The sequence below is a fragment of the Scyliorhinus torazame genome, chromosome 9, assembly GCF_047496885.1.
Source record: "Scyliorhinus torazame isolate Kashiwa2021f chromosome 9, sScyTor2.1, whole genome shotgun sequence".
In the NCBI taxonomy this organism is placed as follows: Eukaryota; Metazoa; Chordata; class Chondrichthyes; order Carcharhiniformes; family Scyliorhinidae; genus Scyliorhinus; species Scyliorhinus torazame.
The window spans coordinates 202816293-202877240 of record NC_092715.1 but is presented as its reverse complement, the minus strand read 5'-3'; the positions used below and the strand labels follow the sequence as shown (position 1 = coordinate 202877240).

Here is a 60948-nt window from a genome sequence, read left to right as displayed (position 1 = left end):
GGGGGTGAAACCCACGCAGACACAGGGAGAATGTGCAAACTCCACACAGCCAGTGACCCAGGGCTGGGATCGAACCCGGGTCCTCAGCACCATAGGCAGCAGTGCTAACCACTGCGCCACCGTGCCACGCAAGAATATTGAATCTTATAATACTCTATTATCAAACTTCACTGAGCACTTGTGTTTCAGTACAGCAATGAGAGTGGTTCTGAAATTATATAAAGGGATGTGATGTACAAAATGACCAGCTGTACAAATTCTGATCTATGTTTATATCCCTTAACAAACGAGTAGTGCATGCACAAGGAATCAGCGAGACAAATATTTAAGTGCAAAAGAATGACTCACCTGTGCTTTGAAGTTTTATTAAGAAAACAAGAGACATATCTCAACAGTCAACGATTAACTCATAATTTCAAGTATATATTACATTTACAATTGCACTGTAATGGTGCCTCGGTCCTAATATTTTACAAAAAAATGCTTGAAGGTTTTCCCAACTCTCCATATCAGACAGAATTCTTCTGGTTAAATGTTCTTCACACATGTTCCTTTGTGGACTCAGAAGCTAACTTGACTTTTGGTGATGTGTCTCTGCTTTATACAATGTTTTACATTTTCTTTCTTTTGCGACCTTGAGGTTTACTTCGCACAGCCAATGGTAGTGATAGTGTCGCTATTTTATGGTCCTCTGCAGTACCGCCTGACATATCCACCTTTTTCTTTGCAATCTTTAAACCCATTGCCCTGGCAATGTCCAAAACTCTATAATGTACAAAAAGACAGGGGTTGAGAAAGGAAGAGTTTTTAAAAAAACAATCTCTATGTTTAACAAAGAGTGAGAAAAGGACGTATACAAAAACAATCAATCGCACATTTGAGGGGACTAGTCTGGCAGAGGTAGTTAAAAAGGACCTACAGAGATGGGATACACTCCCACTTTCCTTGGCGGGGAGGGTGCAGATGATCAAGATGAATGTATTTCCTGTTTAGATCCATACCGATCTTTTTCCCCAAAATGATCATGGCGTTTGTGTGGGGGGGATAAGAACCTAAGGACCCCTAAATCGACACTGCAAAGGAGGAAAGGATATGGGTGGTTTGGCTCTGCCGAATCTACAATACTACCACTGGGCAGTTACGGCAGAGAGGGAGAGAGGATGGATATGCGAATCCAACATGGAATGGGTGAGTTTGGAGGAATCTTCCTGCAAGTGAACAACCCTCCGGGCCCTCGCCACAGCAGCGCTCCCATCCCTACCGACGAAATACACATCCTGCCCAGTGGTGGTAGCCACATTAAACACATGGAACCAAATGAGGCAGCATTTCGGACTGACCGAGATGTCCCTCATGGCCCCCATCTGCGGAAACCACAAATTCCCACCAGCATGCTTGATTCCACTTTTAAAAAATGGAGAGAGGATGGGGGGGATGCTAGCAGACAGGAAATTTTACATCGGGACAGACTCGCAACCTTGGGCAAACTGACAGAAGACCTGGAACTACCGCCAGGACAGCAACTCAGGAACCTTCAAATTAAAAACTTCCGCAAAGAGATGGCAAGATACCCCAGGGCCCCGAGAAACACAATACGAGAGGAACTAATTAACACGGACAGTAAGGAGGTTGGGGGGGGGGGGGCACTGTGGGAACATCTATGGATGGTTACTGGATAGGGCAAGACTACGGCTGGACGAAGCCAGACAGAAATGGGAGGACGAACTGGGGACAGAAGTGGGTTGGGGACTCTGGAGCGAAGCATTGAATAGGGCCAACTCCACCTCCTCCTGTGCAAGGCTACCACTTATGTAGTTTAAAGTGGTTCACAGAGCGCACCTAAGCAGAGCCCGAATGAACAGCTTCTTCCCGGAGCTGGAGGATAAATGTGAACAGTGCCGCGGAGGCTTGGCCAACCACGCCCACATGTTCGGGGCTTGCCCCAGACTTGTCGGGTTCTTGACAGCCTTCTTTGAGGCGATGCCCAATGTTGTGGGGGTGAGGGTGGAGCCGTGCCGGAGAGTGGCCGTCTTCGGGGTATCGGACCAGTCAGCACTGCATATGGGAAAGAGGGCCAACGCCCTGGTGTTTGCTTCCTTTATCGCACGCCGAAGAATCCTGCTCGGCTGGCGATGAGCAGCACCACCCACAGTTGTAGACTGGCTAACAGACCTGTCGGAATTTCTCCAGATGGAGAAGATTAAGTACACTATCCAAGGGTTGGATGAAGGTTTCCACAAAGTGTGGGGGCTATTCATCAGCCTGTTCCAAGACCTGTTCGAGGCCAATAGTGTCTAGGGAAAGAGGGGGAGACGGGGGAAGAGAAGACAAGAACGCATGCAACGAGGAGGAGCAAAGGGGAAGGAGATGAGGAGGGAACCCAAGGGAGTCACAGAGAGAAACATGGGGAAAAAGGGAGGAGAGAGGGGGCAGGAAGCCCCCCCCCTGCCCCCGAAGCCACAAGGACAACAACAAAAACCGCAGAAAGGAGGAGCGTAACTCAGTAGTGTGACTCGCAGGACGGAAGTGGGGACTACCAACGGGGGGGAGAGAATTGCATGTTAAAAAGTATGTAAATAAGAAACAACAACATGTAAATATCACTGCACTACTCACTAAATTGTTATTTTGTAAAAATGAAAAAAGCCAATAAAAATATTTTTTTTTAAAACATTAATTGGGCTGCTCTTTCCAATCTGCACTGCTTGCTATTACTCGGGTTGCTCATTCCAATCTAAATAAATGACTTGCATTTATATGGTGCCTTTCATGATCCCAGGATTTCCAAAAGCACTTTGAAGTGTATCACTGTTGTTTTTTTTAAATTTAAAGTACCAATTCTTTTTCCACCCCTCACCCCAATTAAGGGGCAATTTAGCGTGGCCAATCCACCTAGCCTGCACATCTTTGGGTTGTGGGGGTGAAACCCACGCAAACACGAGAATGTGCAAACTCCACACAGACAGTGATCTGGGGCCAAGATCGAACCATGGTTCTCAGTGCCGTAAGGCAGCAGTGCTAACCACTGCTAACCACCATGCCTACCAGTAGTCACTGTTTTAATGTAGGAAAGAGGGAAGCCAATTTGCACATAAGTTCCAACAAATAGCTTTTGCGATGTTAGTTGAGGGATTAATATTGGTCAGGACACCTTTGTGACGTCTCCAACTCATAAATGCTATGGGATTTTTCACATTAATCCAAGAGGCCAAGCACGACCTATGTTTAATATCTCATCTGAATGACAATGCAGCACTCCCACAGTACCACGCTGGATTGTCAGCCTAGTGCAAACTTGAACACACAGCATTTCTGATTCACTGGCAAGAATGCTAACACCTACTGCTTGCTATTAAATGTACCATTCCTTCTAATCTGTATTCCTTGCTATTAACTATACTTTCCAGTCCTTCCTTGCCCAGTATACTCCTTCCCAATCTGTACTACTTGCAGACAGCTCTTCCCAATCTGTACTGCTTACTGATAAATAGTTCTATGCAGGCTCCAGTGTTTGCTGTTAAACTGTATGTCGCGTGGAATCAATTTTGAAGCAAAATTAGGCAAAATATAAATTCACCAGCTTGAAGGAGGCCACATGCACCACCAGGCAATGATGCATAAGATTAGGCAGAATGATTCACAAAATATAGTAACTGTGTGCTTTGTTACTTTAAGTCAAAATATCACAATCAGCTTTTCCAGAGAAAATACAGGACAGAATTAAATAAATATAGCCTTTGTGTTAACAAAGGGTAAACTTGCAATTCCACAGATGGTAAGTTCTAACCTCGGCCTTTATCTTTACTAACAAAATACTTCAAGGAAAACATCCTTACCTATTTTCACTGATGTTTAAATCCCGCTGTAGAAATGTGAGGTCAGTTTGAAAGCTGTTGATATGTAAAGCCAATGCAATAATGTATGCCACTATCTTAGCTTTCATGGAGGTTGGCATTACATTTTTTATACTGAAAGTAAAGACAGTAGTAATTGGTTACATACATGGTTTGAAGGCAGGATTTCACACAGCAGCCATCATTGCAAACCCTTAATAGCCATAAAGCTACCCCCAGCCAAATCAGACATTGATCGCAAATTCCTGTGCCTATCGTAAAAAATGTAGCTTTATCAAGCGAGTGGTAAATATATTCTTGCTGAATGTTCTTGGATTTATGTCAAGGGGTCTAGAATACAAGAGCAAGGAATCACTTCTAAGGCTGTACAAGGCTCTTGTCAGGTCCCATTTGGAATATTGAGAGCAGTTTTGGGCCCCGTGTCGAAGGAAAGGGTCCAGAGGAGGTCCACAGGAATGATCCCGGGAATGAAGAGCTTGCCATACAAGATGGGGTTCAGGACTCTGGGTCTGTACTCATTGGTTTTTAGAAGGGTGACGGGGGATCATATTGAAACTTACAGGATACTGAGGGGCCTAGATATAGAGAAGACAAGGAGAGGAGGTTTCCACTAGTAGTAAAAACTAGAATCAGAGTGCCTGAGACTGAAGGGCCGATCCTTTAAAACTGACATGAGGAGGAATTTCTTCAGCCAGAGGGTGGTGAATCTGTGGAATTCTTTGCTGCAGAAGACTGTGAAGGCCAAATCACTGAGTGTCTTTAAGGAAGAGATAGATAGGGCAGCATGGTGGCGCAGTGGGTTAGCCCTGCTGCCTCACGGCGCCGAGGACCCAGGTTCGATGCCGGCTCTGGGTCACTGTCAGTGTGGAGTTTGCACATTCTCCCCACGTTTGCGTGGGTTTCGCCCCCACAACCCAAAGATGTGCAGGCTAGGTGGATTGGCTACACTAAATTGCCCCTTAATTGGAAAAAATGAATTGGGTACTCTAAATTCATAGGAAAAAAAGAAGAAAAAAAAGAGAGATAGGTCCTTGATTAATAAGGGGATCGGGGGTTATGGGGTGAATGCAGGAGAATGGGGATGAGAAATATAACAGCCATGATTGAATGGCGGAGCAGATTCGATGGCCGAATGGTCTAACTCTGCTCCTATGTCTTATGGTCTTAAAGTTAAATCCAAGAGCAGTCTGTAATATTCTGAGAGTTAAATCCAAGAGCTTCAAGTCATACTGTTGCAAAGGTTAAATATAACATTCTGACAGTTTTAATGTCACAAAAATCTGTTTCATCAAATAAATTCAGTACGGCAAAACATAAACCCAACAGTGACACAGATACCCAAACAGTTCTTGAGACCAAATTCACTACCACAAGACTAATTAAAGCATATTTACAAATAAATAACTGTCAAAAGCAATATGTAATAATTCAGAAACAATGGGTAGAATTTTAAGAATGGCGAGTAATCAGTGCTCGCCATCCTGAGAGTCAGCGCCTCCCACCACCGGCTGTTGGACTCCCACCATTTAACGCTCACTTGAACATTGATTGGCAGTGGTTGGCAGTGGGTAGGACTGTCTACCCATAGAATGAAGTCTCGCCTGAGAGTTGTTAGCCAATCAGATTGGTCGACAATTGTTCAACGCTTCCAGGCATAGCTCTGCAGTGGCCAGAAGCGGTACTGCAGTGCTCTGCCTGGGATTTAGTCCCAGGAGCAGGAAGGGAGAGGACGCCCCAGGAGTCAGGCATGGCGGTTGGGGGGTGACAAAGAGCTCCAATGTCTCGGTGGGGGGGGGGGCACCCTAACTCTGAGGTGGCCTTCAGAGTGAGGTGCCCTCCCCGCCCGAGATGAGGGAAAGCGTAAATGTCACTTCCTCACCGTACCCGTACGTGCCAGCCTAAAAATTGAGGCTGGTCAGGATAAGGGCCTTAACAGGTGAATGCCCGATTTTCCCACTCGAGGCCTTGCCCACCCAAACATGAAATTGCATCTGGCTTTGGGCAGGCGGGTTCTCGTCCATTCAATTTTACACTCCACCTTCCACCTCAGAACCCGCCTTGAGGGAGAGGAAAATTCTGACAATGATTTGTACATCACACATTAAAGGAAAAGCGTTTCTCATCACAAAGGGCTTAATCCACTCAGATACTCTGCATATCATTTGTATTATCTATTTATGTTCATATTTTTGATCTATTTCCAGTTTAACATTGAGGCATTATCTTAGATCGTTCGTTTCTGCTACTCTTTTTTTTTAAATTTAGAGTACCCAATTCATTTTTTCCAATTAAGGGGCAATTTAGCGTGGTCAATCCACCCACCTTGCACATTTTATGGGTTGTGGGGGCGAAACCCATGCAAACACAGGGGGGGGGTGCAAACTCCAGGCGAACAGTGACCCAGAGCTGGAATTGAACCTAGGACCTCGGCGCCGTGAGTCAGCAGTGCTAACCACTCTGCTACTCCGTGCTGCCCTCTGCTACTCTTTTCTTTAATTTGTTTCTTCCCACACAGCTTTGAGTGTCAGATTGTCCCTTAACTTCAAGTGTTGAATGGAGGCCTAACCAGTCTCCATTCACCAACACTCTCCTCCACCTGGCTGAACTTGTCTCACATTGATCAACTTTTTCTTTGACACCACTGATTTCGTCCAAGCAACAGGTGTTTGTTTCTATGGGACATGCTTATTAAAATGCCCAAAACTGGACACAATACTTTGGCTGAGGACTAATCAATCATTTGTTAAGATTTACCATAAATTACTTGCTTTTCTACTCTAATGCCTCCATTTTTATTAATCGGCTTATGGACTTGTCTTGCCACCTTAAATGACTTGTGTATGTGACCAATCATGCCTCTTTATAGCTGCACCCCTTTTAAAATTGCACCATTAAATATATATTGCCTCCTCTCATTTTTCTTTTCAAAATACATTACTTTACACACTGATCCACATTCATCCATCTGTCTATACCCTTCTGAAGTTTGTTATTATTCTGCTCATTATTACCAGATTTTCAAATTTGTGTGTCAACTGCAACCTTTGAAATAATACCCTGTATACCCAAGTCCTGTCATTAATATAACAAGAGCAGTGGTGGTTTTCTGTTGGGAGACACAATATCACTGCTCTCTGCCTATTATGCAACTCTGTGTCCATGCTACTACTTTAATCCGTAGCCTTCAATTTTGCTAACCCGTCTATTATGTAGCACTTTATCAAACCCCTTCGAAAAGTCTATCTACATAACAGCACTACGTTCATCTGTCTTCTGCATTAATTCAAAGAACTCAATCAAGTTTATCAGGACATTATTTTCTTTTAAGAAATCCAGGTTGGCTATCATTATATAAACTTTGGTTTTTCTATGTATCGATTAATTTTGCTCCGGATTATGGTCTCTATAATTTCCTTACCATTTTCGTTAGGCTGTAAATTCTTTGAAGCAGAGGTTTATTACAAACTTAATGTTTTCATCTGTCCATCATTCACCTCCACTTACCCCAGAATTACACAGAACTGCAATAGATTACATCCTATATACACCAGCCCAAATTTAAGCCACTGAAAGTTGCAAATACTTCTCAATGAGTTGAATACGGTTAGTGAATTGGGGTTCAAGTTTCCATGCAACGTGAGCGCCCAATGGCTTCTGGCCACTGAAACATAAATGAGACAGCAAGCATTATGGTTGCATCCCCTTTCTCCCAGTGGGAACTGTGACTGGTGACAAGTGAAAATGGGTATACTGCTGGGTCCCCAAACTTTGCAGAAGAACTTCAAACTCTCAAACACAAGTGCAACTGTACCACTGATCACTATCAATCGGAAACTAAGTTATAATGAGCCAAATTCCATACTAAAACACAGCCATAACATTGCGATTAATAGATAATAAACCAATTAACATAGAAAACAGCCAACCAGAAAGCTCTCCTTTACCAATATTGGGAAATGCAAGATAAAGTATTTTTAAAAAGGTAATAATGGATTAAAGGATGAATCCAAATTCCATTCTTAACCACATGCTAATAGATTCATAGATTTATTTTAAAAACAGAATGTTAACTGTTTCGGTGAAATTAAGATCAGCTGGCAGTTTTCCACCTGGACACTAATGAGACTGGTTCCGCAAAATAGCGTCAGAAACGTAATTGGGGACAGCACGGTGGCACACTTTATCGCAGCGCCGAGGTCCCAGGTTCGAATCCCGGCCCTGGGTCACTGTCCGTGTGGAGTTTGCACATCCCCCGTGTTTGCGTGGGTTTCGCCCCCACAACCCAAAAGATGAGCAGGGTAGGTGGATTGGCCACGCTAAATTGCCCCTTAATTGGAAAAAATGAATTGGGTACTCAAAATTTATTTTTAAAAAAGAAACAAAACACGGGCCATTTTCCCCTCATTTATAACACTCTTGCGATTCCACAGCACCTCTGGACATTTAACATGGCATTGAAGAAACAATCTTGAAACGATATTCAGAGTGTGTTAATGTGTTTTCCAGAGAGGCTGACAGCTTTTTTCGTTTATTAAGTGGTAGGAAATGTTAATGGCACTGCCGATGTTCACGGCTTTCCATTTGAACAATCAATCATAATTTATGCCATTCACCTTCTTCAGAGACTAAAATAATTAAAGCATATTTACCGTCCATTGTTGTAAGTCAGGACTGTGAAATTTTTCATCAAACGGTTTTTTACGACTTCCGCAACATCACCTCCAAGGGAACCTGAAGCAGAAAATGTTTTAAAATTATATATGGATTGAAGTTTAGTTAGAAATGGACCGCTCACATTTAGCAATGCAGCACTTGATCGTGTTTATTTTTGGGAAAGGTGAAAAATACAAAAGCAAGCAGAAAATTATCTTAGCATATTGATTTATAAAATCGATATAAACACAGATATTTACCACAAACCACCTACCCCTTCGTCAGTTTCACTTTTAAAAACATTACATTTATCCTTTGTGTTAAGTCAGAAGTCAACTGATATGTGGGGGTGATCAATAAGGCAGAAGGGTTTTCAGATGATCGGAACCAAGCACAAATAATTTAGAACTGTCACACGAACTTGAGACAAGATTTTAATTGCAAAATATTTCACCGCATTGCTTTAAAAAACAAAATACAGAACCTGCAAGTTAACAGAAAGACTTTATTCACATTTGAGCTTATTTATACCAACAGTAACTCTTCTGCGATAATAGGCAATGAATATCCTTCATTTTTCCAATCACTGACAGTTTATAAAACGTGGGGCAAAATAATCAACAATTACTAAAATAATTTTGTCCATTAACTATCAACCAAAAACTGCAGAACAAAAAAAATCTTCAAAGTACGTCGAAGCACAAAATATGAGTCAATTTAATATTTTATCTATATCATATTGCAAAAGAAAGCTTATTCCAAAAATTAATTGTTTTCAAAAAGCCGAAGAGGAAAGATGATTGTAGCACACATGCGTGTGTGCACGTCAGTGATAAACAGATACATAATAGCTTTAAGCTCTTGCCACCCAATTTGAACAATTACTTGATTTTCCAGTTACCAGACAAAAAAGATAAAAATATTCTCCATGTACTGCAGTAGAAGGCAGAATAACACTGCGCAAGGCATCTGAAATTAAACCTATAAATAAGTTGCTGCCCCGTTGGATCAATGGCTGCTGGTGCAGCACAGAACCAGGTTTGATCACCAGGTTTGCACTCTTAATCTATGTTCAGCTAGGACAGCAGTAGAGGCAGTGCATTTGGTCTCAGAATCCTGTACAGACGTCTCCCTTTGACTGCGATTGGAAATGGGGTCGGTAGGGACTTGGTTTAGCCACGGTATCTCCATGCTGTTGAATTGCTGCCGATAATAATGTTAAACATGAGCTCGACAACGACCACTTGGCCAAAGTACTGAGTGGATATAGGCACCTATGGAACCATACCTCAGTAAGGCAGTCAGTTCCTCCAGGGGTGGGGGGGGGGGGGGGGGGAAGAGAGAGAGAGAAAAGAAGAAAACATAGCAGATTTACTGAGGCTTAGATCATTTTGAGCAACGTCGCTGATCAAATCTTGCTTGATTCGCTTAAGGGTGAAATATCGAATTGTATTTCTATGGCGTTGTTTTTTCTATGCAACATTCCAATGGTTCATGTGGACTGTGCTCTGCAATCTTAAATTAAATCTTCCAACTGTACAGAAGTACTCCCTTTGTTAGTGACACCACAGACTATGTTACTTTGACATTTTGTTAATTTAATAGATTCCTTCAGGAAGGAAGACCTCTTATGAAATTATTAATCTGGCACAGAAATGACATTGAATTAAATTCAGAATTGAGAAAAGAATTCTGTTATTAAGTATAATTCCTGTAACTCCAGCAGAATTTAGACACAAGTGTTTCAGATTAACTTCTTGAGCTGCTCACAGCAACTGCTACTTCAATTTTGAGTAAGAGGAAGGCTTTTGAAAGATGCTGAATTTGGAAACATGAAACTACAGAAAAGTTCCAGTCATTCAGCCCATCATGTCTGTGCCAGCCAAAAAAAAGAGAGAAAAAAAGAAACCAGCCACTCATTTTAATCCTATTTTCAGCACCTACTCCGTAATCTTGCAGGTTTTCGGGTGCAGATCCATGTACCTTCTAAATGAGTTGAGCGTTTCAGCCTCAACCACAAACTGAGGCAGTGAATTCCAGAGGCCCACCATCCTCCAGGTGAAAACATTTTTCCTCATGTCCCCTCTTATCCTTCAATTTATGCCCCATGGTAACTGACCACTCAGCTAGGGGAAAACAGTCCTTCTTGTCTACCCTATCTAGGCCCCTCATAATTTTGAACACCTCTATTAGGTCACCCCTCAGTCTCCTCTGGTCCAAGGAAGAAAAAAACAGTCTATTCAATCTTTCTACATCGCTGCAATTTTCAAGCCCTGGCAACATTTTTGTAAATCTCTTCGTTACTCTCCCTAAAGCAATTATGTCCTTCCTGTAAACATGGTGACCAGAACTCTACACAAAATTCAAGCTGTGGCCTAACCTGCATTTTATCCAGTTCCAGCATTACAGCCCTGCTTTTGTATTCAATAACTCATTCAATAAAGGAAAACAATCCATACACTTCTTTCACCACCTTAATCTACCTGCCCTGCCACCTTCAAGAACCCATGTTAATCCACTCCAAGTTCTCTTGCTTCCTCAACCCTTCTCAATATCCTCCCGTTTGAGTATTCTCTTGCTTTGTTTGCCTTCCCCAAATGTATTATCTCACATTTCTCTGGATTGAATTCCATTTGCCACTTTTCCGCCACTGAATAAAAGAATAAAGAACAATACAGCACAGGAACAGGCCCTTCGGCCCTCCAAGCCTGCGCCGATCACGTATCCTATCTAGACCAACCTCCTGTATCCTTCTATACCCAGTCTGTTCATGTGCCTATCTAGATAAGTCTTAAAGGTCGCTAACGTATCTGCCTCAATCACCTCACTTGGCAGTCCATTCCAGGCCACCACCACACTCTGTGTAAAAAAAACTTCCCCCGCACATCTTCACTGAACCTTTTCCCCCCTCACCTTGAACCTGTGCCCCCTTGTAATTGTCATTTCCGCCCTGGGAAAAAGCCTCCAACTGTTCACCCTATCTATACCCCTAATAATTTTATACACCCTCAGCCGCCGTCTCTCTAGGGAGAACAATCCCAGTTTATTCAATCTCGCCTCATAGCTAATACCCTCCACACGAGGCAACACTCTCTGTACTCTCTCCAAAGCCTCCACGTCCTTCTGGCAGTGCGGTGACCAGAATTCGACACAGTATTCCAAATGTGGCCTAACCAGCGTTCTATATAATTGTAACAATTTTTGAACTTTTATACTCGATACCCATCCAATGAAGGTAAGCATTTCATATGCTTTCTTTACCACCATTTCCACCGGTGCTGCCACTTTTAAGGGTCTATGGACCTGCATGCTCAGATCTCTGTGTCTCTATGCTCCTGATGCTTCTGCCATTTATTTTACAGCTCCCACCTGAATTGGATCTACCAAAATGCATCAGCGTGCATTTGTCTGGGTTAAACTCCATCTGCCATTTCTCTGCCCAATTTTGCAGCCTACAAGACCATAAGTCATAGGAGCAGAATTAGGCCACTCGGCCCATGGAATCTGCTCCGCCATTCAATCATGGCTGATATTTTCTCATCCCCATTCTCCTGCCTTCTCCCCATAACCCCTGATCCCCTTATTAATCAAGAACCTATCGATCTCTGTCTTAAAGACACTCAGTGATTTGGCCTCCACAATCTTCTGCGGCAAAGAGTTCCACAGATTCACCACCCTCTGGCTGAAGTAATTCCTCCTCATCTCTGTTTTAAAAGATCATCCCTTTAGTCTGAGATGGTGTCCTTTGGTTCTAGTTTTTCCTACAAGTGGAAACATCCTCTCCACGTCCACTCTATCCATGCCTCGCAGTATCCCGTAAGTTTCAATAAGATCCCCTCTCATCCTTCTAAACTCCAACGAGTACAGACCCAGAGTCCTAAACCGTTCCTCATACAACAAGCTCTTCATTCCAGGGATCATTCTTGTGAACCTCCTCTGGACCCTTTCCAAGGCCAGCGCATCCTTCCTTAGATATGGGGCCCAAAGCTGCTCACAATACTCCAAATGGGGTCTGACCAGAGCCTTATACAGCCTCAGAAGTACATCCCGGGTCTTGTATTCTAGCCCTCTTGACATTTGCCTTCTTAACTGCCGACTGAACCTGCGCGTTAACCTTAAGAGAATCGTGAAGAAGGACTCCCAAGTCCCTTTGTGCTTCTGATTTCCTAAGCATTTCTCTATTTAGAAAATAGTCTATGCCTAAATTCCTCCTTCCAAAGTGTATAACCTCACACTTTTCCACATTGTATTTCATTTGTCACTTCACTGCCCACTCTGTAGCCATCTGAGATGGCCACCTGCAAAGGACCATGGGCATTATGGTCAACCCAGGACTCAGACAGATACAGAGCTTCTGTGTATTTGAAACACAGGTAGCTAGAACTGATCGAAACCCCTGCTCGTTTGCATTTTAATGGCCCATTTCCCCAGAACAATAGGACTGCACTCAAGAAACCGATACAGCCACTCCCTTTACTCAGAGAGCCCAACCGCCAAGGTGAATGACTGCTAAGGACCTGCCCAGCCACCGAGGCACCCGCCCCTTTATTGGCCGAAATCAAAGGCAGTGATCGAAGCCCTGTCAAATTATTGGGTCCAAAAATTATTGGGTCCAAGATTAACCTTAGACCCCCAAAGAGCGCAAAACCCTAGAGGGTTAAAAAGGGACACAACCATGTGTTCGGTCTCTTTTGGACCCGGCCTATGCCAGCCTCCTTTGAATCCTGCCTGTGCCAGCCCAACTGCAGCATAACGACCAGACAGCTAAGTTCAAGACCAACGATCGCTACCTGACAGATGAGCCCAGCAGAGACAGAGTCACTGCTTCAAACCAGCCACGTGATCAAGATAAAGGCCTTATCCACTTGCACAGTGCCGGTCGCCTGAAGTTAAGTATAGATTATCGTAGTTGATAGGTGTAGTTTAACTTGTAATATATTGTGCTTGCATGTTGAAGTAATCCTTGTGTGTAAATAAACCTTCTTTGAACTTGAACTGACTAACTGGTTGTGTGGTCATTTGACCGAAAGCCTTGTGGTTCAGTAAGAGAAATAGAAACACCCACAGTATTGGCGAAGCTGTTGGGATATAACATCATATCATAAAAAGAGCCTCAGTATCATATTGGCAACTTTAAAGAGCAACATTATTGGTGACGCTCGTGGGATAGTATTCCATTAAATTGGCAACTCTCCTAGCTTGTCCAAATCCTTCTGCAGTCCCCTAGCTTCCTCAATACTACCTGTCCCTCTACAGATCTATAGCCTGTCTATATCCTGTTGCATTCTCTGACAATCTTCAGCACTATCTGCAACTCCTGCAATCTTAGTATCAACCGCAAACTTGCTAATCAGACCCACTACGTTTTCTTCCAAGTCATTTATATATATTACAAAGAGCAGAGGGCCCAGAATTGATCCCTGCAGAACACCACTAGTTACAGACCTCCATTCGGAAAAACACCCTTCCACTGCTGCCCTCGGTCTTCTATGGCCAAGACAGTTCTGCATCCATCCAGCTAGTTCACCCCTGACTCCATGTGATCTAATCTTTTGCACCAGCCTGCTACGAGGTACCTTATCAAATGCTTTACTAAAGTCCATGTGGACAACATCCACAGCCCTTCCCTCGTCAATCATTTTTGTCACCTCCTCAAAAAATTCAATCAAATTAGTGAGACATGACGTCCCTCGTACAAAACCATGCTGTCTGTCGCTAATAAGACCATTTGTACATGGATCCTATCTCTGAGAATCTTTTCCAACAATTTCACTATCACTGACGTCAAGCTCACTGGCCTATAATTACCCGGATTATCCTTGCAACCCTTCTTAAATAATGGTACAACATTGGCTATCCTCCAATCCTCCGGGATCTCGCCTGTAGCCAATGAGGACACAAAGATTTCTGTCAGAGGCCCTGCGATTTTAACTCTTGCCTCCCTCAGTAATCTGGGATAGATGCCACCTGGCCCTGCGATTTTAACTCTTGCCTCCCTCAGTAATCTGGGATAGATGCCATCTGGCCCTGGAGATTTGTCTACCTTAATGCTTTTGAACACGCCTAACACTTCCTCCCTCATAATAACAACCTGTTCTAAAGTGTTTACACATCCTTCTGAGATACCACCAATCAACATGTCCCTCTCCTTTGTGAATACCGATACAAAATACTCATTAAGGACCTCACCTACTTCCTCTGCTCCTATACATAAATTTCCCTCCTTTGTCCTTGAGTGGGCCAACTCTTTCTCCAACTACCCTCTTGTTCCTAATATACGTATAAAATGCCTTGGGATTTCCTTAATCCTGTCTGCCAAGGACATTTTGTGACCTCTTTTTGCCCTCCTAACTCCCTGCTTGAGCTCTTTTCTACTTTCCTCAAGTGCTTCATCTGTTTTTAGTTGCCTGTACCTCACATATGCATCTTTTGTCTTTTTGACAATATTCTCAATTACCCTGGTTCCCGAATCCTGCTTTTCCTGTCCTTCCTTTATACCGGCACTCGCATGTCCTGCACTCCCATCAACTGCTCCTTAAACAGCCTCTCCCAAACAATAACCTCCAAATCCTGCCTAATCTGGTTGTAGATTCCACCAATTTAGCACCTTAACCCTCGGACAACACTCGTCCTTTTCTAAGAGTATTCGAAAGCTTACGGAATTGTGGTCACTGTTCGCCACATGTTCTCCCACTACTACATTGATGATCTGGCGGGCTCATTCCCTCGTACTCGGTCCAATGTAGCCCCCTCTCTAGTCGGACTATCCACATAATGTTCCAAAAAACCTTCCTGGACACACGATAAATCCCTCACCATCCAGGCCCCTAGCCCCAAGGGACTTCCAGTCAATATGAGGAAAATTAAAGTCTCCCACTACAACAACCCTATTATTTCTACATCTATCCAGAATCTGCTTACATATCTGTTCCTCAACTTCCCCTGAGCTATTGGGAGGCCGGCAGTACACCCCCATCATAGTGACTGCCCCCTTCCTGTTTCTGAGCTCTACCCACAGTGCCTCATTACTTGATTTTTCCATAGTGTCCTCCCTCTGTACAGCTGTAATATGTTCCCTAACCAGTATTACAACTCCCCCACGTCTTTTACCTTCCTCTCGGTCTTGCCTAAAACACCTATATCCTAGAATATTTAGCTGCCAGTCCTGTCCCTTTTTTAACCAAGTCTCCGTTACTCCCTTCCAGTTCAGGTGTAACCCATCCTTATTGTACAGGCCCCACCTTCCCTAGAAGACATCCCAGTGACCCAAAAAACTGAAGCCCTCCCTCCTGCACCAGTTCTTTAGCCACGTGTTCCAACTGCACTATATCCCTGCTGAGAGATAAAATTCTAAATTGATGGATTTCATTTATTGTCAAGTGTACCAAGGTACAGTGAAAAGTATTGTTCTGCGCACAGGCTATACAGATCGTTCCAAAAATGAAAGAAAAACCATAGGCCATACATAAATACACAATGTAAATATCTAGACACAGGCATCGGGTGAGTAGTGTAGTACTACTCAGTAAAGAGGGTGTCTGAAGAGATCAGTTCAGTCCATAAGAGGGTCATTCAGGAGTCTGAAAACAGCAGGGAAAAAGCTGTTTTGATTCTATTAGTGCGTGTTCAGACTTTTGTATCTCCTGCCTGATGGAAGAGGTTGGAAGAGAGAATAACCCGGTGGGAGAGGTCTTGTTCTGCTGCCGCTTTCCCAAGGCAGCGGGAGGTGTAGACAGAGTCAATGGATGGGAGGCGGGTTTGCGTGATGGACTGGGCTGTGTTCACGACTCTCTGTAGTTTCTTACGGTCTTGGGCCGAACAGTTGCCATACCAGCCTGAAATGCAGCCAGATAGGATGCTTTCTATGGTATGTAAAAATCTGTAAAAATTGGTAAGAGTCAATGTGGACAAGCCAAATTTCCTTAGTTTCCTGAGGAAGTTGTGCTTTCTTGGTCATCGCATCAACGTGGGTAGACCAGGACAGATTGTTAGTGACATGCACACCTCAGAATTTGAAGCTGTTAATCATCTCCACCTCAGCACCATTGAATGCAGACAGAGGTGCTTCCTGAAGTCAATGACCAGCTCCTTAGTTTTGCTGATGTTGAGGGAGAGATTGTTGTCGTTATACCATGCCACTAGGTTCTCTTTTTCCCTTCTGTACTCTAACTCATCATTGTCTAGAGATCTGACCCATTATGATTGTGTCATCAACAAACTTGTAGATGGAGTTGAGCCAAATGCTGCCACACAGTCGTGTGAGTACAGGGGAGTGTAGTAGGGGGCTAAGTACGCAGCCTTGCGGACCCTGGTATGGTGGCATACTCGTGGAGACAACAGATATCCGCTTCATGGCCAATTTTATCTTTTAATCTATCTATAAACTCCGAACAAAATGTTCCTTACACTTCAAATGCTGATCAAGACTCAAATGCCAGGTCAGTACTAAATAGAAAACAGTGGCACTTCTGAAGAATCAGTGTAATGTTGTTACATCGTTGAATCCTGACAAGCTTACCGAGAAACCTACAGCCTGAATCTGAGTCAGCTTCGACGTAAGGGTGAATGGGAACGGCGCATTGAAATAATCCGGGTGTGGAAATCTAGCTGAATTTTAGACACAAAAATCTGAAGAATTTTACTTAACCCCGTGGGCATGCTCTTGCTGAAATCTGCAGATATTTATGAAAACTGCAACATATTCACTCAAACCAAGCATGCTTTCTTGACAAAAACATTAGCATACATTTAAAGTAATAAAAAGGCATGTGGAAGCAACAACCTTTCACCCATCACCTGGGTTTGAACTCAAGTCAAAATAAAATCGGACTCTGCTAGATGAAGACCTTAACAAGTTGATGCTAAATACCCTCATCTCTCACAGCAAGCAATTCAAAACTGCTCAAAAATCAATTAAAATTACCGAGACATATTGATTTTTGGAGCACATTTCCTAGGGACAAGTAGCACAATTTTCATCTTAACTGTGGAAATTAATGATGACAGATTTTAATAATTGCAAATTTGTCTCCAATTAAGAAAATCTGAAAATTCAGATACAACTTCTTGGCACCTTGCTGTAGACTACAAAGTCAGTCAGTATGACCATCTGAGTTTGCACTCATTTATTATATGCTCTGGAGATCAGATATCAGATTCAAACCAAGGTTGTCAATGCTTCAGTGACTGCCCTGCATGGTAATAAACTGGAGGCATAATTAAAACCTGTGATTTAACTAATTAGCAAAACACACCTAATCTCGCTGTTTCATATCCCATTCATTAGACTTGGTTCCAAGTCACTCCACCACTACTCTTTAATAACCTTTATTAGTGTCACAAGTAGGCTTACATTAACACTGCATTGTGAAAATCTCCTAGTCACCGGGCCTGTCCGGGAACACTGAGGGAGAATACAGAACGTCCAATTCACCAAACAAGCATGTCTTTCAGGACTTGTGGGAGGAACCGGAGCACCCGGAGGAAACCCACGCAGACACGGGAGAACGTACAGACAGGCATGCGCTGCTAAGTGTGCGGAGAGGAGGGGGCGGGGCCTCTGCACAGTGCCTTGTCGCCAAGGAAACCAAATAACGCGTTTAGGGAAGCGGCTTTTCCATATTGCAATGAGAGACTTCCACATTCGAACGGATTTTCCGTAAAATACAGAAAATCTGTGCTAGTTGGCAACTCTGCATTAGGCTCATTTAAACATGCACTTGCCCAATATACCTGGTGCCCGGGCTTCACTGGCCTCGCCAGTGAGGCCTCAACTAGGCGCCGTTTGGTTCTGTTCCACAAAGTCGTGAACCAGTTGCGATGGCACCTCGGGGGGGTTTCGCTGGGGAGTTGAGGGCCCTGGGTGATTGGGGTTAAGGCAGGGTGGCAGTGCCTGGCCCATACGAGGTGCCTGGCTCGAAGAGACCAAAGAAGCCAAGTTAAGTGAAGTGGTGGGGTCCCGAGGTCGCGGTGGTGTCATGCGCCGGGGGGGGCAGAAAGATCGGGGCTGCCTTTTAAAATGGCATCCTGATCCGCAAGTAGTCTTAGTACTTTAAAGAGTGGTCCCGACGGGAGTTCCTTGCCGAGGCCAATAAAAGGCAAGGTGCCATTGTAAACAGGGACGTTCTTGGCGCTGCAGGAACTGGGAAACACCCCGCTAAATGCGCTGTTCAGTGAACCTTAACTTTAGTCTGCTGAATCGCGCCTGGAATCTCCAAGAGTGTAGAACCTCTGCAGTAAAGCTGGTATACTTGCATTGGAAGCAATTCAAAGAAGATTCACTAGGTTGATTCCCAAGATGAAGGGATTGTTTTATTAAAAAGGGTGAGACTATATTTATTGGACTTTAGAAGATTGAGAGGTGATTTTATTGAAACATAATATTCTGAGGGGGCTCAATAGTGTAGATGCTGAGAGGGTGGTTATGTAGAACTAAAGGATACAGTTTAAAAATAAGGAGTCTCCCATTTAATATGGGAGATGAGGAGTATTTTCTTCTCTCAAAGGAATGTTAGTCTTTGGAATTCCCTTACACAGAAAGCAACAGCATCTGGATCATTGCATTGAAAATGTTAAAGGCTGCATTAGACAGATTTGTGATCCACAGGAGAGACAAGGGTTATGAGGAACAGGCAGCAAAGTGGAAATTATCATATCATAGAAGAAGAATAGAATTACTACAGTGCAGAAGGAGGCCATTTGGCCCATCAAGTCTGCTCCGACGCTCTGAAAGAACATCCTACCTAGGCCCAGCCCCTACCCTATCCTAAGAACCCAGTAAGCCAACCTCACCTTTTGGTCTCTAAGGAACAATTTATCACGGCCAATCCACCTAACCTGCTCACCTTTGGACTGAGAGAGGAAACCAGAGCGCCCGGAGGAAAGCCACGCAAACACGGCGGGAGAAAATGCAAACTCAACACAGAGTGATCCAAGGCTGGAATTGAACACGGGCCCCTGACATTTTACACATTAACAAAACAATAAGAACAACAAACCCTCCCTACCAACCAACATCCCAAAAAACTGAAAGAATAACCTTCCTCCCAACCATCCCAAAACTCCACCTCCCCTCCCCATAGCAGCTGACGGTAACCAAGTCTTTAAAATTAAGAATTAACAGACCCCCATCTCTTGTGCAACCTGTCAAACGCCCCCCTCAAGGTAAACGTAACCTTCCCCAAATACAAAAACTCCATCAGGTCCCCCAGCCATACCGAGGAACTTGGCGGAGAGGCTGACCTCCGTCCCAACAGGATCCGCCTGTGAGCAATCAGCGAAGCAAAGGCTAAAACGTCTGCCCCTGCAACCATCTGCAGCTTCGGCAAGTCCAATACCCCAAATATGGTCCCCAGGGAACTGGGCTCCAAATCCAAGTGCAGGATCGTCGTCATGGCGCTGAAAAACGACCCCCCAAATTTTTCTAACTTCGTCCTATGCAGCATCTTTAATTATTTACCCCAGCCACGCACACAAGGTTGAGGCATTCACCCTCTGCAACACCTCACACCACAACCCCTCCTCCAATGCCATCCCCAGCTCCTCCTCCCACTTGACTTTAACCCCTCCAATAACACCATATCCTCCTCCAAAACCTTCCCATAAGTCACCGAAGTGACCCCCCCTTCCAATACCCCCTCCAACAACAAGGAGGGAGATGTTCCTGCTCTTATTTCTAATGATCCAGTTATGATCATATGAACAAAGCTAACAAAATAAAAACATTCTATTACATCTACAGTTAAGTGATCAGTTTTGTATATTGGAGGCACCAGGAAGCTAAACTCATGAAAGTGAGCAAATTGCCAAATCAGTATTTGCACATTGATTCATTTAGTAACTGGTCACCTGGAAAATTGTTGTTTAGTCACTCTGTAGCACAACTGTATTAGTTCCTGCACTTCTAATTTTCCAATTGTTTGTAAACATTTTATGCAGTGAGATAAAATAAAATGTAGACTGATCACATCAGAAACCATACTGTCATTACAAAATAGCGATTACAAAACAAAGATATTTTTGCCTCTTATTATCAACAATCGGGAGTGAACTTTAACTTTGCCGGGATAACGGTGGAAATTAAACTGGATATAATATCTACAAAAAAGCATAAAGTGTAATTTGAAGACTTATAGAGCTCAATTAAATCATCTGAAACTTCAAAAAAGTAGGTAGAACTGAAAAGTTCAAAATCTCATCAAATTCTGGTTCTTGACCTTGATCATGACTCCCTGCAACCTCACGATATTGAAACCTAGGCGCAAGTTAATAATTTTATGCTGAGCAAGCAATAAGAATGTTGTTGCACTACTGATGTTAATGCTCTCAATGCTCCCAAGTGTAATTCTTTGAACTCAATTCAACATACTTGTAAATTTTCAGACAAAAATATAAGAAACAGAAATAAATGTTACCTTTGTGCTTGAATTCGTGGTTTTTCAGGTTGTGCAATCTGATCAGAATCTGTAAGTAAAACAGGCAGGAACACCTATGATCACGACTGTCCTCATCCTGAGGTAAGGATTTCAGTGATTCCAGGACAAAGGAGAAATAGCTAAAAACAAAGACGACAGCATTAGATTAAACTTTTCCTACCTGCTACTCCTGAATTTCCAACCTTGCTTTGCTTAAAATGTGTAATATTATGTAACAGAAAATGATGTTAAGAGCTGTCAGGCATAATGATCTATAAGCCAAATTTAGATCATGACTTTATTAAATTGCAAAATGTACTCTTCAGATTGGGAAATTTTTGTTAAAGGTATCAGAATTCCTGCAGTTATTGTAGCTGACAGCATCATCCCCAACAGATTGCCTACTAAACTTACTTGCCGGTTTGTGCCAGTTTGCAAATTTCTTCTGCAGTGCTAATCTTCAGAGGTACGCAGTGTGCTTTGATTGCTTGATACTCGGGAGGTGAGATGACTTGTTATGAATTAAGGAGGCATAGTCTTGACAAACTCACAAATTTGACACCAGCGACAATTATCCAATTGATTTGTCCAACTGTCTATTACCATAGCACTAATATTGTAACCAGGTCAAGTGGTTATTTCTTAAAGAAAATCTGTCCATCAGGATTTTTGCAAGGGCTGAATTATCGCAATCTTCAATTTTTATGGCACTTGGCACTTTTGAGGATCAACCTTGGACTTATGAAATGGTGGAGCAGGCTCAGGAAGTTGTATGGCCTATACCAAGTTCTATTTCTCATTGTTCTTTAAGATGATTTAGCCCACTGCATCTTGTGCACCTGTCTAAATTCCCTGGCCTTTCCCATGCCTTTTTAAGTTTATTTTTTCCAATTTTTATCAACTCCCTTCTTAAAAACTATTAAGAATTCTGATTTCCCTACTGTTTCTAGTTGGACATTCCTCTGAATAGTTATGCCACTAGAAACTGCATACATTTAAATGACTAGAATTAATTAACAATAATCTCTTAGGGCAATTAACAATTCTTCTTGGGATATTTGAATGTATATAGTGTAGTATAGTATACTAAAGCAGTAAAGGACAATTTTACAAAGATGTCAACTAAAAGCCGACCTGGCACGATCTGCAGCAGTCAGCATAAGGGTTAAACAACATGCTCCAGTTTAACTGGTTCTCAGTGACCGTCACAGCTTGTTCTCAAGACATAATCAACAAGTAGTCAGGATAAAGGTTAACGTGTTTTCCTAACTCAACCTAAGGACCAGACACATCCATTGGGTCTGGCACCAAGTAGGGAGGTTGAGAAGGAATCCCTAGCAAGATGAAGGGTAGATAAAAATAGATAACACTCACTCTGCCTGCTGGGTGCACGCATGCAACGTGTTTAATGTAAAGTTTGAATCAGATAACACCCAAATGTAAACAATATCTACGCTTGCATAACCTGCATTGTATAAATGTTACTTGATTTCATGTGCTGGGCAGAGTCAGCTCCTGAGGTTTTTCTCTGAAGTTGTGCTCTCCCAACGCGTTGGTCAATAAACAATCTTTTTGTGCCTGAGACTCCTCCGAGAATTTTGCGGAAAAAAGAAAGACCACAACAGTAAGTAAAGGATACGGTCCTCAAATTTGTAAACATCTTCAGGCTTATGTGCATCAGCGTGACAGGGAGGAAGAAAGGTCGACTGGTCCTGAGACTCGATCAGCATTGCCTCACTAGCTAAAGCTTTGGGAAAACAAAATGTTGAAAATGTATTACATTGCAAAGCAACACTCAATACATTCCATAATAACACATAAAATCAGCAGCTATTTCCTTTGCTATGTTCAGTGAAGGCATGTCCTATTCACAACTTCAAGAATTCATAGCTTCTATGTTTTAAAATGGACAACTGTGGCTGGATGGCCACCAAGAATCAGGTGACCTTTGCTTATTCAACACAAGTCATCTCAAGCTTCCGGAAAGTTCTAATAGAGTCATACTGGGTGTGGCCACTCCCTGGAATGGACATACCCAGACAAATGTTATCTGTGGAATTTGTATATGCTTTTGTTTGTGATTTACCCAAAACGTAAAAGTCAATAGATCTCTAGACCTCTGTTTTCAAGATCCAAGTTTTGCAAGAAAGCTGAAGAGACCAGTTATCCACAAAATAACTATGAAAGACCACTACCTGTCTTCTATTGTTAGACAATACCAGTACTTGGCCAAGCAATTGAAACGAGTTGGAGACAATGGTTTTTGACCTAAAGACCCAGGAAACACCCGGCCAGTCTGCAGAAGATCCCCACAAGCCAGCTGTTCCAGAAAATGCAGCACCGTATTTGCCTTTTAAGAACTGGGAGGTTGTAAAGTTTTAAAAGCCTCTCAGTCAAATTCCAAAATTTTAAGCCCACCTGCAAATAAATTTGACCACATGACATGAAAACCAAAAGTGCTAGTTTTGGACTTACTGAGCATTCCCCTCTTCAGGGGAATCCTGCAACAATCTATCATCCAACTGTACGTTTCCCTTTACGTCTGCCAATTTCAACTTGACTGTCATGTTTCATGGCCATTTTCTGAAGTTCAAACTCTCTCTCTTTATCTTTTTCCCTGATCTGTATCTCCCTTTCTCTTTCTTTTTGTTCTGCTAGGGCTATTCTTTCTTTTCTCATTTCTTACACTTCAGTACAAGCTATGTTTATGCAATCTGACCTCAGAATTTTCCTTCACATATAAAACACCAAAGACGAGTTGAAGTATATCCCACTGCCTGTTGTGATAGTGGAGTCGAACACTTTAGGAACTTTCAAGCGGTTATTGGATAGGCACATGGAGCACACCAGAATGGGAGGGAGTGGGATAGCTTGATCTTGGTTTCGGTAAATGCTCGGCACAACATCGAGGGCCGAAGGGCCTGTTCTGTGCTGTACTGTTCTATGTTCTAATTGAGATATCTGGTTTCAGCTATTTGAATCACCTGCAATTCAAAAATGGAAAAAGACCCCTTTTCTTTATTGGGCCTGCAATGATGATCTACTACAACACTCCAAACATGTGAACTGTTAACTATTCTTTTGGTTTAACACTTGTAGAAGTGCACTATCTTCTTTAATTGTATCTTTCTTGAGTGTATGGTGTGTGACTGGGTTGGGTTGAGATTTTGGGGACAATTGTGTAAATAAATAATCCTCTTTGCTTAAACCCACAAAGGTTGCTGCTAGTTCTTTAAAACTGGCTGCACGCTATTTAAAATGTAGATATAAACGCACTCTTCACAACACCACCTTTTGTCATAAACCCACATTCTATACCTCAGCATATTGCTGCAGTTGGATTCTCCGTCGGCGAGATCCTCCGCCCCACCAGCAGCGAATCCAAGCCCACGGGTTTCCCGACGGAGTAGGATGGCCCACAATGGGAAATCCATTGGCCGGCTGCGGGAATGGAGAATCACGCTGCCGGCGGGGACGCGACACGCCAGAAAATGGGGCTGGCTGGATGGAAAATTCCACCCCGGTCTTTTTGACTCCGTGCTTTTCATACCCTTTAAAATATTTTTTCACAGCTTTAAGAATACTCTTCCCTTTTTCATTCACTCTGATTCAGGATTTTGTGCTCATTTTAGTTTGTATGCTATAGTAAAAGTCTTAGAACATAAAATCCTTAGAACCATGAAATCTTGTCTTTCAGTTATTTCTATTGGTCATTTAGGAAATCCATCTTTTTAAAAGAATTATCAGTCACGACAGGGGTTGTAACACAAATAAATAATTCTCGGGTCTTAATAATTTCCACTTGTCTGCGTGGGTCTCACCCCCACAACCCAAAAAGATGTGCAGGGTAGGTGAATCAGTCATGCTAAATTGCCCCTTAATTTGAAAAAAAAATTGGGCACTTTAAATTAAAAAATATATATATATAATCCTCATACATATGTCTTAAAGGTTAACGTAAACTGGAGTGGGTGGATCAAGTAGTTCACCGAGAAGTAAACATGGAAACAACTTACAGATTTACTCCCAGTCAGATGTTGTTTCCCAACTATTTAAAGCCAACAGCAGTCTTCAGAACTGCAAGGATGCAAAATGAGCAGGCTGTCTACATTAAAGCTTCTTTTATGCATCGTGTACTTAACGGTCCCAAATCTTGCTAGCTGTCATTAAAGTAACTCGACAGTTGCAATCCTCCTCTCATTTTGTTTTTTACATTTAGAGGACCCAATTCATTTTTGACAATTTAGCGTGGCACATGTTTGGGTTGTGGGGGCGAAACCCACGCAAATACAGGGAGAATGTGCAAACTCCACACGGACAGTGACCCAGAGCCGGGATCGAACCTGGGACCTCGGCGCCGTGAGGCAGCAGCGCCACCGTGCTGCCGTCAATCCTCCTCTCATGACTGCTGATTCTCAATGCCCAAAGTAATGCATGCCTTGCATGGGCCAATCACCACAATGGATGGTTTTGAGATGCATATGTGATTAATCTTAATAGCTTGACAAAATAGTCTTTAAACCTCACTGCCTCGTCCCCTTGCACCCATGCTCATTTTAATAACTCAAATTGCTGTAAATTAAAATTATTTTGTGTAGGTTTGATCTTATAATGATTGAGTAACCTCTGCCCTGCAATTTGGCTACTTTACCTGTTATTCCTTTCTTTTCAATTATATTTTCTGCTGCTTTGGCCACAGCTTTCTGCAAAGTCTCATTCCCAACACGATTCATTCTGCGAGAGCTCAAGGCACGTTTTTGCTTGTTAGTGCCAAATGCCTCAATGAGGGAATCCACCTAGAAGTCAACAACAAACAGTTGATGTACTTTAATAGCAAAACATTAGTTTGGTTAATTACTACCTTCCTATTCACAGGCCTGAACAGGCTGATTAAACTACAATTGAACGAAGGTACGGAGCTGGGTCAGAGGAGTTGACACCCAGTGGGTCAGAATGGAGGAGAGTTTGGGTAGGGGGTCGGGATTGAAGGCACTAGCAAGAGCGCCGCTCCTGACGGCCCTGGGGGATACTCAGGGAGTCCGGTAGTAATAGCTTCATTGAGAATTTGGAAGCAGTTTCAATAGCACTTTGGGTTGGGGGCAGGGTCAAGGGAAATGCCGATTCGGGGGAACCATAGATTTGAGCCAGGGAAGTGGGATGGAAATTTTCGGAGATGGGAGGAGAAGGGAATTAGGACACTAAAAGATTTCTTGGGGGTCGGTTTACGGGATTGAAGGAGCTGGGAGCAAAGTATGGGCTGGAGCAGGGAGAAATATTTAGATACATGCAGTTTCGAGACTTTGCAAGAAAGGAGAAACAGAGCTTCCCAGTAGAGCTGGCTTCCACAATGCTGGAGGAGGTGCTGACGACGGGGACTGGAGAAGGAGGTAGTTTCGGCGGTTTGTAGGAGGCGGAGGAGAAGGCGCCGCTAGAAGGGATCAAGGCAAAGTGAGAGGAAGAGTTGGGAGAGGGTATGGAGGAGGGGTTCGTGTGCGAGGTTGGGGCTGATAGAGTTGAAGGTGGTGTAGCTGAAGGTGGTGTATAGAGTACACCTCCCAAGAGCGAGGATCAGCCGGCTCTTTGAGGGGGTAGAAGATGTGTGCGAACATTGTAGGGGGGCCCCACGGTCATATGTTCTGGTCCTGTCCAAAGCTGGAGGATTGCTGTAAGGAGCTTTTTAGGGTAATCTCTAAAGTGGTAGAGAAACTGGAAACTGGACCCGGGCCCTCGGGAGGCCATATTCGGGGTGTCGGACCAGCCGGGGTTGGAAACGGGTGTCGAGGCAGATGTTGTAGCCTTCGCCTCGTTGATCGCCCGAAGGTGGATCCTGATACGGTGGAGATCAACCTCTCCACCCTGTGCCCTGGTGTGGTGTGGACCTGCTGGAATTCTTGACGCTTGAAAGGGTCAAATTTAAACTGAGTGGAAAGATGGAGGGGTTCTACAATTCATGGGCATTATTCATTATGCACTTTCGAGAATTGGATCACATTGAAAATTGGGGGGGGGGGGGGGGGGGGGGGGAGGAGAGGGACTGTGTGTGTTAATGTTGACTATGGGTGATTCCTGATTCCTTTTTGTCATTTGTTTATGTTAACACGTGGGCTAATGTTTGGGGTTTGGTGGGAGGATGGGATTGCTGTGATTGATATGAAGATTGACATTACATTTGTTACTGATTATTGTTTATTGTTGGGTGTAAATTTTGGAGAAAATGTGAAAAAGGAGAATAAAAATATATATTTTTTAAAAACAATTGAATGCAATATTCTAGTTCCCGTTCAAGCAGTCGCCCTAAAATTCGGGAGAACTTGGAAGTTTTCCACTTACTCCCACTTGTTTACCGCTGTTGAGCAAATTTCATTACCTCCCATTTGTCACGAGCGCATGATGCCATGTGAAATGGAAAAGTAAACACAAATTAACTCAAAAGTATTGAACTGTGCCTCCTGCTAGATGACTGCCAGATTTGTTAATAATCACAAGTCGGCTTACATTAACACTGCAATGAAGTTACTGTGAAAAGCCCCTAGTCACCCGCATTCCGGCACCTGTTTGGGTAACGAGGGAGAATTCAGAATGTCCAATTCACCAAACAGCACATCTTTGGGACTTGTGGGAGGAAACCAGAGCAGCCGGAGGAAACCCACGCAGACACAGGGAGAACATGCACAGACAGTGACCCAAGCCGGGAATCGAACCCGCTGTGAAACAACAGTTCTAACCACTGTGCTACCATGCCGCCCTTGCGAAAGCTTCATATATTCAGCTGAAGGGTGTTCCCATTAAAATGCAACATCACCAAGATAAACATGCTCCATTATTGTACTTAAACAGTCCATAGATGCGAGGGACAAAGTAGAAGTGAAGGGGTGCAGAATGACTAGACCAGTCATTCAATCTAAGACTACTCTCAAGAGTACTGGCAATTATTTATAAAGCAACATTCAGAGAAGCTCAATGTCAAGCTGGTTTAGCACAGGGCTAAATTGCTGGCTTTGAAAGCAGACCAAGGCAGGCCAGCAGCACGGTTCAATTCCCGTACCAGCCTCCCCGAACAGGCGCCGGAATGTGGCGACTAGGGGCTTTTCACAGTAACTTCATTTGAAGCCTATTTGTGACAATAAGCGATTTACAATTCATTTCAAAAAGAAAATTACCAGGAGGACTATACTTCAGCCTAGAAATGGTGCTTAGGTGTGGAGAACAGAAGGAGAAAAAAACTTTATAAACACACAAATGTCAGGTAAGGAAATATCAGGCATCGTGTTCCATCCACCTGCTAACTTAACTTCTCAATCGTGATGTCCAGTTGTATTCTGAACAATCACAATGATTTTGCTTCGATTTGCTTGTTTCTTTCAAACATCTATCATTCATTAAGTAAATGATGATTTTAACTCAATCGCTGGGTTGTTAGTCCAATAGTACAATCACCAAGCTGATGTACTGCTAAATATAGATTTATGTCAGTAAACCTTATTTTTATGCAATCAACTGTGTCTTCCTCGATACTTTTGTTTGATGAACTTGTGGTCATGGCGAATTTATACATAAGGAAATAGGAGCTAGAATAGGAGCCTGCTCCACAAATTCATTATCAGGGCTGATCATCTACCCCAACAAGGCCAAGGCGGTGCTGTACCGGCGGCAGATCAGGTTTGGGGCGCTCGACCCAGCGAAATTATGGGTGACGTTCAGAGACCGGGAGCATTATTTCGAGACCCCAGAAGTGGCCGAAGATTTCATTAAGGAGCATAAACTGGGGGAGAACTGAGTGGACAATGCTTGGGAACCGGGGTGCTGGCACTACGGGCAGCACGGTAGCATTGTGGATAGCACAATTGCTTCACAGCACCAGGGTCCCAGGTTCGATTCCGACTTGGGTCTCTGTCTGTGCGGAGTCTGCACATCCTCCGCGTGTGTGCGTGGGTTTTCTCCGGGTGCTCCGGTTTCCTCCCACAGTCCAAAGATGTGCAGGTTAGGTGGATTGGCCATGGTAAATTGCCCTGTGTGTCCAAAATTGCCCTTAGTGTTGGGTGGGGTTTACTGGGTTATGGGGATAGGGTGGAGGTGTTGACCTTGGGTAGGGCGCTCTTTCCAAGAGCCGGTGCAGACTCGATGGGCCGAATGGCCTCCTTCTGCACCGTAAATTCTATCTATCTATGAACTAAGTAATTGTCAGGACCTTGTTTGAAATGGGTGTAGGGATTGGGGGATATTCGCCCTTTTTTTGTGAGGGGGGGGGTTCTGGTCAATGTTGAGATTGTAAGGAGTTGTAGAGGTGAAAAGTTTATGTGGGGATGGATGCTCCCATCCCCCCTCCTGTTTTATGGGACTGTTTGTGTTTAACATCTGTTTGTTTGCTTTTGGAGAAGGCTACCTGGAGTTCAGGAGAAGTCCTTGTTTGGGTGGGAGAGGGTAAGGCCAGCAGGAGGCCTTCTTCTTTGAGCTGAGGAGTGGGGTGGGGGGGGGGGGGGGGGGGGGGGGGGGAAAGAGAGAGGGGGGGGTCATTAGGATGTGCCTTTGGGCAGGGGCAACCGCGCTAGCAGGGTATGCTGGTGAACGGAAGTGAGGTGGTGGGGGAGAAGGCCAAGAGAGATGGCCGGGGGAGGGGGGAAAAGGGGAAGTGGGGGGGGGGATTTCTGCGACGCGGCAAGGGGTGAGAGATGACATGGTCAAGGGTGAAAAAAGTGGCCATCTGGGATGGGCTGGGTACAGAGTGGAATTAAAGGGGCAGGAGTTAAGTGGGGAAGATGACGCACGATAGAGGGGGTTGGAGGCGCAAGCCTCCGGTAAGGTTGGTAACGTGGAACGTCCGGGGACTGAATGGGCCGGTCAAAAAGTTGCGGGTGTTCGCGCAGCTTGAAAGCGGGGGTTGTCTTCTTGCAGGAGACACAGCTCCGTGTTAAGGACCAGGTTAGGTTAAGGAAGAGGTGGGTTGGGCAGGTTTTTCACACTCGGCGTTTGATTTGAAATCGAGGGGTGTGGCGATTTTAATGCGCAAAAAGTGGGATTCGTGAGTGCGAAGGAGGTGAGGGATCCAGGTGAGACAGATGTGATTGTGAGTGGGGTATTGGAAGGGGCACCGGTAGTGTTGGTAAATGTGTATGCCCCAAATTGGGATGATGTGGGTTTTATGAGAGGGTTGCTGGCAGCAATCCCGGATTTGGCCGGTACCAATTGATCATGGGAGGAGATTTTAACTGTGTCCTGGAGCCAAGGGTGGATAGATCGATCCCCAGGTCGATGGGTAGGGTACGAATTGCAAGGGAGCTGGGGGGGTTTATGGAGAGGAAGGGTATGGTGGATCCATGGCGCTTTCAGAACCCAGGGGCAAGAGAGTATTCCTTCTTTTCACACGTCTACAAGGTGTATTCGAGGATTGATTACTTTGTAGTGAGTCGGGAGATTTTGGTTGGGGTGGAGGGGGCAGAGTCTGCGGGGATAGTTATCTCGGACCATGCACCCCACTGGCTGGATATTCGGTTCAGTACGGGACGAGAGCAGAGGCCGGGGTGGAGGTTTGACTCGGGGTTGTTGGCGGATGGAGGTTTTTGTGATAAGGTGCGGTTGGCGATTAGGGATTATGTGGAGTTCAATCAGAATGGGGAGGTGTCGGCGAGCATTTTTTGGGAAGCACTGAAGGCAGTGGTTCAGGGAGAAATTATCTCATTTACGGTTCGTGCGAATAAGAAGAGGGCGGAACGTGACCGTCTAGTGAGCAAGATAGTGGAGGTGGACAGGGAATATTCGAGAGTGCCCACCGTGGAGGGATTGGCGAGGAGGAAAAAGTTGCAGGGGCAATTTGACAGGCTGACAACGGGGAGGGGGGTAGGGCAACTGCGTAGGGCAAGAGGGGTGCAATACGAGTATGGGGAGAAGGCGAGCCGCATGCTGGCGCACCAGCTGCGGAGGCAGGCTGCGTCCAGGGAAATATTGAAGATCTGGACTGGGGCTGGGGATGTGGTGTCAAGAGCCAGGGAAGATAAATGAGGCATTTAGAGAGTATTACCAGGGACTTTATGAGGCAGACCCAGGAGGAGAGGAGGGGGCCATGGGGTGGTTTCTGGACGAGGTGGAATTTCCCCAGGTGGAGGAAGCAAAGAGGCAGGCGTTGGAGGAGCCCTTGGGGCTGAGGGAGGTGCTGGGTAGTATCAGGGGTATGAAGACCCCTGGGCCGGATGGGTACCCGGTAGAATTTGCGGCAGATCTGGCACCACATCTGTTGGGGGCATTTAATGAAGCACTGGAGAAGGGGGAGTTGCCGGAGACGATGAAGCAGGCAGTAATCACACTAATCCCCCAAAAAGGGAAGGATCCGGTGGAATGTGGGTCATATAGACCCATATCACTATTGAACACGGATGTGAAAGTATTGGCTAAGTTGTTGGTGGGGAGGATGGAGAATTGTGTCCCGAGGGTGGTTGCAGAAGATCAAACAGGCTTCGTGAAGGGCAGGCAGCTCGCGAGTAATATAAGACGGCTGTTAAATGTGGTGATGAATCCGTTGAGAGCTCTGGTACCGGAGGTGGTGGTGGCCATGGACACGGAGAAAGCATTTACTCGGGTGGAGTGGCGGTACTTGTTCGAAGTTTTGGGTTTGGACTGAGATTTGTGGCATGGGTGCGGTTGCTGTTTGTGGCGCCAAGAGCGAGGGTGAGGACAAATGATATGAGCTCACAAAGCTTTGACTTACACAGGGGTACGAGGCAGGGGTACCCGCTATCGCCGCTGCTGTTTGCGCTGGCCATAGAGCCATTGGCGATGGCTCTCAGGAGGTCGGCAGAGTGGCAGGGGCTAATGAGGGGACAGAGGGAGCATCATGTGTCGCTCTATGCCGATGACCTCTTGCTGTATGTTTCGGATCCGTTGGAGAGTATGGGAAAGATTATGGGCCTCTTGGGGAGGTTTGGAGGGTTCTCGGGATACAAGCGAATGTAGGGAAAAGTGAGGCATTCCCAGTGAATGAGCTGGCACAGTGAGCTAATTTAGGGGGGGATGCCATTTACGGTAGCGAGGGATAGGTTTAGGTACTTGGGGATTCAGGTAGCGAGGGAGTGGACGAGGCTCCATAAGTGGAACTTAACGAAGCTGGTGGAGGAGGCCAGGGAAGATCTTAAGAGGTGGGATACACTGCACATAACGTTGGCGGGGAGGGTCAAAGTGGTGAAAATGAATATTCTGCCGAGGTTCTCGTTTATCTTTCAGGCTCTCCCAATCTTTATACCAAAGGCCTTTTCTTGAAAAGTGGACACAATCATCTCTGACTTTGTACGGGCGGGGAAGATGCCAAGGGTGGGGAGGACCCTGCTACAGAGGCAGAGGCAGTAGGGGGGGGTTGGCATTGCCAAACTTGCTTCATTATTATTGGGTGGCGAATGTGGACAAGGTGCGGCGGTGGTGGGAAGGAGAAGGGGGAGAGTGGGTTCGGATGTGGGAGGAATCTTGTAAGGGGTCTAGTTTGAGGGTTATGGTGACGGCAGCATTCCCAATGACTCCGAGTAGGTATTCAGGGAGCCCAGTGGCAGTCTACGGTGACAATATGGAATTAGCTGAGGAGGCATTTTAGGGTGGAAGGGATGTCGGTGCTAACGCCGCTGTGCGAGAAGCATGGGTTTGAGCCGGGGAGGATGGATAGTGTATACAGGAGGTGGAGGGAAGTGGAGCTGGTCAAGGTGAGGGATCTGTATTTGGAGGAAGGGTTCGCCAATCTGGAGGAGCTAAGAGAGAGGATAGAGCTGCTGAGGGGTAGTGAGTTCAGGTATCTACAGGTTAGGGACTTTGCACAAAAGGTCTGGAAGGGGTTCCCTAGATTGCCGGGATACATTCTGCTGGAGCTACTGCTGCTTCCGGATGTGGAAGGGGAGGGAAGAATTGGGGATATATGAAAGTGGCTGGGGGAGCAGGGAGGCGGGCGGGTGGTGAAGATCAAGGAGAAATGGGAAGTGGAGTTGGGAATGGAGATCAATTGGGGAGAATGGAGTGAGGCACTGCGAAGGGTAAACGGGACCTCCTCTTGTGCTAGGATGAGCCTGATACATTTTAAGGTGGTGCACAGGGTGCATATGACTCGGGCGAGAATGAGTAGGTTCTTTCAGGGGGTAGCAGATGAGTGTGAGAGGTGTGGGCGGGGGCCAACGAATCATGCGCATATGTTTTGGGGTTGTGAAAAATTGGGAAGATTCTGGGCGGGAGTGTTCGCGGTCTTAGCCAGGATAGTGGAGGAGGGAGTGGACCCAGACCCTTTGGTGGCGATATTTGGGGTTTCAGAGAAGCCGGAGCTCATGGAGAGGAGGAAGGCCGATGTCTTGGCCTTCGCCTCTCTGATTGCACGGTGACGAATTTTGCTGGAGTGGCGGTCGGCACCGTCACCGGGGGTAGCAGCACGGTTGGGTGACCTGTATGACTTCCTGCGGTTAGCGAAGATAAAGTATGAGTTAAGGGGCTCAGCAGGGGAGTTTGAGAAAAAGTGGGGAATGTTTGTGACCGTGTTTGAGGAGCTGTTCGTCGCAGGGGGGTGGGGGTGAAAAAGGAGAAAAATCTGTACAAACTGTATAGTCGATTGTTGGGACGAATGTTTCGCGGGGTGTTTATTTGCTGTAACCTACTTTGATACAAGTTTGAATAAAATGCGTTTAAAAAAAATGTTTGAGATGTGCTCCTGAAGAAGCCTTGGCGAGTGGATATGGTGCATTCCACAGATGTAGTCTTTGTCAAATGCTGAACAAAGAGTAATTACCTTCTCCCTGTAAGAGGTGTGTTTTTCTTTGGTATCTCCTTCTGTAGCAGATTCACCTGAGGAGATGGCAGTAGCATCAATATGTTGCACCAATTCAAAAATGGACATTTCAAATAATTCTTGGGTAAAGACTAGTACCGGAAATATAACTGATTTCCCAGGTGATGGTGCTTCGGTTCCTTGCTAGACCATAATAAAATGTGGTTCCAGACATCCTCCAGAATTAAAAATAATGTGTATTTATCTTGTGCCTCATCACATCTCTCAAGATTCCTGGAGTACATTATGCGGAATCCTGGTCCCCTATTACTTCTATCTTCAATGACTAAGACTGACTCCTCGTCCTCCAAAAGCTCAAATTTAAAATCCTTATCCTGGTGTTTAAATTTGCAATTTTCTCATCCCTCCCCGTCTTTGCAACCTCTTAAAGCTCTAACCCACCTGCCTGCTACACCACTGTTCTACTGACCCTGCTGCTTTCCTGTGCAGTTTACTACCTCTGCCCACACCACTCTGCCTTTTATATACCATTGTCACCCATGCCTTGAACCATATAGGCCCCACACTCTGAAATTCCATTTCTACCTTCCCTAAAGTCCATTTCCTTGGCAGCCATCCCTCCATCCCCTCCTTTGGCCTAGCATTGATATTTTTTCACACCTCTGAAATAGCTTGGGATGTTTTTCAACATTGAAAGCACAGTGAGAAGTTGTTGAATTACATTGGCTGCAGTTTGTTATTTGAATAGCTGTTAACACCAGGGATGGTCAGCGATGGGGAAGGAATAGCTCACCTGTTAGCGTTCAGGACATGCATCAGCCAGTTCAAAATTACATTTCAGACCTCAATAAAAATTCATTAAAGTATAAATTTTAATACTGGAATAGGTGCGGAAAATTAAACTATTTTACCTAAAGAAAGCAACTGCCAATAACGATGCATTTCTGAAGAGTTAGAGGAGATCTGGATTACAGCGGTTAGTAACTATTAACAAAAGTTTAGATTCTTGCAGATCCCCATATTGAACTGAGCCAGAGAAACCAGAAAGGTCTGAGGTTCAATGATTAGTTTTTATTATGTTTACTCAGGGTGTAATCACCTCCTAGTAGGCTGAATTTCCCAGTGGGTGTCAGGACCAAATGTGAGTCCCAACCCCGGAGGCATCCAAGTCCTGCGGGACTTTCCTGCAGGCAGCTGATTAACAGGTTGCCCCTGTAAACCCCAATTCGGGACAGCAGGTGAGTTGCGCAAGTGGCAGGATGAGGTCCTCCACTTGGAGAGGTGGGCTCAACCAATGCATGTAGGGTTCCACAAGGGGTAGGTTCCTGGAAATGGAGATGTGCTCTGAAGACTTCTAAGTTTTTAAAAATTAAATGAGGTTACTGATGCCAGGCCATCATTCTGAAGAGGAAATCTGCAGCTGCAACTAGGGCTGCCAACTGTAATTGAATGCATTCCCAGACGTTGCATTACGTGACTTCCCCACACGCCACCCTTGTGTTGAATTGTCTGCCTTTGCCAATTAGAAAGTCAAAATTATCCAACTGTATAATGCTTGGCTGTCAGCCAAACAGTTTTTAAAAATATTTTTACATCTGCTCACAAGAAATATTGAAAGAAAATTCCAAAAAACAAAATATTCTTAATGTCCTGATGATTTTCTTCCACAGTTGCCCACAGCAGTGTCCGAGGGATTGATCTTCAAATCTTGGAGACTGTAGACCAATCCTGGAGGGTTGGCAACCCTAGTGTACGACTGTGGTTCGCTGATGCTCGTGGGTGGGTTTAAAGGAGGCAGTTCTCCAGGTAACGGCCTGGTATTGGTGTCTACAGGCGGCCCATGTGCAGCTGGATGCAGCTGTTAGGAAATAGACTACTCAATCGGATTAACGATGAGACTATTTGATCTCCATCCGTTCTCAGCTGGGTAGGCCTCTTCCCTGAGATGCCACCTCCTGAAAAATCACAGAAAAGCAGCAACGCATTAAGAAACCAGCATGCAATGCTGCTCTGTAAAATTGCCATTCGACCTGCCTCCTAGGGCAGCAGGGTGGCGTAGCGGGTTAGCCCTGCTGCCTCACGCGCCGAGGTCCCAGGTTCGATCCCAGCTCTGGGTCACTGTCCGTGTGGAGTTTGCACATTCTCCCAGTGTTTGCGTGGGTTTCGCCCCCACAACCCAAAGATGTGCAGGGTAGGTGGATTGGCCACGCTAAATTGCCCCTTAATTGGAAAAAGTGAATTGGGTACTCTAAATTAAAAAAAAAAAAAAAGACCTGCCTCCCAACCCACTCCGACAGCAAAATCCAGCCCAGTGACTCCATCTGGAAATGTGCATTTGCGGACAATGACAGAGGACAGTTCCGCTGAGACGTTCCTGATGACTGAATAGCCTGCTAGGCTGTCTAGGTGTCCATATCAAGAATCGCCATTTGGGCAAGTAATCAACCAGAACCAGAAATGGGTTACCAATCAAAAGTCATGCCTAAAGAAGGATTACCAGCTGAGCAGCAGTCTCAAAGGGACAAACCCAATTGAGCACAGTTCAATTGTACCCTGCTCTGAATTCCAAACCACCCCTGAGCAATGCTGCAGGTCAGCTAGTACTACCTGTGAAAAATTAGGCTGGCCTGTTTCAAAACAATCTCATCCGAGTTAATTTTCCCTTTCTCCTCCATTCTGCTGGTACCTTTTCATTTCTTTCCTTAGGTACTTTGCACACATCCCACACTAATCATGTGCTGTCTTTCCAGGCTTCGATCCCCCTTTGGTGCTGCTGCCAGTAGCTTTCTTTGCATTTTTCAAAGACCCGTCTAGGCACCCATTGTTGCCACCCTGGAAACAGCATCCACAACTGCCTCATCCTCCTTTCTTGCCAACTGTCCCACTCAGCGCACTCGCTGGGAGCTAACTTTACCAAGCTCCTTCCTATGCCACTCACCCCACCCAGCATTGTCACTTCGAAGTCTGCCACAGCAATAATGCCCACCTTTACTTTTCTCTTCAGAATGTTGGTTCACTCAAACATGGCTCTTACCATCCACAACTCACTGTGGCTTTGACAAAAAGTTGATCCTCGAGTCTCTGAACCCAGAAAAAGAACCCAGAAAAAACATTACTATCCGATATTCTAACAATAATAATTGCTTATTGTCACAAGTAGGCTTCAATGAAGTTACTGTGAAAAGTCCCTAGTCGCCACATTCCGGCACCTGTTTGGGGAGGCTGGTACCGGAATTGAACCCGCGCTGCTGGCATTGTTCTCGGCACAGGCTTGGAGGGCCGAAGGGCCTATTCCTGTGCTGTACTTTGTACAAGCCAGCTGTTTAGTCCACTGTGCTAAATCAGCCCCTAAACCATTCTAGTTGATTTTAAAAAAAAATCTTTATTGGCATTTTCAAAATTATATACATTGCTGCTCGTTCTCATTTATTGTACAGTCAAAGGTTCCTTCTTATGTTTCTCTATTTACAGTCTGTCGCCGTCTGGCTCAGCATACAATCCTCCCTATCCCCCTGCCCCTCCAGCTCCTCTCGCCTTGACCCCCCCCCTCCCGCTTTTCACTGCTGCTCCCCATTTTTTCCACTGGGTTTTGCTACCTCACCTTATTTCCTCCACTAACAGCCATTGCCCGGAACTCCGCTCCCTGGTGCCTCCAAGTCCACGGATTTCATGGAATTCTTTTTCACAAAACTGAGACCATTCTTTCAGCTGTCTCTGCCACACCCATTTCTCAGCCAAGCTAAACATCCTCCACGGTCCACACTGCCCTGGCCCTAAATCCAATTCTTTACCCTCTCCCTCCATGCTCTCTGAGCTCATCTCGATCATAATCTACAGCTCTTCCTCCCTTGACCCGATTCCCATGGAGCTGCCACCCGTTCCAACCTCCCTTCCTGGTCCCCATGCTAGCCAGCAGACCCAGTTCCCTCTCCTCCAGTACTTACCTTCTACCTTTCAAATGTACCATCAATAGCCTTTTTTTGAAAGGTTACCCCATTCCCTCTTTCCTTGCTCTCTCGCTGAAATTTCTTGAATGAATTGTCACCTCTCAAATCTGAACCCGTTTCCTACAACTCCATATCTGAAACTCTCAATCAGTATTTTGCCCCCACCACGGCAGTGAACCAGCTGAAACCAAAGTAATAAATGACATCCTTTGTAACCACAGTCCGCTATCGCTCCTCAACCTCTGTACAGCTTTTTACAAGATTGACTGCACCAAACTCCAACACATCCCCATTGTTCAACTCCGTGGGACTGTCCTCATTTGGTTCACTTAACTTTCCAAGTATAGCCAGAGTATCTCCAGCAATAACTTCCCTTCTCACTCATACCACTACCTAAAGTTCCCCAAGATTATGCCTGTGGCCCCTTCACGTTTACCTCCAGAGTACACTAGAAGTATGTCCTTGGTCCCTCTTTCTCCTCATTTACAGTGTGCTGTATTTCATGTGGACACTGAATTCTGCTTCTTCACCATTGCTTTCAAACCCTCCGTCAACTTTTTCTTGTCAGATTGCTTGCAACTTCTCTCTGAATTTCAGGCAATTTACCCTAGTCAAACATCAGGAAGCCTGAAGCTACCATCTTCAGCCACTTGCACAAGCACTAAGCCCGTCCCACCAGTTTGATTCCCCTCCACAGATACTGTCTCAACCCGTTCTAAATTTTGAATCCTAAGCTATGAGAGCTTCTGAATGCACACCTTCTATAACAAGATCATCTAGTTCTACCTCCACGATATTGCCAACATCCATCCCTACTGACAAAATCCTCATCCATGCTTTTGTCACTTCCAGACTGAACTATTCAGACACCTTTTAACTGGTCTCCATATCTTCAACCTCTGTAAATTTGAGCTCATCCAAAGTTGCAATCTTATCCTGCACCAAGTCCTGCTTGCCCATCACAGTCTATGATAACCTACTTTGACTGCTAGTCACCCAAAGCTTCTGACTTCAATTCAAAATCCTCACTTGCATTTGAATTCCCTTTTAGCAACATCTTTGTCTATCTTTACATCTTCTGTCCTCCAACTCCACAATCGTCTTCCTCCAGTTCCACAATCCCCCTCCCGAATTATCTGTTCCACTATCTGTGACCCTTTTGTGTCATGCTTTCCGGTGTCCAAGCCCGACACTCTTGAATTTCTTCCTTAAATCTCTGCAATTCAGGGCCCGTCTCACCTCCAATTTCTTTGACCAACGGGCTTGCAGTCACCCATCTAATTTCGCCTTCTCCGACTGTAGCCATCTGGGATGGCCACTTCCAGAATACAAAATGGACATTTGCAAAGATTGCAGGGAAAAATGGACAATGTTAAGAAAGCAAGCAGGCACTGAGCCGGTCTGCAGATTGGAGAAACAGCTCCCAGACGAGACCGAAACCGTAGGCCCATTAGCATATGGACGGCCCATCTCCGGGAACAAAGGAAGATACTTAAGTAACCGATCTCGCTCCAGACCTCGCGGCGCCAGTTCCCCAAACCGAAAGCGTAAACAAAGCAAGGCCAACAGCCACATAGGACCCGCCCAGCTATCAGGGCACCCACCCCTTTATTGCTCAAGATCAATACGAGTGATCAAGATACAGCCCAATTGATTGGGGCCAAGTTCAAGGCCTGCCAAAAAGCGCGCGAAGCCCCCTTCGGGTATAAGAAGAAGGCCCCAAGAGAGAATCGCTCTCTTGGAATCGGCTCTCAAAGCGGAGAGACCCGTCCACCAGCTGCACCAGAAGCAAGTAAGTCCAAGGTCAACGCTCGCTACCAGACGGACGACCTTAGCTGTTCCCCTGTACCACTTCGACCCCAGCAGCCTCAGAACCGAACAAAGGCCATTGTTCCTCTGACTGAGTGGGCGCCCAAAGCTAAGTATAGGCTTTAGCAGTAGTGATAGTTTAGTCTGTAGTATTTCGTGCATGAGTAGATATTGCTGTGTGTGTAAATAAATAGTACTGACTTTGAACTAACTAACTGGTGTACCGACTCTTTGATCAGTATTCGGGTTTGAACCTTGAGGCGGTATCGAAAGATACCTGGCGACTCGAAAGCAAACGTAATTAGAATTAAGGAAGGCGACCATATTGACCGCCATATTTAGAAACAACCAAAGAGAGCAACATTTACTGGCGACATCTGACAGGACTCGACCTAGAAGTGGCCTAGTCATCCGAGAGAACCCAAATTTGAATTGGAATCCAATTGGAAACAGAAAAACCACAAGTGTAAGAACGATACTGATCAAACTGTCAAGATTCGGAAGGGTGTTAATGCATGCGTACTAACAGGGATATAAGGTAAACCGGAGAGATTTTGTTGCGTAAAACTGTCAGGAGTTTTGTAGGCCGGAAATTAGCGTAAGCCGTACCCATGTTTGCATCACCACTTTATTACCCCCGTTCCAAATTCGGTAGAGACCAGAGAGATACAGAAAAATGGCAATGAAGGCAATGGAACGCCTTATGAACCCCCAAGAATTTGAGGTCGCAGCGACCAGTAGAGTAGGACAGTGTCCCGTATGGGAAGAAGAGATCAGAAAATATCTCAAAGGGAAAGGATGGCTCCTTTGGAGTGAATTCAGCACCAATGATGATACAGGCCCCGGGAGTATAGGGTATACTGGGTGGGAGAACCTGACAGCGATCCATAAGAAGAGCTTAGGGAAAGCTCGCAAGCCGATGGCAATCATGTCCTGCTTGGCACAATTGCGAGGCACAGAGGAGGTCGTTAGGATGCTCCGTAGAGAGATTGAGGAGAGAGACAAGAGTAGTGAAGGAGATGTGAACGGATATAAGAGAGAGAACAAGGAACTGAGAGCAGTTACCGGGGAGGGACAAGGAGATGGAGGATGCCAAGCGGGCAAACCAGTCTTGTCTCGCCCATTTGAGCAGCTTTCAGTCCCAATATGACAAAGCCTATCAGGACACGCAAGGCACGGTGTTGGTAAGACAGGAAACCGAACAACAGGTCGAGCAGTTGCAGAAACGTGCAACGACTTAAAAGCAGCCCTACGAGCACTCCACACTTCCACAATGGAACATCTCGGTAGATCATGCAAAGTGCCGGAAGCAAATTGTAGAATTGCAATCTCTGCTTTCTGTTCAGAATGGGTTTCAGAGTACGTTTGGACCCCAGTTAGACCAGGAAAACGGCCCCAATTGGCAGGAGTTAAATGAGACTGCCCATAGATATGTACATGGGACATGTACACAGGAAAAACCCCAGAAACTAAAAGCACCCCAACCCCCGACTGCACAAGCAGAACACACCCCTATGAACCCTGTAACCACACATCGCAGGGCCGCAGCAGAAGGAAACTCAGATTTCCTATACACTACCCCGTTAACCATCACCCAATTACGGGACGCGTGTGATAAGATGACACCGTTCCTACCCACATCGGACCCCCACCAGTTCGTTGCAAGGGTAAAACAGCAGGCGACCATGTACGGCCTGGATGAAAAGGAGCAAGTGAAGCTCACAGTTTACGGCCCTTCAGTCGTGGCAGCCCTTCCCGACCCACAGAATGTAGGAGGAGGCACCCTACAAGAAATGCACACAGCGATCCTAGATGCTATCAGCTACAACAAAGGACACCCCGTAGAAGGCCTAAACAAGTGTAGACAAAAGAAAGCAGAGCACCACACAGCGTTTGCTGGACGCTTGTGGATACATTTCACAGCAGTATTCGGAGAGTTAGCCCGCGGCCATTTGTCCCCAGATAATATGGCCAAATGGACTTGCATCCTCGTCTCTCATGCGACAGAGGCAGGACAGAGAGCTTGCACAAATTACGACCCCTCAGACGAGGCCCACAATGAGAAATGGGTTTTGAAGAGATTGTCCCGCCCTTGGGAACAGTCCATCCAAGGCAAAACCGCATTTGTTAAAACAGAGGAAGAACAGGCAGATATGCATTCAGTTAAGACGCACCAGAACCCCGCATGGGTAAATGAGGACAGAAACAGCCCACAGCAACCCAAATCCCAGGAGTGTTATAACTGTGGACAATTAGGACACTATGCACGAGAGTGCAATGCGCCCCAGAAGCAGCAGGGAAACCAACAGACAGGCACCCTAAATAATAGGGCAAAGCCAATTCACAATGTTAGCGCCCATTCTGAGAACACAGATATGAACGGCACCAACTGACAGTGTTCAGGCTCCCCAACTTGGGTCTACGACACCCTTTGGGACAAGTCCGGTAGACCGGTAGTGGTAGGCACAGTCCGGGGACACCCCGTAGAATTCCTTTGGGACACAGGAGAGTCCCGCACCACGCTCAATTCCTCCACGATGTTTCAGCGAGACACGAGGCCCACTACCGACACCATTACACTCAGCGGTTTTACAGGGCATTTACAGCAGGGACACATCACAGCCCCTGTAGCAATCCAAATAGGGAACATTAAAACAAAACAGCCGGTAGTTCTGGTCGATCTACCCCAGGCAGCCGAACACATTTTAGGAATTGACTTCATGAGCTCCCACAACCTCTCATTTGATCCGGTAAATAAATGTGTATGGAGAATGGCAAAGGCAGCACAAGCCCCCGCCACGCTCACAGTTGGAGAGTATGAAAATAGGATCAGCGCAGTAGGAGACTTCTGGTTCGAGCCTCGAGCCATTAGTCAGGACAAACAAGTTAGGGAAGTCCCGCAGCAGCACAAAGCAGCATTTGCACAGCACAAGCACGACTGTGGCAAGATCGCTGGCTTAGTGAATATTACAGGTCCCGACCCCAGACCCCAAAAGCAATACGGTTTTCCCCAAGAAGCAGTGGGAGAAATCTCAAAAGTTATACAGAGTTTGCTTGATCAAGGTGTACTCCGAGCAGCAGCCTCCACGATTAACGCACCAATTTGGCCCGTCAGGAAACCCGATGGATCATGGCGACTGACCATTGATTACTGGGAACTGAACAAAGTAACCCCAGTAGCAGCCCCCACCATAGCCACGAGTCCCGAGACCATGCTCAAACAGGGACTACAGTCAAAAATAATTTCGGGTTTGGACATTAGCAACGGCTTTTGGTCCATTCCATTGGATAAAGCGTGCCAATATAAATTCACATTCACACAGTATACGTGGACGTGCCTTCCACAAGGATTCCACAACTCACCCTCCATTGTCCACCGACAGCTGGCAAATGGATTAGCAAAATTTTCCCGATCCGATTGTCTGGTCCAATATGTGGATGATCTGCTACTACAGACAGACACAAAGAGAGAGCACATTTCGCTTCTCACCGAACTTTTAGGACTCCTACAACAAATTGGCTGTAAAGTAAACCCCAAGGCGGCCCAGATTTTACAGGAAAAAGTGATTTACTTAGGAACAGTAATCACACATGGCAAACGCGAGATCGAGCAGAAAGGAATCGACTCGATCGTCAAAGTAACCCCTTCCCCATAATGTCTCAGCCCTCCGGTCATTTCTAGGACTGGTTGGCTACTGCCGAAACCATATCGACGGTTTCGCCACAAAAGCAGCGCCCCGATCCGAACTTCTCAAGAAACAGGCACCTTGGGAATGGCTTCCACAGCACATGGATGCCTTGGATGCTTTAAAAAGAGCCCTCAGCACAGCCCCCACATTACAGGTCCCAGATCCCCGTACGTAATTGAGGTTGCAACTACCGACCAAACCCTTTCGGTCGTGCTCCTCCAAGAACGACATGATCGCTTAGGCCCCGTGGCATACGCCTCACGCGTATTAGATCCAGTCGAGCAAGGATTTTCTGCCTACGAAAGGCACCTGCTCGCAGTTTTTTGGGCAGTACAATACTTCGCCTACATCACAGGACTCAACCCCATCAGCATTCTCACTGAACATACCCCAACACAGCTACTACTAGATGGTCGACTTAAGGATGGCACAGTCAGCCAAATCCGCGTAGCCCGCTGGACCCTTCTCTTACAGGGACGGGACATCACAGTTAAGAGAACCAAGACCTACTTTCCTAGCCGATAATTTACAATATGCAGGTACCCCACATGAGTGTGAGATAATATCCACAAAGCATAATACAGGACCCTTTATACCAAAGTCAGCCCCCAGGAAAGCAGGTACTACACCCCAGAGACCCCAGCACACAGACACATGCGCACCCCTTAGAATTTATGTGGACGGCTCCTCCACAGTTTTAAACGGCAAAAGAATCACCGGTTGCGGTATTTATGTAGAGGACACGCAGGGACGCGCCCTAGGATGAGATTTCGTTGAAATTGCCAGGACATCAAGGCTCACAGGCAGCAGAACTGGCAGCCATAGCGTATATTGTAGATCACCCCGACTCGTTTCATACCCCAGCCAACATATATTCGGACAGTTTATATGTCTGCAACAGTTTAACAGAATTCCTACCTCTGTGGGAAACTAGAGGATTTGTTTCCGCAGACGGAAAGCCCCTACCCTCAGCCCCATTACTCCAACATATTCTGAAAACGGACCAAGATAGGAAATATGGAATCATCAACGTTCGAAGTCATCTTCGTTCTTCCCCCCCTGGTAACGTTAAAGCAGACGCCATAGCGAAAGCAGGTTCCAGACATGGTCATTTTTGGAACCCCCCACCCGAGAGCACCCCAGTACACACGGTTCAGGTCTCACAGACCAACATTCAAGATTTGGCAAAGGCTCAAAAGGAAGATGAGAACCTCAGGGAAGTTTTAAAAGGCAACTTCCCAGCCCCTTATGATAAGTTTAAAAACACGATAACCACACATGACAGTGTGATGCTAAATGACGGCATTTATGTAGTCCCCAGCCAGGACAGGAATCAAATTATTTGTCAGTTCCATGACAATCATGGACACCAGGGCATTGAACCACCCTAGCCCACCTCAGACCCCTCTGCTGGTGGCCTGATTTAAAAGCCAATGTTACACATTACTTTGAGAATTGTTTAACCTGTGCCCAGAACAATCCGGACAGACATGCAAGAAAGGCTCAGCTTAGTTACACCCGCCGCGTTAATGGCCCCTGGACGAATTTGCAAATCGACTATATAGGACCCCTACCTCCCTGCAGAAATGGTTTTAAGTACATGTTGGTGGTTATCGACACCTTCACAAAACGGATGGAAGCTTTTCCATCCAGAACAAACACTGCCAAAACGACAGCTAAAATCCTAACCCAGCACATCTTTACAAGATGGGGCCTCCCATGCAGTATAGAGTTCGATCAAGGCTCCCATTTTACAGGACGAGTGATGAAAAACATCCTCACAATTTTCGGAATAAAGCAAAAGTTCCAAAAAGCATCCCACCCCCAATCAAGCGGCATTGTAGAAAGGATGCACAGAACTCTAAAAGCCACCCTCAGAAAAGTGGTGCAACAGCATAACAGCACCTGGGACACAGTTCTCCCATTTGCATTAATGTTCATTCGAAACACAGTATCCACGTCCACAGGATACACCCCCCACACCCTCATGACCGGAAGCCCCATGAAAGGCACAGAATATTTATTAGGACTGGATTTGGCCAGCCCCACAGTCACTGCCCTCACTCATGAGAAAGCAGTACAACAGGTTATTGAGAATGTGAAGGCCGCCCAGCTTGCAGCAGCCGTCAGGCTTGGAACCCGCAAGAAGCAAAGCAAGGCTTGCTTTGACAAAACGGTGCACGTCACCGAGTTTGCAGTAGGGCAAGTGATGCTATCCCTATACAACCCCAGTTCATTCCTTTCCCCCAGATTTTCCGGACCGTACTCCATCTCAGATAAAGTCAGCCCCTCGGTGTATAAGATCACCTATCTGAATGGCAAGTCTGCGTGATTTCACATAAACCAGCTTAAGGCTAATGGCTCGTAGAACAACCATGCACACCACATCTCGCTTGCAGCAGTAGATGAGCACGCCCCGCCCACGAACGACGTATTCCTACCCTCCCCCAACCAGTCCAGCCCATCCTCAAACACGACTGCGACTCCACCCTCAGAGGCACGACTCCGCCTCTCCCTTTCTTCAACCAGCAGCGACAGCGATAGCGACAGCCCCAGCACACCACGCTACGATTACACCCCTGCACCAGGCCCCACTCCCAGCGATTCCGAACATGATTCCAGCGATCCCTTTGAGATAACGTACACTAAAGCCCCTGACCCAGACCCACCGCCCAACGATTATGGATTAAACCCTAGCAGCTCCAACCTCGACACAAGATTCTGGCACCGAGACAATTCGTTCAGGCTCATCCGGAATGATGAGATGGACCCCAATTCGCCCCAAGCAGCTTTAGCAAACCTACTCCAGTCAAGAGTATAGCAGCCGGGAGAAGATGATGACATAGAGTCTGACCCCCACCAAACGAATCCCTTTGCCACTCTGTTCGCTATTGAGCAATGAGGTGTCCAGATGACAGGTGTCAGGTGTCACAATTGCTTCACAGCTCCAGGGTCACAGATTCCATTCCGGCTTGGGTCATTGGCTGTGCGTGGGTTTCCTCCAGGTGCTCCGGTTTCCTCCCACAGTCCAAAGATGTGCAGGTTAGGTGGATTGGCCATGATAAATTGCCCTTAGTGTCCAAAATTTCCCTAAGTGTTGGGGGGGGGGGTTACTGGGTTATGGGAATAGGGTGGAGGTGTTGACCTTGGGTAGGGTGCTCTTTCCAAGAGCCGGTGCAGACTCGATGGGCCGAATGGCCTCCTTCTGCACTGTAAATTCTATGATTCTATGAATTCTATGATGGTAAAAAGGAACCGATGGAGAGTTACGGTGTCCTTTCTGATGGAACCTGCGCCATGTTTGTTATGTATGTTTGTTTGTTATTGTGAATGTTAAATGTTGTTTGTTCATTGAAAGTTTTCATGGCCCCATGCCACATCTTGATGCAGGCAGAACTACCCTTCTGACGCCTAATGGCTGTTAGAGGAACAAGTTTGTCCGCGGACAACCAATCATAGCTACTCTTCTGATTCGAAGGTAATCATAAGAGGCAGCCCCCATGACAACCACAAATTCTTACCGTTCTTGCCGGTCGCTCAGGCAGTGGAGAAACGGCACTGGTCCCCCGCCCTGCCTGAGGACCCCCCTCTGGTCAGCTACGCTCGGGTAGAGCACATACAGCGCTGGACATCGTCCTACCCAGGGATTCCACCATACGCACTCCATTTTGGCTTTTTAAGTTCAAAATTCTTTTGTTTCTTTATGGTAACCCTTCGGTTGGTTCCCGATGCTATTTACATCCTCAAACACTAGGATGGTACATCACACAGGCTGCGAGACGGCTCGCACTGTGTCAGTATTTTCCCCGGATGTCTTGTCCCAAATATTTGGTTTAAAAAAAAAATGAGAGAGTCACAGATGGTGACCAAGTATAATGGGTAATTGGCAATAAAAGGCAGACAGACAGACACACGAGATCGTAAACAAGATAATAACAGAAATTATGCTCGTGTCCATAGAACTCGGGAACTCAGAAGAAGAAAAGACAGAAAGAAGGAAAGATGAAGACAACCATCATGCTCTACAGTTGGATCTTAACGGGATCCCTCCAGTTGCGCGCGGATGCTACCCCCCTGACCCCTCCCACACAGGCCGTGAATGTTTCCCATCCCTGCCATAAACTAAACCCAGAGATAGTTACCGATACACCGACCTGGTGTGACAAGTTCATCACCTGGTATTCCCTGTCCTACATTGTGGAAGCACTGTTAGTACTGGCGATACTCTGCAGTGTCGTTCAGACCCTTAGACTCAGGAAATGGCGAAGGAAAGCCTCCCGCACCCCGGTATACACCCTCAGGTCCCCTATTTTCTGACTTCAACAAACCCCGCAACCCCTTTAAGTGAATTAAAGTACATCCGTTTTTTGTGTGTGTTCATTTCCTTTTAATAAAGAAATGTAAAACTCTGTGCTTGACTGCCAAGCCAGAGAGACCTGTGTTGCTGCTATTGTACAGTTTAAAATGTTGTAAATTATTTTGATTGATTGAGGTTAGTTTGGTTAAGGACAGTTAGAGGTTCCAGTTTTTTAATTTTTTGCAATGCATGCCTGATTATCATAGCGCCCCGTAGAATTTTATAATGATGTCTGTACATAAAATAATTTAGGTAAAAGTTGCAATTCATAGGACAGAGCAGTGTAGAGCCTGTCAGTGCTTATGGGTGCCCAACTCGGGAGGAGAACGAAGAAGATGCAGCAATTTGATCCTTCACGCTTCACGTTGAGGATCACAAGGAGGGAATGTAGCCATCTGGGATGGCCACATCCAGAATACAAAATGGACATTTGCGAAGATTGCAGGGAAAAATGGACAATGTTAAGAAAGCAAGCAGGCACAGAACCTGTCTGCATATTGGAGAAACAGCTCCCAGACGAGACCGAAACTGTAGGCCTATTAGCATATGGACGGCCCATCTCCGGGAACAAAGGAAGATACTTAAGTAACCGATCTCGCTCCAGACCTCGCGGCGCCAGTTCCCCAAACCGAAAGCGTAAACAAAGCAAGGCCAACGGCCACATAGGACCCACCCAGCTATCAGGGCACCCACCCCTTTATTGGTCAAGATCAATACGAGTGATCAAGATACGGCCCAATTGATTGGGGCCAAGTTCAAGGCCCGCCCAAAAGCGCGCGAAGCCCCCTTCGGGTATAAGAAGGCGGCCCCAAGAGAGAATCGCTCTCTTGGAATCAGCTCTCAAAGCGGAGAGACCCTTCCACCAGCTACACCAGAAGCAAGTAAGTCTAAGGTCAACGCTCGCTACCAGACGGATGGCCTTAGCTGTTTCCCCTTCACCACTTCGACCCCAGCAGCCTCAGAACCGAACAACGGCCATTGTTCCTCTGACTGAGTGGGCGCCCGAAGCCAAGTATAGGCTTTAGCAGTAGTGATAGTTTAGTCTGTAGTATTTCGTGCATGAGTAGATATTGTTGTCTGTGCAAATAAATAGTATTGACTTTGAACTAACTAACTGGTGTACCGACTCGTTGATCAGTATTCGGGATTGAACCTTGTGGCGGTATCGAAAGATACCTGGCTACTCTAAAGCAAATGTAATTAGAATTAAGGAAGGCGACCATATTGACCGCCATATTCAGAAACAACCAAAGAAAGCAACACGACTAAGTATCCTATTTTGAATGATAATGTTTTCCAAAGTGCCTTTAATGCTTCTACACTATCTGCAACACATACATCCAAGTTGCAAAGGAGCTGAATTTAGTCACATCTAATTATGCTCACTGGATGGTCAAAAACGACATATTGAAGAACTTACCAGGAAAGAAAGGTTGCATGTTAAACAGCTGAGCATCGCACACCTCCATTTTTCCTGTTGTTTTATTTAGCACGCCAACAAAGTACCTGAATGAAACAAGAACACATTCCAGTTAATGAAAACATATTCATCATTTGTATGCAGCTGCTATTCTCAAGTTAAATGCCGGTAGCGGCCGTTGGGTACTTCTCCCACGATTGGGACCACCGTGAGAACGCTCCTGACACCCGCCAGCAATCCACCCAGGGGTCATGATCTGAACTTTGAAAAACCCAGGTCTATAGAAATTGGTTGATGACCACTAATGCATCAAATATCTCCAGGGCTACTTCTTTTAATACTTTGGAATGTAGATTAGCAGATCGTGATGATTTGTCAGCCTTTAACCCCATTAATTTCCCCAGCATCATTTTCTTACTAATACTGATTTCCTTCAATTCCACCCTCTCACTAGACCCTTGGTTCCCTAACATTTCTGGGAGGTTGTTTGTGCCCTGTTTTGTGAAGTTTGAACCAAAGTATGTGTTTGATTCTTCTGACATTTCTTTGCTCCCCATTATAATTTCACCAGTTTCTGAATACAAGAGACCTACATTTGTCTTTACCAATCCTTTTTTCTTCACATATTTACAGACGCTTTTATGATCAGTTTCTATGTTTCTGAAATTTTACTCTCAATCTATTTTCCCTTCTTTTGATCATATATTTTGTCCTCTTTTGCTGATTCTGAAACACTCCCAAGTCTCAGGCTTTTTCTGGCAATTTTATATGTCTCCTCTTTGGATTTAATATTATCCCTAATTTCTTTCCCAAGGCATGGTCGACCCTCCCTCTTTCATTTTTGCGCCATTTTGCAGAATAATTGTTATAATTTGTGCACACATTCTTTAAATATGAACCATCGCCTATCCACCCTCAACCCTTTTAGTAAGGTTCCCCAATCGACCCTTGGCAATTAGCGCCTCGTAACCTCAGTTCCCTTTATTTAGATTCAGGACCCTAATTTTGGATTTGACTACTTCATTCTTCATCTTAATGAAGAGTTCTATCATATCAATACCCCACCATCCTTTCAAAGCTCAAGAGCGTGTCAAAGATTAATCTAACATACATCTGAGAATCCCGACAGTGCAGGAGGCGGCCATTCGGCCAATCCAGTCTGCACCGGCCCTCTGCACCTTACCCCTGTAACCCCACCTAACCTACACATCTTTGGTCACTAAAGGGCAATCTAGCATCGCCAATCCACCTAACCTGCCCATCTTTGGACTGTGGGAGGAACAGACATGGGGAGAATGTGCAAACGACACACAGACAGGCTGGAATTGAACCCTGTGATCACTGCTGTGATGCAGCAGTGCTAACCTCTGAGCCATCATGCCACACTTCGATCTTAGATCAAAAGACAATCCTATGCAGCATTAAACAACAGAAGTCACGACTAAGTACAATCTTCAACTGAAGTGTGATTAGAGGGCAATGGCAAATGGACAATTTAATCCCCACCAGAAAGTCATGCATCCTCATTTCTATGTATTCTCATTATGAATTGCTGTGTCTATATTTATAAAGCAAATTTGTCCTGCTATGTTTGCACTCACGAGGGGAAGTTTACATAGGCAGTTTGGCGACTAGGGGCTTTTCACAGTAACTTCATTTGAAGTCTACTTGTGACAATAAGCAATTTTCATTCATTTCATTTCAGTTTATTTTATAAAATCAGTCATAGACATCATAAATGTGGACACAGCACTTATAATGGAAAAAGTTGACAAAAGGCCAGCCAAATGCAAGATTAATAGTAATATTAAAATTCTCACATCTAGCATATGATCCTGCCACACGTAATGTAACACTTTCCCTGAAGCACTGTTGAGAATACCTATGTTGTTATACAATACTGTATCGTCCAACTCAATATAAGCATTCCTGCAGCAGATCTATTAACAGAAATAACAATGATGGACATTCTCATTATAATGACAACTGGCACAAGTTTACACACTTCCTCCAGTCTCGCCCTCAGTCACCGTTGTCATCTTAAGTTACAGATGGCAACTAGCTACATAAACACCAAGTAGTGCCTCTGCTTCATATTGCAAAATCTAGCTTCTCTTTCACTGCAAAGACCAGCAGCAAACCAACTTTGTACTGTGGTACCAGCAAAAAACAGCTCCCAGGACTCCATTGCCGAATAAAACAAAAAATGTGCTTTGTCCAAAATGTTGCTGTATTTGAGGAACAAATAATCATGGCATCATTTGGCAAAGAGAGTAATTTATCCATCTTTCCTGGGTCAGCTCTTTCAAAGAGATATCCACCGATTCCTCGCCCTGCAAACTTGACTAGTTGATATCACAGTAACTTCATTGCAGTGTTAATGTAAGCCTACTTGTGACACTAATGAAGATTATTATTATATTTACTTTCAATCGCAGGAGGTCAAACTGGAAGGAAGACAATTCTACTTCAGCTAATCTGTATCACCCCTCTCAAGACTTGAATGCGCGGGTAGGTGCAAAAAGTGACGAGAGTTCCCGTTTTACTTCGTCTTCGCAAATGTTAAGAACACTTTTGCATTTTATCAGCATTTTATATTTAAATGGAATTCTGCCTTCGAGTCAAAGAAACACACTTACTTGCACAACGAATTACACTTCAGGGCACTGGGGCCAAAATTATTTCCAACGTACATCAATCTATCCGTCTCCGCAGACTACAGGGAATGAAAAAAGAATCATCAAGTAAGTGGAACAATTTCAAAGAACTGGCAATGTTGTTTAACGGTTTAAACAAATTTGCATTAAATTTAGATTTGTCACGTGCCCCGAGGCACAACGCAAAGTATTGTTCTGCATACAGTCCATTTTGATCATTCCATACATGAAAAACAGAGGATACACAATAAATACACAATGTAAATACGTAGACACAGGATGAAGCATACGATGTGTAGTACTACTCAGTAGAGAAGATGCGTGGAGATCAGTTCAGTCCATAAGAGGGTCAGTCAGGAGTCTGGTAACAGCGGGGAAGAAGCTGTTTTTGAATTGGTTAGTGCATGTTCTCAGACTTCTTGCATCTTCTGCCCGATGGAAGAGGTTGGAATAAAGAATAAGCCGGGTGGGAGGGGTCTTTGATTATGGTATCCGCTTTCCCAAGGCAGCGGGAGGTGTAAACAGAGCCAATGGATGGGAGGCAGGTTCACGTGATGGACTGGGGCGTGTTCGTGACTCTTTGTAGTTTCTTACGATCTTGGAGCAAGCAGTTGCCATACCAGGCTGTGATGCAGCCGATAGGATGCTTTCTATGGTGCATCTGTAAAAGTTGGTAAGAGTCAATGTGGACATGCCAAGTTTCCTTAGTTTCCTGAGGAAGTATAGGCACTGCTGTGCTTTCTTGGTCGCAGCTTCGACGTGGGTGGACCAGGACAGATTGTTGGTAATGTGTACACTTAGGAATTTGAAGCTGTCAACCATCTCCACCTCGACACCATTGATGCAGACAGGGGTGTACTTGCCTTCCTGAAGTCAATGACCAGCTCCTTAGTTTTGCTGACGTTGTGGGAGATTGTTGTTGTTACATAATGTCACTAGGTTCTCTATCTCTCTCCTGTACTCTGGATCATCGTTGTTTGAAATCTGACTCACTACAGTCGTGTCATCAGCAAACTTGTAGATGGCTTTAGAGCCGAATTTTGCCACACAGTCGTGTGTGCATAGGGAGTATTGTAGGGGGCTAAATGCGCAGCCTTGCGGGGCTCCAGTATTGAGGACTATTGTGGAGGAGGTGTCGTTGTTTTAGTAATGTTGTTAACACAATTTAAAGAAATAGTACAATCAGCCATGCCAGTCTTAACCATGGTACAAACTGTAAAGCGTTTTATTGCACAAATATACCCGTCACTTAACTCTTACCAAGATAAGCTGATTCTTTTTCCGGGGGTTATTTTTGTGTATATTTTTGTGCAGCTGAAATGCCACATTTTCTGAATTTGTGAGCTTCCCATTGGAAAATTGAACTGTAAAACAAGACACCATTTGTATAAACTTAATTAGCGGCCCAGAGGATAACTTGTAGTGTAATCAAATAGTTATGGGTAACTGTTTTCTTTATAACCAATGTATTATGATTCATTTCTAAACTCAGTATCAGTAACTTTGTTTTTTTGTTTAGTTCTTGGGTTGTGGGAAATGCTAACAAAGCAGCGTTTGTTGCTCTGAGCCTGTGAAAAGTCAGTTATACCCTTGAGGCTGCAGTCACATGTAAACCCGACTGAGTAGGGTAACAGGTCCCCTTCCTGGAAAGACATTTATGGACCAGGTAGATTTTTATGATAATTTGGCAGCCTTGATGGTTGTTATATCGGGTGTTAGCCCACAGATTACTAGATTTATTGAAACATATTGCACAATTTTCCCTGGTAGGATGTGAACTCATTGTTAGTGGGCTGCTGATCCAATATCAGAGCTACCAAGTCACCATATCCTACACAGAGTTATAGTCATAACAGCAACACAGGAGAACAAATTGGGTCTGTCATGTCCATGCCATTCACTTGTTCATTCAAAGCTTTTTTTTTACTGGAAAAAAATATAAATTACCCAGTGAGGAATTTAAATAAAACAGAACAATAGGTCTCTTTTTGTTGATTATTCAAACAGAAATTTGAATTAAACTTCTTCAATTTGAAAGTAGATTGATATTTAGTATAAGTATGCAAATATAGTGTAGTTTAGCTGGTAAATGATGCTCAGTTCTGTTTGCTAGTTTCTTCAACCTCACCTTGCTCACTACCTTTTTAAATCTTACAACACCAGGTTAAAGTCCAACAGGTTTGTTGGAATCACTAGCTTTCGGTGTGTTGCTCCTTAACCTGATGTTGTCAGACTTCTTACTGTGTCCACCCTAGTCCAACGCCGGCATCTCCACATCATGGCTACCTTTTTAAAGTCTGATCTAATAAAATCTGGAGTTCTAATGTTTGAACTGACTTTTTCCTTTTCTAGCTGGATCGTAAATCTTATCGCAATGTGGTCACTACTCCCATGGTGTTCATTCACACTCAGTTCATCTACCCAAGCTACTTCATTAATCATAACCAAACCCAGTAAGGTCTCCATCACTGTAGGGTACCTAAGAAAGATACGCCATTCGAGTAAGCCGCATGTGTTCGCAATGGTTCAGTAGCACACAACCAAGGTAGCAGTCCTATTCTAGGCCTTGAGCACAAAATTCAAGGCTGACATTTTGATGCAGAACAGAGAGAGTGCTGCACTGTCAGAGACAAAGATAAACTGAGGCCCACCTACCTTCTCAGGGTAACACAGAAGTTCCCGTGACATTATTTTGAAGAGTAAGGAAACTATCCCTAGTGCTCTGGTCAATATTTATCTGTCAACCAACATCACGTAAAAAGGTTATCCGGTCATTATTATATCTACTATATGTGGGAGCTTACTGTGTACAAATTTCATAGAGGTCACCCAATATGCATTTTGTTTCCTCAATGTAGAGATCGTCACATTGTGAGCAGTGAAAACGGGAATCATAGAATTTACAGTGCAGAAGGCCATTCAGCCCATTGTGCTGCACCGGCCCTTGGAAAGAGCACCCTACTTAAGCCCACACCTCCACCCTATCCCTGTAACCGAGTAACCCTGCCTAACTTTTTAGGACACTAAGGGCAATTCAGCATGGCCAATCCATCTAACCTGCACATCTTTGGACTGTGGGAGGAAAACGGAGCACCCGAAGGAAACCCACACAGGCACGGGGAGAAGGTGCAGACTCTGCAGACAATGACCCAACCAGGAATCAAACCTGGGACCCTGGAGCTGTGAAGCAACAGTGCTAACCACTGTGCTACCGTGCCGCCCAAAAGCAGTCGAGATTGAAAGCAGTACACAAATCGCTGTTTCCCCTAGGAGTGTTTGGTGCCTTGGACAATGAGGAGCGAGGAGGTAAAAGGGCAGGTGTTACATGTCCTACACTTGCATAGAACGGTGCTATTTGATTTGATTTAATTTGTTGTCATATGTACCGAAGTATAGTGAAAAGTATTTTTCTGCAGCCAAGGGAACATACACAGTATGTACATGGTAGACAAAAGAGAATAATTGACAGAGTACCTTGGCAAATGGTACATCGACAGTGATTGGTTGCAGTGCGGAACAAGGGGCCAAACAAAGCAAATACATGAGCAAGAGCAGCATACATAGGGCATCGTGGGAAGGGGATGCGATTTTGACGGTGATTGAGAAGTGGACCGGGGGATTCAGTCCCTTCAAAATGGGAAAGGGGAGGGGAAGATGTGTCTGGCGATAGCATCACATTGGGGGTGGTGGAAATGGCAGAAAATCATCCGTTGTAAACAGTGGTCAGTTGTGTGAAATGTGACGATAAGGGAAATCCTATTGTGGTCTGGAAGGGATAGAAAGGAGTGAGAGAACTGCAAGAGGGCCCAATAAACAATGGGGTGGCGGCGGCGGCTTGGGGGGGGGAATGCCCAGTTAAGGTAAAAAGACATCTCAGAAACACCAATATGAAGTTTGCATCATCAGAAAAATTGCAACATTGAGTTCAACAATTTCCTAACGCAATCTCAAGACCATTTTGCTCCCGCTTCTTTCTCTTTTGCATATTTTGGTTCTTCTCTTATGCTTTCAGTCAATGCACACCCGCTATAGATAAATCTTCTACTTGTTCCTTGCCCCATCACCATTCCCTTTGGCCCTGAAGGCCAGGCTCTTCTACCGTTCAATCTCTCGGATGAAAATAGTCAACCTGAAACATTAACTCTGTTTTTCTTTACATATGTTGCCTGACCTGCTGAGGATTTGCAGCATTTTGTATTTTCATTTCAGATTTCCAGCATTCACATTACTGTGCTTTTCAGTTACTGCCCATCTCTTGAGCAATAATATATTTTCACATGGCTATGTTTGCTGCATCACCACAGTAACTATATTTCAGAAGTACTTCACTGGCTAAGGCGATTTGAAACAATTGGCCAGTCATGAAAGATGCTATATAAATGCAAGTCCTTCATTGTTCCACAAAACTCTTCACCATTGTGTTTATCTCCCCCTCACTCAAGCTCTCTCTTGTCTGTCGCACCATCTGTCCTTTAACACTCAGTCTCTCACTCTCTGTCCAGTCTCACTACTACCGGGCTGGTCCGAGACATTCCCGCCGCCCGTCTCATCCAGGATAAACTCGCAGACGTTACCAAGTGTGGCCGATTGTTCCGGACCCAACTCCTCTAAATCTCTGTACTTCCAAACACTGACCGCCGCCATCATCAAAATATCAAACACGCCGCTGATTTATAACACAGCACCACGCAGCAATGCCGGGCAGGGCCCGGGCCGCCCGTCGCCAACAACACCGCCACCTGCAGGCCCAGGCCGCCCGTCGCCAAAAACACCGCCACCTACAGGCCCAGGCCGCCCGTCGCCAGCAACACCGCCACTTACTGGCCCATGCCGCCCAGCACCAGCAACACCGCCGCCTACTGGCCCAGGCCTCCTGGCGCCAGCAACACCGCCACCTACTGGCCCCGGCAACAACACCGCCGCCTACATCTAACAACGCCATCTAGAGGTCAAAACGGCACATCACGACCTGAAGGACTTGTATTTATGTAGCACCTGAAACGTGTTAAACGTCCCAAAATGGTTCACAGCACTGTTATAAAACTTTAAAAAGGTAGGTTTTAAGGCCAATATTTAAGGAAGTGAGAAAGGTAAGTTGTTCAGCAGGTTCAGAGGCGTGTCAGGTTGAATAGTAGTCTTAATAGAAGCAAATTCTGCAGATGCTGGAATCTGAAACCAAAGAGAAAATGCTGGAAAATCTCAGCAACAACCCCACCTGAAGGCCCAGGCCACCCGTCGCCAGCAACACCACCACCTACAGGCCCAGGCCGCCTGGCGCCAGCAATCAAAGCTGACAAAGGGTCATCTGGACTCGAAACGTTAGCTCTTTACTCTCCCTACAGATGCTGCCAGACCTGCTGAGATTTTTCAGCATTTTCTCTGAATAGTAGTAGTATATATATATATGTACGAAGTATAGCCCAGGCTATGAGCTAACTTCATGCTGACTTCCCTCAAGTCTCTCCAAACAACCCTGGGTGGGATTCTTCAGCCACCGATCGGAAATTCCCACCCAAGGTCAATGGACCTTTACATGGTCTGCGTCCCGTCCGTGGCGATCTTGTGGCGGGCCCAGCCAAAGAATTCCTGTTTCCTATCATGTGTCTCTCTACATCATACTGTGGGCAGTACTTTCTTCAGTCCCCCATTAACCCTTGCTTTGCCAAACACCCTTATATTACAGAGATGTTTAGCAATGGAATTCCAGAGTTGAGAGCCTTAGCAGCTTAAGGCGCAGAGATCAATGGTGTCCCTCCACTAGCCCACTGGCAAAACTTCTGTTAATGCTCCCTCTGAACTTGCATCTTTCTGTAGTTTCTCCCCTCCTTGACCTCTCCGCCCTATCTCAACACCCTTTTTCTCTCCAAAGTCCTTGAATATGTTATTTGCATCCCAAATCCGTTCCCAACTTTCCCAGAACTCCCATGGTTGAAACTCTCCAATCATGTTTTTGCCCCTGCCAATGTATCAAAACAGCTCTAAAGTCACTATGGGGCTGTGACAAGGGTAAACTTTCCCTCCTCATTCTTCTCAACCTGATAACACGGTTGACTCTGCCAGCCACCTCCATAGCCTCTCAACTGGGTGGGGCTGCTCTCACATGGTTCCATTCTTATCTAACTAGACATAATAAGAGAATCATTTGCAATGACTTCTCATGCTGTTCATGTACCATTTCTCTGGTGTCCCCAAAGATCTATCATAGATCATAGTATCACAGAATTTACAGTGCAGAAGGAGGCCATTCGGCCCATTGAGTGTGCACCGGCCCTTGGAAGGAGCACCCCACTTCAGCCCCACACCTCCACCCTATCCCCTTTATCCCCGTAACCCAGTAATCCCACCTAACCTTTTTGAACACTAAAGGCAATTTAGCGTGGCCAATCCACCTAACCTGTACATCTTTGGACTGTGGGAGGAAACCGGTGCACCCGGAGGAAACCCACGCAGACACGGGGAGAATGTACAGACAGTGACCCAAGCCGGGAATCGAACCTGGGACCCTGGAGCTGTGAAGCAACTGTGCTAGTCACTGTGCTATCATGCTGCCCTGGCCCCCTTCCTATTTCTGGTCCATATTGTAATAATTCCAAGAGGCATGGATTGAAAGGTTAAAATGGTTTATTTTTTTATATATAAACATTATATTGAGGTATTTATGGTTTTATAACAATAACAGAAGAAACAGTGTACATACAAATATAAACATAGTGCAAAGGCCGTCTTCCTCCCTCACAGGTCCCACCCTTTCTAACACCCTACTCTAAACTAAACTAAACCCCAACCCCCCGGCCTCCCCCTTCTGCTGACGGTTAATTTTCCCCAAAGAAGCCGACGAACGGCTGCCACCTCCGGACAAACCCTAACAGTGACCCTCTCGGGGCGAACTTGATTTTCTCCAGACAGAGAAGGCTAGCCATGTCGGTTCGCCAGGTCTCCGACTTCGGGGGCCTTGAGTCCCTCCAAGCTAATAATATCCGTCTCCGGGCTACCAGAGAGGCAAAGGCCACAACATCTGCCTCTGTCTCATCCTGGATTCCCGGGTCTTCCGACACTCCGAAAATCGGCACCTCTGGACTTGGTGCCACCCTAGTTTTCAACACCTTGGACTTGACATCCGCAAACCCCTGCCTGAATCCCCTGAACTTCGGGCATGCCCAGAACACATGGACATGGTTCGCTGGTCCTCCCGCACATCTTCTGCCCCAAAGAACCTGCTCATCCGGGCCACTGTCATGTGGGCCCGGTGAGCGACCTTGAACTGTATCAGGCTGAGCCTGGCACATGTTGTGGACGCGTTGACTCTGCTCAACCCGTCCGCCCAGAGACCATCCTCTATCTCTCCTCCTAACTCCTCTTCCCAGTTGTGTTTCAGCTCCTCAGTCTGCGATTCCTCTGACCCCATGAGCTCCATATAAATGTCCAAAACCCTCCCTTCACCCACCCACATTCTGGAAACTACCCTGTCCTGTATCCCCCTTGGTGGTAGGAGCGGGAAGGTTGAGACTTGCCTGCGTAGGAAGTCCCGCGCCTGCAGGTACCTAAACTCATTCCCTCCCGTCAGTTCAAATTTCTCCCCCAACTCCCTCAGGTTGGGAAAGCTCCCTCTATAAACATATCCCCCATCCTCTCGATCCCTGTTCTCTGCCACCTCCGGAACCCTCCATCTAGCCTCCCCGGGGCAAACCGGTGATTATTGCAAATTGGAGACCAGACCGATGCTCCCACATGTCTCTTCCATTGCCCCCAGACTCTCAGGGCCGCGACCACCACGGGGCTGGTGGAGTGTGCCGGCGGAACGGCAGGGGCGCCGTTACCAATGCCCCCAAACTAGTGCCCTTGCATGTTGCCGCCTCTACTCCCCCACCCCTCCCATCCACTTCCTAATCATGGCTATATTCGCCGCCCAATAATAATTACTAAAGTTTGGCAGCGCCAATCCGCCCTCCCCCCCCCCCCGGCTGTGCTCCAACATCCCCCTTTTTTACTCGCGGGGTCTTGCCCGCCCATACAAAGCCAGAGATCACCTTATTGACCCATTTAAAAAAGTACTGTGGAATAAAGATGGGGAGACACTGAGACACAAACAGGAATCTCGGGAGGACTGACGTTTTCACTGTCTGTACCCTCCCAGCCAGTGACAGCGGGAGCACGTACCATCTTAGGAAGTCTTCCTTCATTTGGTCCCCCAGTTGGGCCAGATTTGACTTGTGTAGCCGTTCCCATTCTCGCGCCACCTGGATGCCTAGGTACCGAAAGCTTCCCCCTACCATTCTAAACGGCAGCTCCCCCAATCGCCTCTCCTGTCCCCTTGCCTGGATCGCGAACATCTCGCTTTTCCCCATGTTCAATTTATAACCCGAAAACCGGCCAAATTCCCCCAGAATGCTCATAATTTCTTCCATCCCTTCTAGTGGGTCCAAAACATATAGGAGCAGGTCATCTGCGTTCGGCGAGACTCTGTGTTCCACCCCCCCCAGACCCGCCCCTTCCAGCCCCTTGAGGCTCTCAACGCAATTTCCAGCGGCTCTATGGCCATTGAAAACAGCAGTGGGGTGAGGGGGCATCCCTGCCTCGTCCCTCGGTGCAGCCTAAAATAGCCCGATGTCAACCTGTTCGTCCGTACACTCGTCACGGGCGCCTGACACAGCAGCCTAACCGAATTGATGAAGCCCCGTCCAAATCCAAACCTCCCCAGTACCTCCCACAGATAATCCCATTCCACCCGGTTGTGTCCATTGCAACCACTACCTCCACGTCCCTACCCTCTGGGGGCATCACGATCACATTCAGCAACCTTCTTACGTTGGCCGCCAACTGCCTACCCCTAACGAATCCCGTCTGGTCCTCTCCAATCACGTCCGGGACACAGTCTTCAATCTAGAGGACAAAATTTTGGCCAACAGTTTGGCATCTACATTTAGTAGGGAGATCGGTCTGTAGGACCCACAAAGCTCCGGGTCCTTATCCCACTTCAGGATCAATGAGATAGTGGCCTGTGACATCGTCGGGGAAGCCCCCCTCTCTCCCTTGCCTCATTAAATGTCCTCATCAGCAGTGACCCCAGTATCCCAGAGAACTTTTTATAAAACTCCACTGGGTACCCGTCCGGTCCCGGGGCTTTACCCGACTGCATGGCCTTCAGCCCATCTGCTATTTCTTCCAACCCGATCGGGGTCCCCGCCCTTATACCAACCCTTCGTCCACCTTCGGGAACCTCAGCCCCCTAAGAATTGCCTCATCCCCTCCGGCCCAGGGGGGTTCCGACTCATACAGCCTGCTGTAAAACTCCTTAAAAGCCTTATTAACCCCGGCTGAATCTCTGACCAGGTTGCCAGCCCTGTCCCTTACTTTCCCAATCTTCCTGGCTGCCTCCCTCTTTCTGGGCTGCTGCGCAAGCATTCTGC

General features: G+C 45.7%; 1 protein-coding gene across 2 annotated transcripts; it reads right to left on the bottom strand.

The window, feature by feature from the left end:
* Nucleotides 1-344: 344 nt before the first annotated feature.
* On the bottom strand, nucleotides 345-56290 carry polr1e (RNA polymerase I subunit E). Of its 2 annotated transcripts, XM_072517001.1 has the most exons (12): nucleotides 56116-56290; nucleotides 52802-52905; nucleotides 51524-51600; nucleotides 48885-48970; nucleotides 33663-33718; nucleotides 25572-25716; nucleotides 22560-22667; nucleotides 21335-21431; nucleotides 20921-21060; nucleotides 8504-8585; nucleotides 3837-3968; nucleotides 345-765 (listed from the first exon to the last, which is right to left on the bottom strand). In XM_072517001.1, the coding sequence occupies exons 1-12, from the start codon at nucleotides 56186-56188 to the stop codon at nucleotides 612-614; spliced, it is 1254 nt and encodes a 417-aa protein (XP_072373102.1). In that variant the 5' UTR covers nucleotides 56189-56290; the 3' UTR covers nucleotides 345-611. The 2 variants fall into 2 exon arrangements, with proteins under 2 accessions (XP_072373102.1, XP_072373103.1); XM_072517002.1 differs by lacking the exon at nucleotides 52802-52905 and having other exon boundaries at nucleotides 56116-56250.
* Nucleotides 56291-60948: the final 4658 nt, after the last annotated feature.

Bases quoted from the DNA above. Each gene is read 5' to 3' on its own strand.
- polr1e (XM_072517001.1), bottom strand. From the start codon at position 56,188: ATGATGGCGGCGGTCAGTGTTTGGAAGTACAGAGATTTAGAGGAGTTG. The intron at 33,719-48,884 runs GTAAGTTCTTCA...CCATCTCCTCAG, and splicing joins CATGCAACCTTTCTTTCCTG to GTGAATCTGCTACAGAAGGA. The intron at 21,432-22,559 runs GTATCCTTTACT...ATTCATAACAAG, and splicing joins TGTTTACAAATTTGAGGACC to TCATCTCACCTCCCGAGTAT.